The sequence below is a fragment of the Saccostrea echinata genome, unplaced genomic scaffold, assembly GCF_033153115.1.
Source record: "Saccostrea echinata isolate AGI-Se365-2 ecotype Australia unplaced genomic scaffold, CSIRO_AGI_Sech_v1 ptg000040l, whole genome shotgun sequence".
NCBI lineage: Eukaryota > Metazoa > Mollusca > Bivalvia > Ostreida > Ostreidae > Saccostrea > Saccostrea echinata.
The window spans coordinates 4,676,233-4,732,707 of NW_026889789.1; the positions used below are offsets into that span (position 1 = coordinate 4,676,233).

General features: G+C 33.5%; 3 protein-coding genes across 3 annotated transcripts; 1 reads left to right on the plus strand and 2 right to left on the minus strand.

Moving 5' to 3' along the window:
• Positions 1 to 8,449: 8,449 nt before the first annotated feature.
• On the minus strand, positions 8,450 to 18,906 carry LOC133200463 (uncharacterized). The gene is made up of 8 exons (XM_061336252.1): positions 17,889 to 18,906; positions 15,126 to 15,348; positions 12,289 to 12,684; positions 11,102 to 11,845; positions 10,588 to 10,857; positions 9,938 to 10,127; positions 9,183 to 9,522; positions 8,450 to 8,709 (listed from the first exon to the last, which is right to left on the minus strand). The coding sequence occupies exons 1-8, from the start codon at positions 18,882 to 18,884 to the stop codon at positions 8,485 to 8,487; spliced, it is 3,384 nt and encodes a 1,127-aa protein (XP_061192236.1). The 5' UTR covers positions 18,885 to 18,906; the 3' UTR covers positions 8,450 to 8,484.
• A 4,985-nt stretch (positions 18,907 to 23,891) lies between these two features.
• Positions 23,892 to 32,553, plus strand: LOC133200645 (uncharacterized). The gene is made up of 3 exons (XM_061336425.1): positions 23,892 to 24,067; positions 28,226 to 28,358; positions 32,237 to 32,553. Exons 1-3 carry the CDS (start codon positions 23,949 to 23,951, stop codon positions 32,333 to 32,335), a joined length of 351 nt encoding a protein of 116 aa, XP_061192409.1. The 5' UTR covers positions 23,892 to 23,948; the 3' UTR covers positions 32,336 to 32,553.
• Positions 32,554 to 45,929: 13,376 nt separating this feature from the next.
• Positions 45,930 to 47,414, minus strand: LOC133200646 (uncharacterized). Its single transcript, XM_061336426.1, has one exon. The coding sequence runs from the start codon at positions 47,412 to 47,414 to the stop codon at positions 46,140 to 46,142; it is 1,275 nt and encodes a 424-aa protein (XP_061192410.1). The 3' UTR covers positions 45,930 to 46,139.
• Between the last annotated feature and the right edge of the window lie 9,061 nt (positions 47,415 to 56,475).

Sequence of the window (56,475 nt, forward strand, 5' to 3'; positions counted from 1 at the left end):
CAAAACCAGGAGGAATAACTGATTTACAATGGGTGAAAATTCTAAGAACAGGCAAAAGCAAATTACTGTAAACTCAAAGTGTAATCTTTCCTGAACAAATTTTGCACCATTTATTTGTTAATTATGTACTGTGATTTAATTATCAATTATTCTGAGATACTGTTTTTGTGGATAATTATGTTCCCCAAACGAAGTTTGGGAACATATTGTTTTTACTCTGTTTCTTATTATTATTATTATTATTATTATTATTATTCTTATTTCTACTTTCTTCTCCGGTACTTTTTTGTCCGGGAGTGTTCTCATAGAACCACTCATCCGATTGACATGAAACCTTTTGAGGGTTAATAGGCATGTTGTGTAGGTGTTCGGAACGAAGGTCATTTTGCGTGCACATGCATGCACGTGCGCGCGCGTGCAATGAGTGAAATGACTGATATACTTGATGAAGCCGTAACTTTTATATTTCTTGATGAATTGCTTTGAAACTCAAAATATAAAGATATATTAGAAGTCTAGACAAGATTACATGGTCAAATTATCGTGAACTCACGCGCATGCACGTGCGCTCTTCTCTGATTGGCTGATACAAAAATCTCAATAATTTCCTTGTTTTTTGACAATATACTTTGAAATTTAGAATATAAGTATATATTATAAGGTGCTACAACATGTTATATAGGAAATTTCTTGAAATCATGCGCATGCAGGTGTGCTGCAATCTGATTGGTTGAAACTTTAAATGTCTTTAACTCCCTTGGTTTTAAACAAAACTGGATGAAATTTACGACATGGATAGGCACATAGAGCTCCTACATTATGATACTATCAAAATTAAATGCAAAGCCATGCATGCGTGTATGCTGAATTTTGATTGGCTAATACTTAAAGGGTTACATCTCTCTTATTTTTCAATGAGATTCTTTAATATTTAACACAAATGTATGTATTGTGAGACTCTATAAGAAAATTTATGTGAAAAATGTAGAAAACATGTGCAAGAACATGCGCTGAAATTTGATTGGCTAATACCCATATGGCTATATCGGAGTAGTTTTCCAATGAAATACCCTTAAAAATAAAGTGTCCATCTATATTACAAAAGTATTGTCTAATTTATTGAAGCTTGTAGGGAATGGGGCATCATAAGGGATTGGGGAGCCGTTTGGGGAACATCTGTAGCGGTTCCCGTTACAATTAGCACTAGTTATTTCAGTGACATGTATAAAAGTAACTAACATTTGAATCAAAAGTGCAAGCTGTATTGAAAAGTGACCATTAAGATTAGATATAAATGTGAGCATTATCTGAAACTTATAAGAATATAATTGGATTTTGTAATTATTTTTTGAATTCTGTTTTTAAAAAAATCTGATTATTATCCAAATAGTGTCTGATCATTATCTAAAAATAATTATCTGATCATTATGTTATTATTATCCAAATAATATCTGTAGTGATTATTATCTGAATAGTATCTGTTCATTATCCAAAAAATAATGATCTCACTATTTTGTTATTATTATCCAAATTATATCTGATTATTATCTGAATAGTATCTGAATATAATCATCGAAGTATTATCTGAGTACTGTTTATGGGAAATTTTTCGCCCCCATTTTATATTTTTTGCCCCTTTTTCCCTCTTTGCTTGAGGCCAAATTTAAAACGCCCAGGCAAAAAAAACAGCAGTATCTCTTTCGTATTACTTTGTTTGGGCAAATTGAAAAGTGCGTAAAATTAATTTCAAGCATGAAAGGGTGAAAATAACCCTCCATACAGTATTGCCATAATATCTTGATATATTTGATTGTTTTCTGTGGCCATTGTATAAAGTCCTTTTGATTTTCCTTACATGTACAAAGTATATGATTGCATCATATATGTTTCAGAGATACATGTGTCTTAAAATTAGTATGATTTTGATACTGTAAACTGATTTTTTTCAGAATTGTTAGCTCTTCAATCTACTTGTAAATTAAACCACAAATGTGTTCAATCAGATTGATATTTTTTTTTACAATAGAAGAAACATGTATTCTTGAAATTTTATTTTGTTCAACAATGTAACTTAATTGTTCTTCAAATGTTTTACTTGTATACAAATCACTGTGTCATAGAATAGTAAGTACATGTACTGTATGTTTTATTTTGAACAATTTTACTTTTTGTTTTGTTTGTGGTTTGCAGCGATGGTTGGTGACAAATATTCTAATATAGTCCAACACACTGTGTATTAGTTGCACAAATTTCAGACTTTTTTTTCATCAGAAACATGAAAAGGTACAATGGTGTACTTTAAATTTTGGACAATTTTCTTGCTTATATCTATAATACTTTGAAATCTACAAGCTGAAAAATAGCAAATTGTAAAATGGTTTTTGTTAATTAATATACAGTATGCTCCATTAACGCAATGGCATTATTTGGAAAGTATTGCCTATTGCATATGAAATCTCATGAAATATTTACAATAAAACTGGCATAATGCTTTTTTGTAAAAAATTAGATTGATATGGTTGTATGAGCAAATTTTATCATTCCTGTGGAAGAAATTCTCAATTATTTGAGAATTGGTCATCAGCCAATACATGTAGCATTTTACTGGGGAGTGATAAATATTAATTTTATAGAGAGGGCATTATGGTTATGACATTTTTGAATTCCAATTCCTCCCCCTCCTTAATCCTTCCAAAAGAAAAAAGCCAGATATTGATTCTTTTTTTCAATTTTTAAATAAGTTGATTTAAAATAAACAGTAATGTTAATCAACCTTCTTTTTTTTTTATGAGTGTGTTATCTTTTAAAAGAAATTTGTGCAGTACTTCAGCTCTACATTTTTCTTCCTTTTTTTGGGGGGGGGGGGGGGTTGTTTAATACGAGAAGTGTTAATATGTGGGTATTCTTTCATTTACTGTATTATCTCTTCTACTGTAGATCACTTATTATTTCTTTATTTTCACGTAATTACGCAAGACTGTTTACTCGAAAAATTTAATTCTCACATAAATTTGTATAAATAATTACAAAAGATTATATACAACAATAACCTGAGATCGTGAAAATTATGTCTTGCTTATAAATACAAAATGGCAATCTTGCGAAATTAAAGTGTCAGGAAAATTTGGTGATCTACAGTATTTTCGGTACATTATTTGATAAAAGTAATATCACTTGTAAGGATTTTTAGATTGTACGTATAGTTGTGCTTAATTATATACCGGTATATCCTGTTCAAAAACTCAATCAAGAAATCTTTTTTTTAAGTAATATAATATTGGATTCAAACTGTATGTACTTGTTAGGGGTACAATTGTTTTAGTTGGAACATTTTTAAGCAAATTATTAAGTTTTTTGTAGTTTTTAGTTTTGTTTTATTGTTAAATACATGATCATTATATTAAATTGATTATCAAAACATTCATTGACTTTTGATGAAATCCCTTCTTAATTTGCTACTGGACTTTATGATGCTGGTATTTACTGGCTGGACTTAAAATATCCATCTGTGTAAACATCCCTGGCGATACTCCTACAAGAGCATTCAAGTTGGCTAAAATCTCTGTGCTCCTTATTTATAATTAATGCAGCATCAAGTCAAAAGTATCGATCTAACAGGGAATTTTTTTGGGGTTAAGCCATGTGGTATTTTTTTTCCTTATATTCGAACTACAATTTGCATATGCTTTTAAGTCAAGGATCATCAGAATTCATCTTCATGTCTATTGCACATATACAGTTGAACTTCGGTAACTCAAACACTGATATCTCAAATACCATGGATATGTGGAACTTATTTGGAAGTCCCAACCATTACTCTCTGTTTTAACTTGTATGTCTGGAATCCTTGGAAATTTTGAAGTTTTTTTCTTGGTTCCATCAAGTTTGAGATAGCAAGATTTGACTGTAGTTTAGTTAACATTATAATATTAAAAAGGTAGTCATAAATTTCAGATGTGAACTTTTTTCTGTTTCTGCAAGGTTGTAAGCTTATCTGTGAGTTAAATAACTTTTACATTGCAAACATTAAATGTTCTGGAAAGCTGATAAAACAAAGTTCATTTTGACTGGACATGTATGCAGGAAAAATGTGTATTGTAGTTTGGGCCAAAAATAATTAATCTATAGTTTCTCAGGTACTGCCACATCAGGTCAAACACTGCCAGATTGATCAATTTTACCGACATTGAAAAGGGAAATGGCTCGATTTTCTATTTTTCCATTGGTAAATTGAAGTATAGAAATGCAATATATTTCCTTTTAGAAAGTATTTTATGAATTAACTCATTATAAAAGTTTGGAATAACATTATTTAAAGTTAATAGTAAGCATATAATTATATTGTAAAAGTACAAAAATGTAAGAATCAGTTAAATTGATATCATTATTTTGTTGACTGACAAGAAAAAAAAAGATATTTAACACCTGCTTAAAAAAGAAAAGAAAAAATGTAATTTTGGAAATGTTAGCATTTTTTGATAGAGAGTGAATACAGAGTTTAGAGAAGAATTTAAAAAAAAAAAAAAGATGTGTTTGTGAAACACTGATGCCCCCGTATGGCAGCTTATGGCAAAGGTTAAGGTTTCTCAAATGCAAGTCAAACTCCAGGTCAAGAGATCAAAAATGTTGGTACCAAAAGAAAGGTCTTGTCTCGAGGAATATACCTGTGAAATTTGAAAGCCCTAGCTCCAACTGCTCAAAAGATATGTTGAAGGTGGAAGTTTTTTAAAAGAAAGTAAAACGTCAAGGTCAAATGGGACCCCAAGGGAAGTTCTTGTCAAAACTGATACACATGTTCGTGAAACATGAAAGCCCTAGAACCAAATGTTCCCATGTTATGGCCAAGGTTAAAGTTTTTGAAAAGTAGGTCAAACTCCAAGGTCAAGTTCAATGCCAAAATTTTTGGTATCCAAAGAAAAGTCTTGACCCAAGGAATGCACATGAGAAGTATGAAAGCCGTAGCACCAAACATTTAAAAGGTATGGCCAAGATTAAAGTTTTTCAAAAGTAGGTCAAACTCCAAGGTCAAGGTCAAAGGGTTAAAGTTGTCAACAAAAGGAAAGTTTACATATGTGAAGTATGAAAGGCCTAGCACCAACCATTCAAAAGTTATGGCCAAGGTTAAAGTTTTTCGAAAGTAGGTCAAAGTCAGAGGGTCAAAGTGGTCGGTATCCAAAGGAAGGCCTTGTCACAAGGATTACATATGTGAAGTATGAAAGCCTTAACACCAACCATTCAAAAGTTACGGCCAAGGTTTTCGAAAGTAGGTCAAACTCCTAGATCAAGGTTAAAGGGTCAAAGTGATTGGTATCCAAAGGAAGGTCTTGACACAAGAAATAGACATGTAAAATATGAAAGACCTAGCTCCGACCGTTCAAAAGTTATAACCATGGTTAAAGTTTTTCAAAAGTAGATCAAACTCCAAGGTCAAGGTCAAAATGTCAAAGTTGTTGGTGTGCAAAGGGAGGTCTTGTCACAAGGAATACACATGTGAAGTTTGAAACCCCAAGCACCCATTGTTCCAAAGTTATGACCAAGGTTAAAGTCTCAACAAATTTTACAAAAGTGGGTCAAACTCCAAGGTCAAGGTCAAATGTGATGGTACCCAAAGAAAGGTCTTGTCACAAGAAATTTACGTGTGAAATATGAAAGTCATAGCTCCAACCAATCAAAAGTTATGGGCAAGGTTAAGGTTTTTGTGGACAAACAGACGGACAGATGGATGGACAGGGCAAAAACTATATACCTCCCAATCTTTGATACGGGGGCATAAAAAACATAAATATTTCCTTCAATTATTATTAAGTATGCAATGATCATTTCATTTAATTCATAAATAATAAGTATTATAATTATTAATGAAAACAACTACACATTAAGATTTAGAGACAAAACTTGACCCTATCCTAAAAATTTATTACCTGTATTGCAAGGTGAAGAGATGCAATGTATACTCTAAAATGGACCCATAGACATCTGTTATATTTTTTTTGGCCAGGTATACACAGCCTAACTCACTTCCTCTTTTCTCGAGGTAGAAAAGTGCAATAAAATTTTAACCTAAAATTACAATGACAAGAGTTATGCCCCTTTTCTAATGTAATTTTCATTGAGGAATCTGATTAAAAAAATGCTTTCCTCTTGTCCAATTTTATTTAGATTTTTTCATCTACACATTTACTTAATATGCATTCAAGATCGAGTTTTAGACTAATAGCAAAAAGATTTCTACTGCAATTAGTTTGATGTTTAAATAGGTGATAAATTGACTGCGCAACAACAACAACAAACATATTTCTACCTTATGACTTTATTCATCTCCTTCTGAACAACTAATGAAAGCAAAATATTAATATGTTTCATTGCAAACAAAAACTACATGACTTTCTCCTGACTAAAACAGATTCAACAACAAAAGATATATTATGGATTATCACAGTCTTAACAGAACACAATGCCTACTGACAGACAAACAAACAAAGGTGAAAAACGGGAAAAAGCAATGCTTAAAATTGTTTTTCATAATTAATGTACAAGGCTGCATGATAATAAATGTTGTTAAGAAAAATACAAATATTGTATATTTCGGTAAACAATCCCTATTTCTTATACGCATACAATAAACTCATATATTTTCAAGAAAAAAATATCAAGAATATCAGGTATCATGTATATGTTTAAACATATCTTGATTTTTCCCTTAATTATTAAACAAAGAATAGGAAAATCATGAAACAGTGGTCTCTTTTACCCAGGAGAGAAAAAGGAACATTTCAAAAAAAAAAAATTAACCTTTAACTTTATCATATAAATGCTAATGGAATATACAAATTGGCTTGCATTTCTAACCCTCTTACCAAAGGAGAAATCTATACTGTTAATTCAATACTTGATTTTTATACATCTCTGCCTAACAAACAATATGCAATTGACATTTTGTTATTAAAGCTTGCGCAAAAAATAGTAATTCAGATAATATGTACAATAATACTGAAAATTTATTACAGTAATTTAATACTACCCTATTAAAGATAAATGAAACCAATCCACTGATAGAAATGAAGTTTCTGAATAAAAGTTATTCCCCTTTAAATGCTAACCCAATCCATTCTGAGTTCTGAAGTATATTCTTCTTTTTTTAAATATAGGGGAAACAAAATCATAAAAAAATTAGATTATTCAGCTGCTAGCTATTTGTTAACATAATTTTAATTTCTTATCTTTGCAAAATATTATGATTAATTAAAACAGAGCAGTAGTGATGAATTGAGAAAAATTGATGATAAATTAAGTCTAAAAAATGAGTTGAATTAATATCTGTCTATATAAAAAGAGACACATGAATTGAATTCATTACCTATAGACTAGCTCATTGCAAATATTTCAAAACAACTGATCTACATTGTACATTTTTTAAAAAATATGTAGTAATAATTTTTATAATATAAACCATTGACTACTCCATTATTCTACATGTACAACCCTTTGAAAAAAAAATCCTGCGTTTATCAGCACATCTAAATCTAGAAGCATTGTTTAGCTTACCAATATTTATAAATATTCAAAATTAAAATTTTAATGTGAAATTGACACCACGACTAAACAAAAACAAAAATTAGATTGTGTAATTCAGTGAAGGTGAAATTCACATACTAAATCTTTCAATATAAAACCCAATACAGAAACACAGTGACTACTCTTTTTTCAAGTGAGAATAATGCCATGTTTATTGCAAGAAAACTTTTGCAAACTTAAGGAAATGTTAAACATTAATTTATAAAGTCAACCAAAATAATATGTTTTGCTGTTTGCTGCTGTATTAAAAATTACTTGATAATTCTTAGTATTTCAATATGCACATTAAAAATTGTCAATTGAAACAACTTGATACAGAATTTATTAATACCATTTTCTGTTTAATTCATTTTAATATGCGATTCCATGAAGCAATCCATGATGATATTATTTTTTTCATCACATAACATAAATTATAGTAAAAAAAAAAAAAAAAATCTATCAAAATTCTAGATTAGACAATACATGAAACTTTAACATTTTCTCAACTGTCACATAATAAAACAAAGTATGTCGAATTTAATTTCATTCTTTTGATGTATGTGAAAATTTTAAGTCTTACAGAAATTTAAAATTTTACTTTAAGTAAACATTTGATTACAAAATGTATTTGTATTATAAAAGTTTTAAAATCAACCAGTTTGCTTTTTTCTGCTTATAACACTTAATCATGCAAAGCTTAGTACATACATAAAAGTGATGTACACAATTTTATTTTTTAAAATCACTAAAAACACATACATGTACATACAGTACTACTTATTTTTTTTCAAGTAAAATTTTTTATAGAATTTTTAGGAAACAGTTTACAATGGATTCTGATTACTTCAAATTTAATCTAAAAGACAATGATTTATATTTTAAATTTTCTAATTAAGCTCCAATGTCCTAGTTAATCACATGGCCCTCTCACGGCAGTACCTGCGACCTTAGTAATGCCAGATGCTGGTCGGACACTTTAATCCGGACATCCTTTCGTTGTTGTCCCTCGGCCTCTAACTTCTGGAAGTGTTCGATCCGGTTGATTTTTGCATTGCGAATTCTCTCCCCTTGTGCCTGGTTCTCTGCCTCCTCTTGCTGCAGTCTACTGTGGACGTTATCCCAGCGCTGCTGGGACCTCTGTATTCTAGCTTCCTGTAGAAGAAAAAAAAAATTTATTGTTTTTTCCGTCAATTATTAAATCAATTTCCTCTTCAAATGACTTCAATTTTGGGATATTTGAATTCTGGGTTTTTTTAAATCATGACTTCTTGGCCATTTCTGTAACTATCTGGCCATTTCTGTAACCACAAAATTAATACATGCCAGTCAAACTTGACACAGCGGTCACCCTTATTCAGCAGTCACCCGTCCTATGCAGTCATGTAATTTTTTTTCAGTTATGGAAAAGGAGGTATCGAATGAAGTGACTGTGTGCTAATACTATACAGCCACTCCACTTTATTGAATCATTTACCCAACCAGGAATATTCTATACACAATGCTCTATTTGTGCAAATACATGTATTCCTATTTGATCATTCTTTGAAAAAAAAAGTGAACTACATGTATTCTATAATTCTACATTCTGCATTACATAAATGATGAAAATCTTAGATCCACCCCACCTTTCTCATTTCTGCGATTTTCTCCTCCTCGGCCTGTTTCTCGGCGGTTGCTGCCTCCCTTTGTTCCCTCCTCTGACGCATTGCCTCAATTCGGTTCTGCTCCCTTTTCTTGTTTTCGAGTTCTCGTTTCTCCATCTTAGCCCTAAGTTCTGCTGAAACATATCTCTTTGCCTTTTGAGCTTGTTCAACTGTTTCCTTTTCTTTTTTAAGTCGTTGACGGTCACGCTCCATTTGAGCTAAGACCCGTTCCCTATGGTTATCTTGCATGATTTCCTTCATTAATTGTTCATTGCGGAGGCGCTCGTTCCATTTGTGGTTTCTTTGAGCTACTTTTACCCTTCTGTTGTAAATAAACAAACATTAATTATTACTTAAACACAAATTCCCTTGCATTTAGTGTCATTAACCTGTACATATACATGTACAGTATGTATTACACATTTTCTTGTAAACTTACACCTACCTCAACTAAAATTTTATGTATTAAATTTATCAAATTGATTTCTGCTCAATTATTCTAGAATTCTGGGTGGGTTTTTTTCTTTTTAAAATATGAAGCAAGAAATTTCTTATTGCTCAAGCTTTAAACCTGGATTTTAAAGTGTGGCTATATTTAGGCCTGTAAATGTATAATTCCTCCTCCCCCTGCCACTACACCCACCCCACTCCATCTGCCAATACCCCCCCCCCCCCCTAGGAGCCAGAAAGTGTCACGTTTAAACATGAAATATATAAACATGAAGAGACAATTATACCTGTATTCTCTTCTTGCAGCCTCCTTTGCATCAGCAGACATGGGTCTAGTCACTCTAATGTCCAAGGGAGGGGCCGGCTGGTACCCTCCTTCTGGAGGTTTGGGGGTCCGCATTAATTGTTCCACTGTAGATGTACACTTACTCTTGGCGTATGGATCTACATATTTATATACTGGAGAGGTCCACTCACCTAGATAAAATTTTCATTGAAAAAAAAATTACAGTGTTAAATCAACTTTCCAGTGTAAGCTTCTTCATCATACATATAGGACACTTATTTTTTGTGAAATATTTGTGAAGCATAGATTATTTCCGACTTCCACTGAATCACTTCCTTTTTTAAAATGATGGGAAAAAAAATAAGCACATATACCTTTCCAGATTTTCAATATCTTACTATGTACATAATTATCATATGATAGGGATACATGTACATGTTTCCTAATTCCTTTTCCTTCACCATTTACTTAGAAATGCTAAAAATGCTGTTTTGTAATAAACACAATTACAAAAGAAACAGTACTGTAATAATCAAGCAGATTAAAATATATACCTTGAAAGGTAAAAATCATACAGCATTTATTTTAAATTATTCTAAATTCTAAATTATATGTCACATCTGTAAACAGCTGATGCTGGGGGAGACTTACAAGCATAAGGATATCTGCGGAGGTCCCTGGCCTCTAGCGGGGCCTGAAGTGCGGTGTCCCGGAACGCTCCATGGTTGGGTGGGTCTATTATGTCTGGGATGCTATTTGTTGACCAGTATTTTTTCCACTCTGGCCTGTGGGACTCTGCTGAACGTGGGCGCCGCCTCATGAAGTTGACTAATTTTCTAGGTGGTGCAAAGGCTGAATGGTGGCATCTATATCCTTTCTCATTCACAAATTTGTCAAAATTAAAATCCTCCCTGTATTTTTCTACAAGGAAAGATGCAATATGGATATAGAAATGTGATGATGGTTGCACATGGTACAGAGGTTAAACAATTTTGAATGATTTATTTAACCAGGATATAATTTCATACACTTTTACTACTAAATTCTATAAAACTAATAGTAAAATTAAATACTATTTCACCAGTACAAATAAAAATTGAAATATCGGTAGTTTAAATTCAAATAAATCTAAGTGAGTTGGATACATTTTTCACAAATCACTAACCTTCATCATCAGAAAGAGGCCTTGACCCATTTAACACCCTTCTCTCATTATCCACTTCAAGATCATGTTCATTAAGCTGGTCCTCAAAAGTGACAGACTTCCTTAACATATTTTCCTCCTGTTTGTCTCTCTTCCTCAGAAGCCTCACCCTCTCTTCCTCAATCTCTCGCTCAATTTCTTCCAGTCTCATTCTATGCTTGTCCCTTTCTCTCTCTAAAATTTTGCGTCTGTCTTCCAGGATCGATCTCTCTATATCCTTCTCTTGATTTAAATGCTCCACTTCACTCTTCAATGTTTCTTCCACTTTCCTCTCTTCCACTTTCCTCTCTTCCATAGCACTTCCTTCCTGCTCCTGTTTTATCCTCAGTGACTCCTCTGCCTCCCTCATTCTTTGAATTTCCTCCTCTTTCTTCCTCTGATATTCTGCCTCTGCTTCCCTCTTCTGCATTTCATATTCATCTCTGAGTTTCTGTGCTAACATCTCATCTTCAGCTCTTCTTCTATCCACTTCCTCTCTGACCCTCATGTCCTGCTCTCTCTTCCTCATCTCCATCTCCATCATTCTCATTTTTTCCTGTCTGACTATCCTCTCTTCCTCTTTCCTCCTCTCTTCCTCTTTCCTCCTTGTTTCCTCCTCCACTTCCTTGTTGTCTTTCTCTGTTTGTCTCTCATCCAGGAGGAGTTTGTGTTCCATCAGTTGAGATACAACTCTGTCGTTCAGCTCCTTTTGCGTGATACTGGTGCCTTGATAAACATTCAAAACTACAGTTAAAGATTTGGTTAAGAAAGATACAAATCAATAGTCTTAACCTAAAAATTCTGCAACTGAGTTCAGTGATGAAATCAACAATAATCAAATAGCATGTCCAGAAAATGTGCTTAAATTTCAGACTTTAACAAAATAAATGTGGACTAGCTCTGATTTAATCCTTATTGATTCAAATTTTTGATAGATTTAGATGTTACAAATTATAATCAATATCATAACATTTACATGAACCTTTTCAAAGATTTGTTACTTTTTTCCTCTGACAAACTTGAAATTTTTGTTATCCCCTTGCAACAAAGTTGGAGGGGATATAGTAACATGCTTGCGAGTGTGTTGTGGGTGAGTGAATGTGTGTGTAATGGAAGTGAAAATTTATATCTTTCTTAACATTTTTTTAAAAACTTTCTTAAAAATATACCTGGTACAAGTTTATTAATATCCTCGCTCTTCACTGTTGACCTTGTTTGTAACATAGTTTCATCAGGTTGCCTTTGAAGTTGGGGATAGACAGGAATGTAACCATTTCCCCAGGGGTAACAATCCATGAAAACTGGGTCATGCTGGAAATGAAAGGGATGGGGTGGAGGGTACTCTGAGGGGTCAGCTCTGGGTCCAGATGTGGGGTAACCATCCAAATTCTCCTTAGGGTAATTGGGTTCCTGATTCTGAAGGGAGAGCCTAGCTTCCTTTGGCATTTTTAGTTCCAATGTCAGTCGTTCATAGACTTGTTCTGGAGTCCATATGGCAACATCCATAGGAACTTTTTCAGTTTTGCCATTTGCAAAGGTGACAGTAATTTGTCTATCATCAGGCCCTTAAAAAGAAGATATTAATAACTGAATTTTCAAATTTAGCAGTATGCGCTGTATATCCTTATCATTGTGCTAGCTAACACTGATACTGATTTTAATCAATATCTAGCCCCTTTCTTGCTGCTTCTAGATCTAGCTCACATATGCTAATTCAAGTACAAGCTAAAACTGTATACAGAGAAAATTTCACCCCCACTTTATTTATCCCCCTTTCACCCTACTGTCAGGTGGGCAAATTAATATGGGGTGAATTCAAAGAAACAGTTTAATTTCTTAAACAGAACTGTGACTGGGCAAATTTAAAATGGGCCAAAATTGTTTGCAAATATGAAAGGGCAAAAATAACATGGGGCAAAAATAACCCTGTATACTGTATATAGGATTAAAACAAAATTTATACAGATCATTTTTAAGGATCGTGAGTGCTAATTCATTACTACATGTAATACTAATCAGTTGAAGTGGAATGTTTTGCTTGATTCTGAGCTCACTAATTCATGGGTTTTCTTTTTTTACAGTACCACATATTAAAAAGTGGTCTATTATTTTTTATTATATAAAGAAGCTTAGCTTAAAGATAATTTTAATTTAAATTTAACATGTAGATCCTTTTGAACATGATTTAATTTTACATACAGTGTATATACTTTTTGTTCACCCCATCTTTACAATGAAATAGAGGAATGAAAAAATAAGGTCTCGTTTCTGTCAATGTTAAAATTTAAAACAAACAGACTACATGCATTTTCAATCTTCCATTTGCACAAATGCACACCTGCACAAATCAAATGTCTGCGGAGCTTAGCAAAAACATTATTCCAATAGAATCCCTCCAGTTCCCACCCATGCTTTGACAACAGACCTCTGGAATTTAATAAAATTTCTAACAGATAATGTCAGCACTTCAGTGCACATTGAAATTTTGGATGTTTAAATGTAGATAAGATCTTTTTTTGAGACCCTTTTTCCAGTTCTGAACTACTCTTTTGTATAATTATAAGTTAGCCCTGAAAATGCTGACAGTAACTTTAAGGAAAGATCTTGATTAATTAGTTCATCAAAAATATTATACTGAGAAATGTTCCAAGTATACAAACATGCATGCTTTTTTTTCAAGGTTAACTTTATTGATAGACTAATAAAATATAAATTAAGGACATATTTCTTTCATCTCAGCTTTTAATAGTGAGATTTTTTAGAACACAATTAATAGATTTTTTATCACGACTCTCAAATTCTATGCTCCTTAATTCAATAAATTATATAGTGACATAAATTGCAATGCAGGGGTGGATCAAAGATTTTATTATGTTCTTTGGTAATGGCTGTGAATGCTACCATGATGAGTTGGAGGGAGACAATATCCTTTTATATAAAATTAATGTATATTTTTCAGAAAATTAAATTTTGCCCAGAACTTTGAGAGACAAAGGAGACAAGTTTATGCAGTTTGTTAAAAAAAAAAAATTAACAGGAAGATAGGAATCAAAGACTTTTATTCTTGTAGGTCCCCAAAAATGGGCGTTACCAAGCTGATGTTTTAAAGATGTCGTTAAAAACAGTTCGACATTGATTGCATACAGCTTACTAAACAAATATATGCCTGACATGTCGGCAAATATTGACCAATGAAACCAGCTATACACAACCTGACAAGAAAACTTATAGGCAAACATTCAATGTGATTTTTTTCTCTAATGGTACAATTTTACAAACTTTAAAAAGATCAATAATTCTTTCTCTCTCGATCTTTGTCACATACAAGTGGTTATATAGTTATCTGTTTATCAGACGTGGTGTAGCTGGACTTTGAAAACATTTTGTGCCTAATTAAAGTTAACAGCTAGACTTTAAAATCTTGTAAAGAGTATGAGAATTGAAGCCCCAGTCTTAGAGAGAGAGAAAATGAGAGAACAGAGATAGAAAGAGAGGGAAGAGAGATAGAGAAAAGAGAGTGAGGAGAGAGAGAGGAGACAGAAAGTAAAGAGGAAACAGAGAGGTGAGAAAGAGAGAGAGAGAGAGTCTGAATTTATGAATCTGTTGTCCATGAGAGAAATACTATTAAATTATATATTCTAACATTGGCTATGTATTCTATTTAATTAACACCTTGTCTTGAGAGAGACATGAGAAAGAGAGAGAAAAGAGAGGAGAAAGAGAAAGGATAGAGGAAAGAGAGGGAGAATGAGAGGAAAGAGAGAGAGAGAGAGAGTGAAAGGAAAGAGAGAGAAAGGAGAGAGAGAGATAGGAGAGGGAGAAAAAAGAGAGAAGAGAGGAGAAAGGAAGAGGAGAGAGGCAAGACTGAATTTATAAATTTGTTGTCTATGAGAGAGATTTACATTGCTAGTAAATGTCTATATAATTATATATTGTACAAGGGTAAAATGCATCACATTTACAATGTGTCAAGAAAGTGGGAAAAATGTTTAAAATATCCCCTTACCATCCACCTGTCTTCTCTCCTGCCCCTCAATGACCACCCCTGGGCAGAACCTCTCCCCCTCAGGCTCCCAGGTAGCCAGCACCTTGTCCCCAGTCTGAATGGCATGTCGTTTTGCGTCCTCATAATCGATGATGTCAAATATAAACGTATCTTGGTATTTTGTGTCTGTGTATTTCCCGTGCTTGCACGGACCAAATGCAACCAGGAATTTATCTGACAAAATCTGAAATATAAAATAAGAAATTTTAAGCTCTTCTTGCGTTGGGTTAATTCCAATGTTACGGAAGCGTATTTGGGCCACAGCAATATCTTTTTTTAATTTGTTTTTACAAATTATCAATTTGTTATAACAAATTAGTAATTCGTTATGTTTACATGCTTTGTTCAAAACTCTGAGAGATATCTTGCAAAGAGACAGACAAAAAGGGTTTTTTAAAAAATCTCTCTGATTTCATTATTCATACTTAATCATAAACATGACCTCTATACAAGTGATGCACAGCTATTATAAAATATATGTTGTTAAAAACAATATTAAATATAAAATATCTATATATATACATGTAGTCATGTGTTTTAATTACATGATCATGCACTAAAGAAATTCTAATTAAATAAATTTGTAATAGAGCATAGTATAATAATAATAATATATTGTCAGGTAGAGTGCAGGTATGTCTGTGTGAAATAAATTTTTATTAGACTTTAAGTAATTTAGTTTACAAGTGAGCTAAAACTGGCATACCTATAGATCGACATCATAGTTGAGCAAATTCTACAGACAAATAATATTAAATGTTCACTACCTCACTGATTTATCTTTGTGTATAATTAAGAAAATTAAATAAATGAAAGTCATAATAAGTTATAAACATGCACATCATATTCCATACCCCGTTTTATGATTATGAATTTTAATTTATAATAGAAGAATCTAGCATAAAGGGAGACTACTGAGAAAGAAAGAACCCAACAGCCATTGTTTGTGTGTCTCTGTACTGAGAACTTACATCTACACCACTCTCCTACAAAAAATAGCCAAGAAATATTTCTACAAATGAATACACATTAAAGGGAAATTCTATAACTTTTTTATTACATTTTTTTTAATGTAAGGCAATCAAACAAATTATACTAGCAGAACCCAGACAACTTTTCCACAACTCATATATGCTTTTGGGTTTCATGTCTAAAGAGCCTGGTTAGCCATATGTCTAAGCTATGCCTATTCTGCCTCAAAATTAGTTTTGAATATTACATGTATCAATTAACATTTTAAGAGTAAAGTTCTCGATTAACTTGAGTGTATTTAGCAATACTATTCATTCCAGCACACTGGCTTACTTTTCTATTTAATTTCCTACTATCATAACAATCATAACAAAACAATCTGGCTTATATTTAACCACAATTGTGGTTTTGTTAATAATCCAAATAATCTAGCAGGTAGGTATTGGATTTAAATGAATTACAGGTTGCACACAGAACAATTTCACAGAAATTACACGTATACAAAAATTATTTACCATGAGTATTCAGTTGTACAATGTTACAGTAGTTAATTAAATTGAAAAGATTTTAATTAACTAAATTGATATCTGTCAGCTCTTGTCAGAAGTGTATTCAGACTACTTCTCATTTTCCTATGTAATAATTACATTAACGGAAATCAATGAAATAGTATGTGATACCATGCTCACTGTTGTATAATTTCTGGGTAAACCTTCACTATTAGAGCAAATTTCTCAATGAGATCATGCATTTTGATGTGGGTTTTTTTAATGCATATCGCATAAATTCTGAAATGATCGATACACTGTTTTATTATCTGAAGCTCTGATTTTATTTGTTTCATGAATGCTCAAAGATTTGAAGAAAAATAAAATTGATTATTTTAATTTTTTTAATTGGGGGATCCATAATTAATAAGAAAATTTAATATAATCTTATTAAGTCATAAATTGTGTTGAACAATTATATTGATATAATTTACAAGGATATAAACATTTATCTTTTATTTAATCTTTATAATAAAATTTTAGTCAATATCATTTGACGTGTAAGTTTTTAACATAAATGTACATGTATATATACATTGAAACCTGATTTTAAGATACATATAATGTATATACCATCTAACAATAGGCTTCACCTAAGATACCCACTTTTTAATATCGCTATCTGTGATAAAACAGGTCTAGAGGGAACTAAATAATTGATTTTACGATGGAGTAGAGGGGTTTTATCATAAATCTTTAATAAACCCTGCTCTAACATCAGAGTGCATTTAACACTGAGTACTTGAGTCAGTCTGGGTGGAAATTACACTTCTGAAGTTCTGAGTCTATAATCTAAAGTGTTCAAACAAACTTTCCCTAATTCGATGGGGATAAAATTGGGAGTACTAGTCTAGTTGAATTAAAGACTGATATTAGCTGGTTTTTGAATAATATGATAACACTTTTTTTTTTAAAATTCATAATAATTATGCAGCATGCAAAACAATTAAAATAATAAAAACTGAATTGAAGTACCTTAATGTCTTTTAATTAATCAAATTCATCGAAAATCAATTATGAAATTCTAGTTATCATAATTGCTAATTATGTGAAAACAGTAATTATTATAACCATGTAGAAATCTAAATTCAAATACACATGTATAGTTACAGTAAATATTCTACCTTATATTCAGCTACTAAAAAAAGTACACATATCAGAAAAACAAGAAATAAAATTGCAGTATAGGATGAAATCAAATTACCTGACTCTGAACTGTTCCCATGTAAAAATACCCATCATCAATCCTTCTGGCTAAAACTCTCTTTCCAATCAGCAGGGCCCCTGCTGCTGGAGAAACGTTGGAAGATTCAACAGAATTTAACATCTGGTCTTGAGCCTTAAGCCATCCCTTAGCAGGTCTGTATCTGCTCCATCCATGTGGAAAATAATACCTATACGGGTGGAAAAACCAGTGTTTCCAGGTTTCCCCATAGGGGTAACATAGTGGGTCAAAGACAGGGAGGGGATGGGTGAGCATGGACACACGTGGGGTTAATCGGAGGCTTTCTTCAGGGTCCACCAACAGGGTGGTGGATACTCCACAGTTTTTGGTGGAATTGTGGATTGTTCCATTCATTGTTCTAATTATTCTCTCATGAGCGTGGTCAGCACGGTAGATGGGTGTGATGCGTTCGACACATCCGTGAACAGTGAGCGTGACTATGTGAAAGGATCCAAATGACTCCACGGCTAGATCTTCCAAAAATTCTATCGCTATCTCATCTGGAGAATCCTCAGAACACAAATATATGCAGTGGATTGGGCGGTTGTGGCCGGATAATCCAACCTGATCCAAAATGTCTTGTGGATGTTGATCAGGGAGACCATCGGTCACTAAGTAGACGGCTTCACAGTTACTGTCTGATAGAGCTGTCAACAACGCCCCCTGGGTGTTGGTTCCAGTCTTAGCACTAAGATTTTTCACCCAGTTGGCAGCAACAGCCACAGTCTCTGGTGTACACTTCACCATTTTGTCCGACCACTGGGTAACGTCTGAATTAAACTCGATAATGTTGAACATGCAGTTTGTTGACTTGTTGGCCTGTTTTAATAAAGTTTCAATCAGATGTTCTTTTACGACATCCATGCTCTTGTACATACTTCCAGAGGTGTCCACACAAAATGTGACATTTCTCTCAAGGACCTCACCAAAGATGGTAGGAATGCCCTTGATTTTGGGAATCAGTGGATTAGCCATTTTTCTGAGACAGCTATTTGCAAACCTTATTCCCTCCCTACAGCACAAAAAATAAGGTATACATGTATATACACAGTCACAAACTGCATTCTATATATATTTTGATCACTACATTTATTAACTGATCACTGTCATTGAAAATTAGAAACTCAGGGTTAAAATTTATATGAATGTAGAAATTTACATTAAAATAATAACGGCCGAGAGAAGGTATATGTTTGTATGGTACGTGGCATTTTTCACATCCTTTTATTAAAGAATATATTACAAGGTATATACAGGTTTAATTATAATATATTAGACATTAATTACAGTTCCATGTTTACTTATGTCATACATTCAAACGATAACACGTGTGTATACCTGTACACGGTGTAAAGTTTGATTTAGTTACAATTAGCACATCAAAATTGAAAATCATTTATAAAAGCGATCTTTTTATAATTTGGTAGCAAAATAAATGACAATCCTAATTATCTGGCATTCAAACTACGTGCCAAACTTACCTTAAAGTATGCTTAATTCCATCTCAATCCAAAAGATTTCTTTACCTCCGTTTACAAAGCACCTGCTGTTGCCAAGGAAGCCATATTTTGATAATTTGTAAATAAACCGTAGTTTCGAATTTTTCATTAGCCTAATAAACAGTTTACTAATTAATTTCAACTCCACTGAGAGGAAATATTTTTTTGAAAAAGTATACAGACTCTACATTTTATTGTTACCTTTTGCATTATCTTTCTAATAGTGTTCTTTTCATCGATTTACAAGAACAAGAGAAAATTTTACATCGGATAAAATTGAAAATTCTATAAAAATAATGAGTTGTCGCTCTTATGCTTATAGTTACATAGCTGTTGCAACTGAAAATTTCCTATGCTCTAATTTGAAAAAAATTACAGTAGGCAAGGTAGCCACTACATCTGCAACAGGCACTAAACTCGCTTGATTTTTTTTAAGGATTGTCTCCTTAGTATACTAGGCAAGGCCGTAACTACCATTGAGGCCAGTGAAGCAAATTCCTCATTAATTTTTTTTGAGTAAATGAAAAAGTTTTACTTTGAGCTTAATTTAATTATAATTTATTTAAAAATAATTAATATAAATTATAATTTAATGATACTTTCAGCTTATATGTTTCAATTTCTGTAAATCGATCATCTCACCATGCTCACCAGGTGCTTCGTTATAGTTTAGGAAGCATGTAAAAAAAAAAAATAATAATTCAAAACGTAAAACTTTCAAAGATTATTTCTTTAATTTGCTAAAACCAAGGTTTCGGGACCCCCCCCCCCCCCGAAAACACCCGTCAGGATTCTATCCTGGACCCGCTAGGGACTCGGGTGGCCCCTAGATCCCTTGTCTCACTAAAAAATTAAGCCCAGTTACGGCCTTGCTAGAAGTCAAGTGAGTTTAGTGTCTGTGTATGCAAGTAGATAGTACTTTTTCATAAGTTCATAGATTGGTTGCGTACGGTATAATAAAAATACGTTTTTATCTATTGAAATGCAAAAGTTCAATCTGTCAATCTGTTAGCATAGTGAGTATGGATATGGTTGAAGGGGAGATCTCATTATTTTGAACAATCATAAACTCTTACTTTTTTATTTCAAGGTGTGTGTGGGGGGAGGGGGGTATCCACACTTCAGGTGCCTGTGTTCGTACATTTAGTTCTTAGAGCATCTTCGCTATAGCCAAGTGCATGTTTCTGATCCGTTACTCTGCTACACTCTACTACACTACTGAGTTAATGAGGAGTGTACCTGTAGCTGATCAGAAGAACACTTGACAATATAGCGAAGACGATCTAAATGAATCGGTCTTCACGCAGACCTTCACGTAGCATTAATTTTGGGAAGGGGGGGGGGCAGAAAAGTTATTGAATACTTACCCGAAAAATCTTTTGACATGCAAATTATAAAGGAAATACATGTATTGATAAAACTAGAAAAAAAAACTAATTATGTGTGTTAATGCACAGGCAAACTCTTTATTAATATTCTCTTAAACGATCCATTATCTATACAGCTATATATTGCGGTTTTTCCCCGTAAATGGCGTCAAAATTGCTCTATTTTAAAAATTGCAGACAATAAATAATATTTGTGTTCGTTTTATTTTGCATTTCCAATGTATCATTTTAGAAACATATAGATTATAGCCATCAGAATCCAAGGATATGTACAGTGTATTAATACATGTACGTAACTACGTATCCATATTATGTCATTGAGGACCTCTATTTAGTTCATAATAATATTTTTCGTATAAAAATATATGTAACACCCCTATCCCCTTACCTCAGACAGGTCGGACCTGGGGAACATATACATTCCTTGATGATATGTGCCATCCCTACAGAAACCTTTTTACTGCTACACGTACATGCATGTAGTTTTTTGTTTTGTTTTAATTTTCATTGAATACTGTTGAAAAGTCGAAGGCTGGTCCTCCAATTTTTGCTACAATATGGTCGAACTCTACAACATTAAATCACTGTATATCCAGCTCTGTTTGTCGAAAAGAAAAAGGAAATCTGATATCCCCTTTCCAGTAAATAGGTTTTTCGATATGGGGCAGATTTAATTTCACTTATTCTGATAGTGTAGATTTGGGGGGGGGGGGGGTGTCAAAGTGCTAGCTACTCTCCCTCTCCTTTGAAAAAGGATCCCTAATAGATTATATTGTTTTTTAATGGGATAAGGTTACTTTTTTGTGATCATATATAATGTGTAACCTTGTCTGATGATACAGATGTATACAGTATATATGGCCCGGTCGATGATGATTGAGTTATGTTTCTATTCTGTCACTGGAATCTGTTATATATTTGTTACGGTGTAAAATATGACCTTTTTGGAATTATCATAAATTACTATGCGAATTAACTTTTCGGACTTCGTGTAAATTGTTATTAAAACTTTTCGTATATTTCCGCAAATGTGTTAAATTCTATAAATTCCGCACAGCCTTGATCCCACCGAGGCACAATTAGAGATGGACACTTAATCCCTTAATTGACTTCTGTTTATATTTATTGACACTTAATCTTTCATCTACTTTAATTCTATTATATACATGTCGCTAAAATGTCATCATTCGCTCAATAATTGTTTAATGCTTGATTTCTTAATACTTTTTGTTGATCCTTTTATTTTGTTCTATCGTTGTTCAATATGTATGTTTTGTTGTTAAAAATTATATAGAAGTTGGAATCAGACCTTCGGTGCTGATACATCCCAAACTCATGTAAAAGTATATTCCATGCTGATTCTATATAAAAGTACTAAAACTATAACGCGTGTTGGCTTATTGGAGGTTTTATGAATCTGGGTTCAACAATCAGAGGAATACTCAGGGTTGGCCCAGAATTAGAATTTGACGGACAAACCATACCGTAATATATTTACAATATCAAGCAATAGATGACAGGGAGAAGGATTGATATAAGTTTTTGAACTTGTTCTCAACTTATATATCTAGATTTTATGCTTGTGATTTTCAGTTTTTAAATTGGAGTTTAAACTGTACTATCTATGCTGTTTGTTTCACTAAAAATTTCATTGATTAAAAAATACCCTTTTTAAAATAAATATTACAACTCTTTTTGTGGCTATTTTTTTTTTTTTCTTCAACAAAAACATTATATTTTAGCACCATAAAATGTAAAATGTTTGTAATTTCTTTACATCACATAATTTAACAATAATTTCAGTTATTTGTTGGTGTTCCGAAGATATCAGATATCAATAGTTAGAATAATCTAACTGTGTCTCGGGACAAGCCCTCACCACAGTTAGAATACGTCCCATATACATGTACTTGCAATGTAGCAAATCGGAGTGGATCCACTCCGAAATGATTTTGAAGAATACAAAGGGAGTTGCACTAAAAATAACTACCAAATTAATCATAACAAACCTTTTGAGATGGTATATGTCTTTTAACCTAAAAAATAATACATATAAATACGAAAATTCAACTCATTTTCTCAACGTTTTTTCCTCGCTTCAAATTTAACGCCATGTTGACATTCGGAACTCTCTGGATTGTTCATAGAAAATGCACAGAGTACGAGTTATCGCCCGTGTTTATTGAACATCTATAATTTAAATGATAACATGTTGAAGGAAAATCATTGTAAAGTACTTTGTAATCCTGACAATGCAGTTCATTCTAGAAGGCTATGCGAATTTTTACATGAATGTTTTGAATTGCGTTCTAAAAATAGAGCACAATAATATATATTTAATGCATTAATTAGTTTATCTCTGTCCATATTATACTGTTTATACTATTTGCATAATGATTATGTATAACTTCAAGTTGTAAACGTAGTTGACTTCACTGATTTGTACACTTGCATGTATGTATGTACTTTAGTATATGTTTTAGTAATCTGAAAACACACTGTATTTTTCATTTTGTTCGTAACATGGTTGTATGCCAACATGATTGGTGAATCAATAAATTGAATTGAAAATTGAAATTATTTTGCAACATTGTCAATACACGGAACGAATTCTATCGTTAAACCGGGTCCGTAGGACAATATCATTTTAACGATAGAACATTCTATCTAAGATATCAAATGCGATATTGAAAATTTTACAGCACAAATTTTGTTAAGAAATTGCATGATTATAGAATTCTCATATTAGAAATTTTGACTTGATGATTTCATAAATTTTATTATCCTTAATGATCAATATTTCACATTTTGTAAACCATCCCAGAAAAAAACAATTTAGGGCCTATAGTGGAAAATTCAGGACAAAAATTGAGTTCACATGCGCAATGAATTTTTTTTAAGATTTTATACAAATTGGTTCTTAAATGGAATATAATTTAGTTAAAAATGAAATGACCATATACTGTTTTATGACTGAACCCCTTTATTTTAAAATGTCTATATCAAGTATCAAATTCCCACTACATAATATGCATCAGAAAACATTTTCCAAATTTATCCGGTTATATGAGTTTTGTTCACTTTTACAAACTAGTTCCCTGTACTCGTGAGAACTAGTAAAGTGTCCTTGTGGAGGAGACAACAATAACATCATGATGTCGCGGCGGCTGGTGTCCAGTTTGGCCCAGCTTTGTGTGCGGAGTCCACGCAGAAGTATCCACACCTCGTCTGTGCGTTTAGGAGGCTCACATCCGCGAGGACTTCCTCTAGGGTAGGCTAAGAAAATAAGGTCATTGTAGAGGGGGTTGTCAGATATTTGGGCACTGGAAGTGGAAGTTACAAATGTGAATAGAGTGAATATTTACATGTATATACTTTTATTTTACATTGACTTCCAGTGCGCATGGTCAATACTTATGTCCACTTGGCAAACGTGATATAAATTTACAGTGCAAAAAATGCGGAAAAAAATTCCAAAATATATTTTTATTATTTATCAAAAAATGTTGCAAATTTGCATAAATATTGAATAAAATATACATTGATTGCAATAAGTTTGGACAAAAAAGTGCATTGAATGCAATAAGTTTGGACAAACAAGTACATTGAATGCAATAATTTTAGACAAGTCTTCATTTATATGTACAATCTGAGAGATTGATACACAAGAAGTTTTGGATCTTTTGTGGGATCAGAAGAGAATATGAGTAGTGATGTCAAATTCCGTTTTCTTAATGTCGATTGTGATGGTAGAAATCTCGGCCAAATGACATTACGGCCTTAAGAGGTCGGCCAAAGATTATTGACCATATTGACACATTAAACCTTGTAAAAAAAAAAAAACACCTTGGACCAAGCAAAATTTTTGAACAGACTAGCCTGACCAGGAGTTAATATACGTATTAAAGTGTAGTACTTCACGTTGTAGCCGCAACAACCCAGGTTCGAATCCTGGTCATGGCACCAAATCTGCAATAGGAACGAAGAAAATGTATGGCTGGACCGGGAATCGAACCGGGACCCCTGCATCTCTAGTCAGGTGCTCTACCGAATGAGCTACCCAGGCCGATATCCACGGACCAAACTATTACACTTTATAAATAAACATTTTGCTTAAAGTGTTCAAAAGCAGCAATGTTTATATTATCTTTTCTCTAGGTTGCTTTTAAGACTCTACTGGTATATAGAACAAATTAAATTTATAGTCATATACTTGCAAACAAAAAAACGGGTGCAATTTTTTTTCTTTTATGAATAAAAAAAACTTGCATTAAAATAGCTAAATCAAGTTACTTCAAGTAGCTACATAAAGCCACCTAGTAGATAATTCAAGCTACGTACATGTAGCTAATAAGTAATATAAACCTGATAAATAACATTTGTGCAGGTCAGTTTCATTTTCATTCTTTTTTTTTTTTTTTTGATGGGGGATTGAGGGGGGGGGGAGGGGGGGTCCCACTAGGTCACTAAGGTGAGGGTTATGGTTCAATAGATAGTTTTCCAATAAGGTGATTTAAGCAAGAGTTATTTCCCATTAGGGCTTTCACGGTTCCCCGAAATAACTGAAAACCGCAGTCCAAGTTGTTCGGTTCAGTTTCAGTTCCATTTTTTCGGTTCGGGTCAGATTTATATTTTAGAATTTTTTTTTTATGCGAAAAATGATGATAACAGTGATAAATAAATATCACAACTGAAATATACTTCATCCATGACAAAACACTTGTAATGAAAGGATGGGATAATTATCAAAACTGGCAAGAATGGTCATGTTGAAGCGAATCGTTGGCCTCGTAGTCCCAAACACAGATATTAAGACGTTAACATGGTTAAGATTAGTTTTCATGGTAAATTTAATGTAACAAACTAGAAACTCATTGAGAGCAATGAGAGGTCTTCCGTCCGATTTTGAAAATAAAAATGTAAATTCAAGCTGAAAAAGTGACACTCTGGAGATTTAACCCTGGTCGTCAGTGTGAGAATCCAACGTGCTAACCATTACGCCATTTCAACTCCTACTTCAAAGTGAAATTGACAAATATCAAGAGTTTGGATTTATCAATTCGAAAACAAATTATATATTTAGTATTAAGAAAGGAGGTTCTCTTAAACTTACAAATAATACAGAAAAATATTGAAGTTGAAAAATTTGATTTTTTAAATTCACTTCCAGAAGCGACCCGAACTAACGACGACGCATGAAAAGGTCCCTTTGCCAATCTAGAAATCGTGTTCTATCATCTCTAAAAAAAAAAAACACTCGACATCATTTATAAAGTTGAAAACGTAAATTTAAGCAAACAAATTCGGGATTAAACCCAGATCGCCTTCGTGAAAATTCAATATGGAAGCCACTACACCAGCGCATTTTTACCAGCCATCATCAATGTTAACTTTGTATCATTGCCTGAAGTAACGAGCGTCAGGGAGGTTAAAAGTTTTTTTATATAGTGCGGAATTATAGTATGAGAGTTAGCTAGCCAAATTTTGTGCAAGCAGATTCACATCGGAATTCGTTACTTGAGTTTAAACAATAACAAATAATCTATTACTGAGGAACTGATGATACTGTTTACTTCCTTTATTCTTTGTGTATTCAACTTTTTATTCCATGCAATTCCATATACCTGTATTTCATACAAACATGTCCGTGTAATCTTTTTCTGCACTTCTACATCAGACCATTTTTCTACTATGAAAGTTGAGTCACGATACATTACGTCACGAGTAAATCTTCGCGCCTTTTCTTTGAAATGTATGTTCTATTGAATGGTCTCAATTCTCATATATATTATTGTATGTACCGTACAAATTACTCATTTTATTGCATTAGGAGGTCAGATTATTTATGTTTTCGAAGACAGATTATCCATTTCATAATCTGAAAGATCCAACAATTCCTTCATATTTCATTGATCCTTATGGTAGTTTCGTTCAACAAGACGCTCGGATGTCTCCGTAAACTCCAACCTGCCAATCGGCAATCCTCGACTGACTCCGCTACGCTCCATACAAACCTCGGAAGTGATTGGTGGAGAAATATGCATCATATCGATTACATTTCTCCGCCGGAAACTGCCTTGTAACTCATTTCATATTTCACTCTGCATAAAGTTCTTCAAACATTTTTTTCTCTTGTCTAATTCTTCCTTGGATATTGGTTTTGATCACAACATCATGTAAGTAGTCTTTGAAAGCAAATCATAGTGTTGGGCGTGCTTGAAAGTAACTCAGACTTTAAAGGTATAACATTTGGAGGGATTTCAAATAAGATAACATGACTGTATCAGCAACATGGTAGAACACCATTGACGTCCGAGGTTAGCGTGCGAGGAACGAGCCAACCGAGGAGCTCCGAGTGCCGACCTGCTCGTCGGAGTTTGGGAAGACAGCTTCAAATTTTAAAATGCGAATATCTAGAGTTTAGATTGATCAATTTGAAAACAAATTATATATTAAGCATTTTCAGAAGTGCCTCTATTACCACTACTACTATCAAAGAAAAATATTGAAAATCAAAAAAGTTTTAAAAAATCAACTTTTTAAATTCGCATCTGGTAACGACCGGAAGTAATGACGACGAACGAAAAGTCACGTCCTGGCAAGTATTTATCACGATCTATAATCCCTGAAAGTTTCACATTGACATCTTTTACCGTTCTTGAGATTATCCGCGGACAAAATGTCATTTTTAAATTCAGAAAATGGTCCGTAACTTGGCACCAGAAGTAAATTTCCAAATTTTCTCTCGGATAAAATAACTTCAGTTTACAACATATTGTTCCTGCGAATTTCATGTAAATCCATCAAGTAGTCTTCAAGAAATCGCGTGCACAAAATTCGATAGGCGGAAAAATAATAATAATAAGAAGAAGAAACAGTAGAATCACTATAAGGTCTTCAGTGAAGACGGAAGACCTTAATAAAGATTTTTAAGTTTTATTCCTGAAATTAAGGTTTAAAATAGAAGTAAATAACCAAACCGAAAAACCCGAAACCGAACCGAAAATTTACAGAACCGACCCGACCCGGAAAAATTATGGAACGATGACAGCCCTATTTCCCATGGCCGCCATATTGTAGGTCAACATCCACAGATCCTTTCATTATTCAACCAAGTTCAATTTGTTATACTGGGCACTGGGGTAAAGATAACACAGTTTTTCTTATGAATATACGTTTGTTAAAGCTTCTTTTAAATTAATTCATAATTTCAATATTGTAAATATTTTTTCCCATATATTTTTGGCATGCATCTTTTAAAATTGGTTGCTCAAAGAGGAGAATTCACTACTTTGACCTACAAGATGGCAGCCAAGGGGAATAACTCCTAGGAAAAATACATCATAGGAAAACCATCTATACTAGAGGCCTCTTGTTCATGTTGTTAGATATGATTTGTTCATAATGTACCTGGTACATTTTGTTTCAGAGAGAGGACCTACAAGGTATCCATTGGACGCCCAGCCCCTAACGATGTTATGTGGATCATTGGAAATGTACTACTTCTGGTTGGATTTACACGGATCTCTTACTTTATGATTGCACATTTTGATCACTGGACAGTATGTATTGATTTACTAGAAATATTTTGTCTATGATTCAGTGTCACATTTATCGTCAGTGCATGGGAGCAAGAAGTAAGAAATTTTTCTGCTATGTTTAAACAAAACAAACATTAGAACATGTAGAAGATTGCTCCAAATAATATGCTGTCATGAAATTGACTTAGGTTCTTTAAAATGTGGCAGGCAGTTTCAATCACTGGTGGCAAGCTCGCTTGCGTGTAGTAGACTAGAAATTCAGGGAGCTCTGGTTTGAATCCTGGTCTTGTTAGCTCTACTGGTCAGAGACCAGAAGAGCTTATGCGATAGTAAGGTGTCCGTCGTCCATCCGTCTGTCTGTCTGTCTGTCTGTCTGTCCGTCCGTCTGTAAACAATTTTTCAAAACGCTACTCCTCCTACAGTTTTGGTCTGATTTCAATATAACTTGGCACACAAGTAGACTACACTAAGATACATAATTCTGTGTATCGGTTTTTGATTTCAATGAAGGGTGTTGCCATGGTTACTAAAAATAGAAATTTCTGTGAAAAACTTTCAAAATGCTACTCCTCCTACAGTTTTGGTCTGATTTCAATATAACTTGGCAAACAAGTAGACTACACTAAGATACATAATTCTGTATATCTGTTTTTGATTTCAATAAACAGTGTTGCCATGGTTACTAAAAATAGAAGTTTCTGTGAAAAACTTTCAAAACGCTACTCCTCCTACAGTTTTGGTCTGATTTCATTATAACTTGGCACACAAGTAGACTATACTAAGATTCATAATTCTGTGTATCGGTTTTTGATTTCAATGAATGTTGTTGCCATGGTTACTAAAAATAGAAATTTCTGTGAATACATTCAAAACACTACTCCTCCTACAGTTTTGATCTCTTTTCAATGTAACTTGGCACACAAGTAGACTACACAAAGATACATAATTCTTTTTATCGGTTTTTGATTTCGATGAACGCTGTTGCCATGGTTACTAAAAACAGAAATTTCCTTGAAATACGTTCAAAATGCTACTCCTCCTACATTTTTGATCTCATTTCATTATAACTTGGCACACAAGTAGACTACACAAAGATACATAATTCTATTTATCGGTTTTTGATTTCGATGAACGGTGTTGCCATAGTTACTAAAACTAGAGATTTCCTTGAAATACTTTCAAAATGACTACTCCTCCTACAGTTTTGGTCTGATTTTAGTATAACTTGACACACAAGTAGACTACACTAAGATACCTAATTCTCTATACCATTTTTGGATTTTGATGAGCGGTTTTGCCATGGTTACTAAAAATAGAATTTTTTTGAAAAACTTTCAAAATGTACTCCTCCTACATGTTTTGTCTGATTTCAGTATAACTTGGCATACAAGTAGACTACACTAAGATACATAATTGTCATTATTGCTTTTTGATTTTGTTGAATGATGTTGCCATGGTTACTTAAATCAAAATTTCTGTAAAATTATTTTAAAAGACTACTCCTCCTACAATTTTATTCTGATTGCAATAAATCTTGCCACAAAAACAGACTAAACCATGGATCATTATTCTATTTATTGCTGTTGCAAAGTTTCAAGTCCAAGTGCTTCTTTTATCTTCCTATATAAGTAAAACCAGTAGAGCTACAGTCTCATCAGAGAATTCTGGTCTGTCTTATATTTCTCCTTCATCAGTTACATTAATTTAACAACATTAATATCTCTAGTAGAAAAATATGAAGTTCTTGTAGGCATATGTTTATTACTTTAACCGCATCAAAAACTTGGGGAAAAAATTAAAGGTGGCTAATTCTTCAAGAAAATGATGAAAAAAAAATCATGATTTGTACTCAGATGACTATAAAGGTCCCTTTTTAGCTCACCTGAGCTGAAAGCTCAAGTGAGCTTTTCTGATCACATTTTTCCGGCGTCCGTCTGTCGGTCCATCTGTCCGTCCATCTGTCTGTCCATCTGTCTGTAAACTTTTCACATTTTCGGCTTCTTCTCAAAAAACACTGGGCCAATTTCAATCAAACTTGCCACAAAGTATCCTTGGGTAAAGGGGATTCAAGTTTGTTCAAATGAAGGGCCTGGCCCTCTTTCAAGGGGAGATAATTAGGAATTACTGAAAAAATAATGGCATCATTTAAAAATCTTCTTCTCAAGAACCATAGGGCCAGGAAAGATGAAACTCATGTGGAAGCATCCTCAGGTAGTGTAGATTCAAATTTGTTCAAATCATGACCCCCGGGGGTAGGGCGGGGCCACAATGGAGGATCAAAATTTTACATAGAAATATATAGGAAAAATCTTTAAAAATCTTCTTCTCAAGAACAGCAAAACCATGATGAGTCATATTTATATGGAAGCATCCTCAGGTAGTGTAGATTCAAGTTTGTTCAAATCATGACCCCTGGGGGTAGGGCGGGGCCGCAATGGAGGATCAAAGTTTTACATAGAAATATATAGGAAAAATCTTTAAAAATCTTCTCAAGAACAGCAAAGCGATGATGAGTCATATTTATATGGAAGCATCCTCAGGTAGTGTAGATTCAAGTTTGTTCAAACCATGACCCCCGGGAGTAGGGCAGGGCCACAATGGAGGATCAAACTTTTACATAGAAATATAAAGGAAAATAACTGCAAACCATGATTAGTCATTTTGATATGGAAGCATCCTCAGGTAGTGTAGATCCTGTTTTGAATGATGACCCACAGGGGTAGGATGGGGCCCAATGGGGGATGGAAAGTTTTACATAAGAACATATAGAAGAAATATTTCTTCTCAAGAACAGAAAAGCTATGTTTGTCATATTGATATGGAGGCATCCTCAGGTAGTGTAGATTCAAGTTTGTTCAAATGATGACCCCTGGGATAGGGAGGAGCCACAATGGGGGATCAAATTTTTACAAAGGAATATATGGGAATTTTTTTTAAAAATCTTCTCAAGTACAACAAAGCCATTTGTTACACTGACATGGAAGCATCATCAGGGGTAGGGTGGGGCCCAATGGGGGATGGAAAGTTTTACATAAGAAATATAGAAGAAATATTTCTTCTCAAGAACAGAAAAGCTATGTTTAGTCAAATTGATATGGAAGCATCCTCAGGTAGTGTAGATTCAAGTTTGTTCAAATGATGACCCCTGGGATAGGGAGGAGCCACAATGGGGGATCAAATTTTTACAAAGGAATATATGGGAAATTTTTTTTAAAACCTTCTCAAGTACAACAAAGCCATTTGTTACATTGACATGGAAGCATCATCAGGTAGTTTAAACCCCCACCCCCCGGTCTTTTCAATACTGAACTGATTTGTGCTTTTGCCTAGCCAATGTGCTTAGGTGAGCGATGTGGCCCACGGGCCTCTTGGTTACTTGTTCTAACATTCTTTTAGCTTCTTCAAAGCCACTGAGCAATGCATCCTTAGGTAAAATGAGTTCAAGTTCACTTGTGCCAAGACTTTTATGTCAAACCATATCTTTTCCAGATTGAAAAAAAATTAAGAAATTGTATGGAATCTAACCTCAATAAATATCAGGGGTAGAAATGTCAAAAACTTGAGTAGAACTTGATATCTAATGATGATTAAAGTTTGTTTAATTCAAAAATTTCAGAAGTAAAAGAATTGTGAAAATATCTTAAGTCTCAGTGATATATAAAAAGCATTGCTCTTAAACTTGGGTCAAGTTATTCATAAAGGATGATCGATATTTATTTGTCATTGCTGCACTTGATAATTAAGTTTTATTTTCCATTTTGATTTATCATATTGTGTACTGTGTGATATAATATTACTTAAAAGTACTGTAAGCATGAATTAACTAAATTTTTACTAGCTATAACGTTTTATTATTGGACTTTACCCTGCACACTTTGAATATTTCCCATCTGTTTTAGGGCGGTCATCACACACTTCCTGATGCCTCCCAGTGGACCGACGAGGAGCTAGGTATCCCCCCAGATGGGGAGGGTCTGCTAAAATCAGAATCTAGCTAGCCGCCATTAACGTTTACCTCTTCTGTATACTGTACATGTATATAAAAATTCAAAGACTTGTTGACTGTTGTCATGAAAGAATTCAAATAGGAAAATTCAGTGCAATTTGTGCCAAGTTTTCTCAACAATGTTTTAACTGAAGAAGTAATGCTTATTTTGTGTATTGTGTGCATGAGAAATTCATCTAAGCGAAAAATAATTGAAAAATAATTGAAAAATTCTTCTTGGTTTTATTTATCTTGGTGTTAATTGCTTTATTTGAAGTAGGAGACAGGTTATTTAAAAAATACAAAAAAATTGAACATAATGGGGATTTTTTTTACTACTGCATAAACTGTTCAGAAAATATATTAAAATAAAATACTAGAGGTACTGTGAGCACTGAGCTCACAAAATGATATCCGTGCTCCTACATAAGTACACTAAAACACACTTATAATAAGGTGCCAAGGACGGACAATTTTGCTTCGTTATAAGCGTAATTTGTTATATCCGTTAAGCATTAAGTATACAATTTATTTTAAAATCAAGGGGAATTAAAATTACTTGGCTTTAAGCCTCATTCAGTATAAGCGTGTTCGCTAAAAGGGTGTTTTACTGTCTAATGGCAAAGTCCTAAGTTTTGTTATGAGAAACCCCAAATATCTGTCTGTTAGAAACGAAGAATAGAGGGTGCACAAGGGCACTGTCATAAAGATTCTGTGAAATCTCTTAAGTTTTATTCAGTGGTGTGGAAGAAGATGGAGATGGTTACCCCGATATTACAGAAAGAATGACGGGTGTCTTTGTTTTTCGATGGGAAACCCTAAAATCTGTCCGTGAAACGTAAAATAGGAGGTGTACAATGACACTATGTAAGAAAGTTTCTGTGAATGTAAATTTTTCAGTGGTGTAGGAGAAGTTGCGGATGAGAGATGGGTGCCCCCAATATTATAGGAAGAATGGCAGTATAAATAGTTTTGCTATAGGAATTCCGAAACTCCAAATATCTGTCCGATTGAAAAGTGAGAAAGAAGGTGCGCAGTGACACCATGTTTGTTTGTTTGTATGTTGTTTAACGTCCCTCTCGAGAATTTTTCACTCATATGGAGACGCCGCCACTTGCCGGTGGAGAGCTGCAAATTTTGTCCTATACTCGTCACTTACGGCCATTGAGCAGTGAGGGATCTTTTTCGTGCCAGCATCTACTGCGACACGGGACCTCGGTTTATACGGTCTCATCCGAAGGACCGGTCTCCACGTCCCACAGTGGGATTCGAACCCGCGACGTAAGTGACACCATGTAATGAAGACTAGTAGGGTGAAAATTCAGATTTTAACTGAAGCCGATTGGGATTTTAGAATGATTTCTTTGTTTATAAAGCAAAGTGAATGGAAAACTTCTTTGTAAAATGCATATGGTTGTTTAATTTTTTTTTAAAAGTTACAGTTATACTTATGTACCATTCAGATATTGTATTTTTTTCATCTAGGACAGACACCTTTTTCAGAATTTTCTCCACTTAAATGGTGTTAACTAATTGTATATATATTATTAAAGTTAACGCCATATTATTGCTAGTTCAAACAAGTTGGCCATATATTCCCCGCTTGAAAAAGTTGTGTGGGGGGGGGGGGAGGGTTATAGTGATAGGGATGTCCGTCCTTCCGTTTGTACAACTTATAAGTGTATACGTCCATAACATTTGGGGGTAGCCATCCCTTATCTGCATCTCCTCTTACACGTTTATGAAAATTTTATGTCTAATTTTTTTTTTTTTCATGTGAATTTTCAATGTGCTCAATATATGCATGCTTGTTTCTACAGCAACTGCGGAACGGTCGTAGTAGAACATACCTCTGAAACACTGCGACAACCAATAGACCTCAGGGCTTGGTCTTATGAACATTTACGGGGAAAGAGAAAGAAGATGGGTGAACATGGCGTTCAGAATGCCTATAATAGCTTTAGATACATAAGAATCATATTCAATTTTTGAATGAAGTATTTAAAGTTCTCATTATTGTAATTATGACATTATGATAAACAAAACTTTTCTGAGAGAAAAAAAAGAAATTATCGAAAAAAGTATTCTTTTATTTAAAAAAAATAATGTGGTATTTATGGGATTCGAACCCTAGCGATAAAAATCCTGAATATATTATTGATTTGATACTAAGACGCTTACGACTACACATCTCCGGAGGAAAAATGATACTTACTGTAAAAGAAATATTTGTTGGGGATTAAATTTCGTTAATTGCTAACAATTATGAACGAAATTGAAGCGTACATGAAATTTTTATATGTCATTGACTATATATTGAATAGGGTTACTTTCAAACAACGAAATTCAATGCCCACGAAACCTTTCAAGATTACAAATCAACGAAATTTTATCCCCATGAAAATATGTGCTTCTACAGTAAATCATGTGTGTGAAATGACCCTTGGCTTGTCCATATAATCTATTACACATTTGATTCCTTTATTTTATTGAGGGAAAAAAAACGTTAATAAATAATTTATATTTCTACACATGTATTTTTAGGTTATGAAAAATTAAAAGTTCACACTTGATTCGAAAACTCTCCAAAGCTCACGGTTAGGCGTTAGACTGAAGGTTTTTTTGTTTGTTTTTTTTTTGTTTGTTTGTTTTTTGTTTGTTTGTTTGGGTTTTTTTTTTCAGGAATCAGGAAGACTGATTCGAACGCGTTAACCACTAAGCCACGAAGTCTATTTTTTTTTTTTTTTTGGTGGTTGGTGCGTGTCTATTTGATTTAAAATGAACAAGTTTGTTGAAACGTTATTTTTTTCAGAACTTTTCGATTTTCATATAGAATGGGTTCAGACTCCAATTTTTGGAAACATAAAATGGATTTTACTTTTAACTGTCCGTCATTCAAACGTTAATGTAGAATGGAGACTTAACCCATTCATATTCAAAAATCACTTTTATGGCTCCAATAAACTCATTTTGTTCTAAAATATGCTTTACTGGCAACTTTTAAAACAAATTATTACCCAATAAATCACTCAATAAAATTGTATTGGAGATGCCATCACTGGAAATATTATTGTAGAAATAATTTTTCCATAAACTTTGAAAATTGTAAAAATCCTGCCTCAGAGCGGGGGATTGTTCTCGCCTTGAACACCCTCTTTCTTTCCGCATAACACATACTTTCAAAGAAAAAAATAGTAAATTTTAATAGTGTTTCGCCTCTTGTGGAGAAGGATTGAATTAATTAATCATGAATGAATAACACTTGTATTTTTATAGAAGGTTGGACTGTAGAAAATATATGGTATACTGGAAGACTGTTAAAACCGTTCTGAAAATAGTGAAAAGAAAATGACGACAGTGATGGTGAATTAAGAGAACATTTGACAAAGCAAAGTCTAAAAGGCTAACAGTAACCAAGTACAGGTCTAGGGGAGCGTTTGCAACCTTTCTCTTGACAATCCAACTCACACTGTCCCACATGATCAATTGTATTTAGTACCTTGAACATATATTAATCAGATTTTTGTATAATGTTCTTTATTAAAAATACAAGTATTTATAAATCTAAATAAAAGACTATAATCTAAATACATGTAATAGACATACAAAAGGAGTATCCCCAAACAGTGGTGTATTTTCCATATAGGCATAAACGCTTTATCCTACACATCATTTTCTCAAGTTGTAAAAATAAAGATTTATATTGTAGTATGGTTGAAAAAAGGAGAAAAGATCAGAAAATTTTGATCATGATTTTATTTGACGTCAAGGGCGGAAAAATGTTACATATTCAACAATTAAATAGAAAAAAAAATTACGGGATATATTTTCATACTATTAGAAAAACGTATTAAAAGCAAAATATTGTTTAAAACGCATAATTCAAAAAGAAACTTTCCTAATTACCTAAGCACTGGATTGTGCAGGATTTAAATTTTTCAATTTTGTTAAATGGTAATGAAGATTTTATTTTCATTATTGCTTAAAATTATTTTATATTACTATATATTCACTGTTCAAAATGACAACCAATGGATGCCTTCAAGTTCACTTAAAATATCTCAGGTAAAACACTGAAATTTATTTCCCTTCATATTTGATAAAAACCAGAAAACATGTAAAAACATCTTTTATTAGCGAACCTAATTATAAACTTCTTTATATAATACAACGCCACTTTGCCTTTTCCTGATTTTTTTCTCGGTGGGTGCCACCCCTTTTTTAATAGGGGGTGAAATCTTATCGTACTGGTTCTTTGCGCCTGGTGAAAACTTCGACTCCACATTAGCCTACACATCAACAGAAAGGAATACACGCCACTGCCATATGAAGTAAAAATGTGCGCAAAATCAAATACTGCATGGCAAGATTTAAAAAAATTCTCTCAATAGTGATCCTAAGTTATAGATTTCATATACCAAAATAATAATAATAATAATAATAATTTACGAGACTGCAAACATAAGAATTTTTCCCCAATCAAAATATTTTTTACGCATGGTGAAAATGATGAGACTGGGCTCTATTCTTAAACTAATACATGTATATATTATGTTAACAGGATACAAGTGGCTTTTTAAAAATAAACGAAAAACAAATAAGCATTTTGGGTGGAAAATGCTCAGAATGCACCATATACACATGAAGAGTTTTTTCCCACATTAATTATAGACGAACGTACAACTAATAAACTAGGGTCTCTTGTCTCGATTTTATTCAATGGGTGATACATGTACCCATTGCAAAAAGGAGGTGGATATTCGTCAATTTTCGTACACATCAAATTTCGTTGTTTGGTAGGAAATATTGACAGGTAAATTTCTGGACTGCTTCCTTGTCCTATTCTATCATTAACAAAATCTGTAGCATGTTGTTCCCTCAATTTCGTTGTCCCTCTTACAGAGAAAAACAAAAAAAAAATCACGAAAAATTATGTAACAAGAGTAAGCTAGGTTACACGGAAACCGTCTTTATGTGAAATATGGAGATAACGAACAGTATTCAAGCTCGAAAGTCCATGCATTCAAACAATACAAATGAGAAGCAGAGTAAACACGGACCACTAAAACATCAGAAGTGGGATCAGGTGCCATGGAGGAGTGAGCATCCCCTGCCGATCGGTCACACCCGCCGTGTTCTCCTTGTCATGATGGAGAAAAACGGAAAAAAATCTGTGGACAATTCAGTGTGTAAAATAATGGCGAAAACGTCAGTCAGCATTTGATTTAATGGTAGATTGTATTAAATGATGAAAGGTTCCTCGTCCGTACAGATGTGTGTGTATGTCTGTCGGATGTTACTGTTATATCCACCTTTTCAATTTTATCAGAAGTAAAACTGCTGAAAAGAGCCTTGTCCATCTGCATCTTTACTTCCACTGGAACTCGCAAGCTACCCCTAATTTTCTCCAATTCTTTCACAACCCACAAAATTTCGTTATCGAGGGTGTAAAAACTTCCATTGTGTTCAATAACTCTTAAGCTCCGTGGAATTGTCATCTTTGATAAACTGTCAATAAGAACTTTGACAATAGAATCTTCTCCGTATACGTCAGATATAGCTGGAACAGTGAAATATACGTCAGAAACGGGAACTAATTTATCCTCTAAAGTGTTTAAATTCGACATGTTCTCTATTTTCTTCCAGTGCACACCTCCTATAGGTGTAGTTAGTTTTAATGAATCATTTAATGAACAAAAGAAAGAAAACCCTTGATCAAGATCAGATGGACTGTCTTTTATTGTACAATCTATGTCCAGCTTTTTCCCAAATTTGTCCAGGGTCTTCAAGAGCCATAATTCGTCACAATCTTTTGTGTAATAAAGGCCATTGTATTTAAAAACATCTAAAGAGCATGTGAATATTTCTGCCTTTGATAGCAGCAGATCATCTAACCTTTCACCCAGATTTTTTCCATACCTGACATTGCGCATTTGACAGAATGCTAAATCTTTAGGAGTACGAAGCTTGATTAGAGCGGCCCGAGAAACCCTGGTAGGCGGACCAAGCCAAGTATTGCCTAATGATGATAAAACTTCTTCAAATTGTTCGTTATATGGAGTTCCTTCTCTCCTCCAGATTTCGTCCCGGTAAATGGGAGACTCATACAATTCATTGCTAGGATTTGCGTTCATTTGGGCTTTATTCCATGTTCTCCAAGCACTTCCCCCTGGATCTCCGCGAACTCGAATTGAGACCCCAGCATTAACAGTTGTGAATTTTTTTTGCTTTATGCGGCCATAACGTACTTCTATTTTCTCACATCCACCAAGTTCCTCTAGTTTTTTGAATACCCAGAGCCTTCTGTTGTCTGATGTAAAAATTAAGTTATTGCGACGACACACAGTTATCGTTGGAATTTCATGTAACTTTGTTTTTCCTAAAAGCAATTCATCAAGGGTTTCTCCTATGCACTTCTCCTCATCTTCAAAACCATTTTCATCATCACGTTTAAAATAAAAAGCAATAGAATTCTGACAATATCGTATTTCCGACGGTTTTAGGTAGGGCATTTTTATGCGACAGTTTTTGGTAAATCTACTTTCGCTTTATTTTTAAAAGAAATATTTGTTGGCACTATAAATACAGATATATGGGAACAATTGGGCAATGTTTATTTAAACACTTGGCGAGTGCATGGGAAGTATCTATAGGTTTTGAAAATAGGGCGGAAAATGAACGTTTAAGAGCTATCGTACGAGCTTTTTTTTATATGAACTTAAAATCATAATTTTATTCGCTAGAACTTTATTTTCGTGCTATTACCGCGATGAACAAGATTATTTGCTAAAATTACTCTTTAATATATTTATATTTTCATAGATTATACGGGTATAGTACAATTGCCGATATATAAAAGGTGAAGATAATGAACAGTGATCGATCTCAAAAGATCCATGAACAATACAAATATGTGAAGAGAGCATAAAACACGGACCCCTGAAACTCCAGAGGTGGGATCAGGTGCCTAGGAGGAGTAAGCATCCCCTGTTGACCGCTGACACCCGCCGTGGGCCGTATGTATTGATCAGGTAGACGGAACATTCCGTAGTCAAATTCAGTATAAACACAAAGGCTTAATAATTGGTATGAAACAAGTCAGCCGAAATACGACCCAATGATAGGTTATATTTGTAACAAGATCATTATAACGATCACAGAATTTACGAAATGCCGACTTTAAACGAGGTTGTTGAAATCCCTGTAAAATCAACGTATCAGTGAGTACATGTCTTGCTTTAAATATTGATCGTACTCAGAGTAACTCTTTAGTACAAATAAGTTGGGAGACATAAACACTACAATCGGGTGAAAGTGGAATATTGTGGAATCATTAGATTTCCTGGTGGCTCGATCAATATTCATGGAACTCGTGGGTACTCTTCATCCACGAATTTACATTCTCGACGAATATATATATAAGGGTTTAAAAATTCCTTTGCAGATATACGTAAATACAAAAAATTACGTTGTGTTGGCCTTTATCGTTCGCAGTCAGTGAAACATCCAAATATGAAACAGATGTGACATACTCTTTGGTGTCTTTTCAAGTTCACTGGGATATATCGAGTAGACCCATGAACGAAAATAACTATTGTTAATTGATTTAACATCGTCGATATAGCTGAATGTCGAATTGAAGGCCAAAAAAGTGTTTTCTTCTTCTCATGTAGAAGTTTTTGAATTAGTTCTGCTTCATAGGAATATAAAACAGTTCAGCTAATAAGGGAGCTCAATTAGGGCCCATGGAATTCCAACAGTTTGTTGAAAAACTTGGTCTCCAAAGACTACATAATTGTCGTCAATGAGGAACTAGCGCAAAAATCTTCCTATAAGAAGCAAGCATATTATATTTTCTTTGATATGAACTAAAATCACATTTTTATTCGCAAGAACTCTATTTTCGTGTTATTTCTGCAGTGCACAAGAGAAATAGAGACTGGTAAATGTTTAATCATATAATAATAATGGTAATAATTCATATGACATGCAACTATATATAGTTTTTTGTTTTTGTTTTTTTTTTAAATGTACACATGTACAATGAATAACTAATAATATTGATGTACCCAATGGCATTTATAGATACCATGACGAGTTGTCTATGGATTTTTGAATGTATTTTTGTCAAGCAATATTATTCATTACTGTGATTTCTTTTCTGATTTTCTTTTACATATAATTTAATACAATTATATATCAATAATGAAATATTTAACATACTTCATCTTACTGAAAATAATTATTTATATAGATATAAATATAAACAATAAAATGTCTTTCTTTGCTTGTTAGTACGGGAAGTAAAGTTGCAGCTATTGCAGAAAAAATACCCGGTACATAACCCGCTTACGCGTACATGTACATACAAAGATTTCTTGATCGTTAAAACAAAACAAATTGGAGAAGCTCTAACCCGCTTCACTTTTTTCATACTTTTCTTCCGTTTATGATTTTCAAGACTATATCGTTATTATTTACATTTCCATTTGACATTGAGAGTCATCGTCATAAATATTTAAAAACAGTGCATACTTCAACCTGCGGGGTAACATGAGAGCCACGGCTTTGATTACATTGCAAGTGGAGGCATCGTAAATCATGTTTTATGATCACGATGCATATGACATGAAATACTATTTTAAACTTCTTTTCAAAATTGATTGAGATTCAACGTTACATGTACATGCTCATATGGCTCTTGCAAGCTTTCTAGACAAATTTAAAGTTTCCCACATGATCAGTTGTGGTTTTTATACTTGATCACACATTACAACGAATTTCTTCCATTTTATTTATTAAATACAAGTATTATATAATAATTCAAAAAGAAGGCAAACAAAATGAGTATCCCTATATATAGTGTAAAAATTTTTTTGGCAATATCCGGAAATATTACACGGATGAAGATTAATTCTCTCAACAGTTTCCCAAAAAATGAGCAAAATTGCAGTTCGTATTATCAACAATAAATCATGAAACCACAGTAAGCTAGTTATCACGGAAACCCCTTTTATGTAACCAATGTTAACAGCTTCCTCATCCGTTTGTCAATCAGATGTAATTGTTATATCCGTCTTTGATTTTGTCTTTAGTAAAACTGTTATAAAGAGTTCAGTTCATTCACCCTAGGAGTACCGCACCTGCAGCCCCTCTCTCAATCCCTCTCTTAGTTACAGTTTAAAAAATCAAAAACTAAATATATATACATGTAGTAAAAAGTGTTTCAAACAAGACACATTGTTACATGTACCTAATACGTTTGTGCATATAAAATATCTAAACTATGCATTAAAGATATATAGACATAAATTTCGTTCTTCTTTTTTTAATTGGTATTTTGTTTTTCTGCACTGTATACAGGACCGATGTTCACGGCGTCAAGCGTGACGTTGCGATAGTTTACAACGTCATTCTTATAAAAAAAAAAAGATTTTGCGATATTTATGCCATTATCCAGATTTAAATTACAAGAAAACTAACCCGAAGACGTGCTAATTTTTGTGTCGCCTTCAGAGCAGAGCGGGACTAGGGGATCACTTTACCCGGCGTCTGTCTGTCTGTCTGTCTGATTGTCAAACCCTATATCTCAGGAACTCTAAGAGGTATGGATTTGATATTTTACACATATATTGCTTTGACCTATGGCTTTTGTAAATTACCGTGATTACCGACCTCGTGACCTTTGACTTACTTTTCAAAATAGCTCATAGTGACGATATACAGCATATTTTTGACTTTTAAGAGGTATGTCTATGCATGTGCACTGTTTGTCAAAAGACAATATGAAAATTACCATCATTACAATCCACTTGACCTTGACCTTTGACCTAAATGGAAAAAATATCTCGCGCAATTTAATTAAACTTATGAGTTTTGAATTTTGAGAGGCAGGGATTATATAATTAGCATTTATACAAGTTTATGAGCTCATGATTGTGTACTTTGAAACCATATGATGTTCAGTTACCAGACAAACCTATTTTTAAATACTATGAAAATACATCGGGATCGGTGTTCCACAATGGATCGTGTAGACTGAGAATTTCAGTAAAGACAGACTGAAATATCTTTTGAATGATTATTGGAAACACGTTTAGTTCATGAAAAAGTACTTTGAACCTGTATGATATTCAGTTACCACACAAACTTATATTTAAATACTAGGAAAATACATCGGGATCCGTATTCAACAATGGATCGTGTAGACTGACAGTTGTAGTAAAGACAGACTCAGTCTGATTAAAACCAAACCTTCCACTAGCTCCTTTATTTTGATGGCCTCTTGGAAGACCTACATGTATGGAAGGGTGGAACGATTAATTTTCAAGATTAGGAGCGTGTATAGCAGATATTATTTCATGGATGCCTACAAACTAAAACTAAACCAGGACAAAACGGAGCTTATATAGTTATTATCTTCTCTTCCAAACACAACGCAGCAAACATTCCACTACACCTCATTAAAGCTGAGGAAAACAATATTTCTGTTGCACCGCTTATCAAGAACCCTGGTAATTATTTCGATTCCCATCTTACACTTGAGAGTCATGTGTTGATATGTTACTTCCATTTTAGTAGTATTTATAAATTCAAAATAAACATACAAAAGGAGTTTCCCCAAATGTAGTGCAAATGTACTGCAAAATCACATACTGCATGGGAGAAAGTTACAGGCAAGATAAAACTCTGGCACTACTAAAATTCTCTCAACAGTGATCCTAAATTATAGATTTCATATACGAGGGGTGATCAGAAAGTTCGCGAACTATCTCTATATTCTATAATTATCATCTCCGCAACATTGGAAGGATTAGGAGTTTCATCTCAACAGATGCATGCAAGACTCTTGTGAACTCTCTAGTTACTTCAAGACTGGACTACGGGAATAGTGTACTATTTGGAATTCACAAAAGTTCTATGGAAAGATTACAAAAAATTCAAAACAGTGCAGCTCGACTTATAACAAAAAATAAAAAAAGAGATCACATCACTCCGATTCTTGCAGACCTGCACTGGCTTCCAGTAGAATTCCGTCCTAAATATAAAATCCTCGTATACACCTACCTAGCAGTGTATGGATTTGCTCCAATATACTTACAGGAACTGATTACTATCCGTAAAACTAACCGTACTCTACGATCGGACGGTAGTCTGCAACTCAATTTACCGAGGGTGCGCACCGGAACGTATGGCGAAAGACAGTTTAACTATGCCGCTGCCCATCTGTGGAACAGCCTTCCGGTGCGCATTCGACAAGCCAAATCCATTCAGTGTTTTAAAAGACAACTGAAGACCTATTTTTATAAATTAGCTTTTGATTAACTTTTTAAATTTATCTTCTTTTTTTTGTGATTTTTAAAAATATTTTTACTACTAGGCTTTTAATCAACCGTATTTTTTTTTCAATAGTTTCAATATTAGGCTAATTTTATTTTTAAAGCAATCTATGTAATGTTTTATGTACATTTTATGTAAAGCGCCTTAGGGTGATAGTTTTATTATATAGGGCGCTATAGAAATTATTTATCATTATATATATTATTATTATTATTAAAACCACAATTCAGATCAGAGTGAAATTTGGCACACATACAGTCATACACATGTACTATAAATAGCAGATGTTAAAGAATGTTTTGCTCCGTGTGACGTCACAATGTGAAAATGACGTCAGTATATAGGTCACTCGTGACAAAAAACGGTTGATTCAGTCGTACTCGAGCAATGAACGGCTGCAAAGTTTAACGTATATCTCGGAAATTCCTTTGCAGTAGAATATGATAATTTGTACAAAGTTTATGAAGACAAAAGACTTATAATTACCAGAAGTTCAATCATTAATTGGATTGAATGTTTTAGTGAAGGCAGGGAGATGGTTAAAAATGATGTTTGTTTTGTTGCCCAGTGAAAGCAAGCGAGTAAAAAGATGTGTCCTTAGTTAAGCAATTTGTTTCGAAAGATCGCCAAGTTACAGTAAGAAAAATAGTTGAATATCTGGGCAATAATATAATTATTAAATCCCTAAAATATCTTTTACTTTAGACTTTAAACATATGAGATATGAAAAAAAGAAGGCGCCCATACTTTTCCACATTGGATAAACGACGCTCCCGAGACAGAGGACTCGGGTTGTGATGGTCACCATGCTAATTCTGGGAAGGGATATCCTTATCCACCCATCCTATTGCCGAGATATGACCATTTCTGACAGATGGTCTGTTCTTGTTATAAAAAATTACTTGCATGATAAGAAATATAAAACTCGGGAAAATCTCTTAGCTTCTGTGAACAGACCACTACGAAGCATGTCACGTGACCGCCTGGATCACGTGATTCGCGCATGGGCAGAACAATGGTAGATGTGCATTAAAATCGGAGAGGAATATTTGAAAAAATAATGAACACTGAAACCTCATTTTATTTCTTTTAAGGAAGTAATTCTATTAGTTCGCGAACTTTTTGATCGCCCCTCGTATGTACAGAGAAATAAATTTACGAGACTGCAGCAGAAGAATTTTCCCCCAGGCAAAATAATTTTATGGTAAAAATGATGAGTCTGGGCTCTATTCATAAACTTGTACAGTATAAAACTCTGTTATAGCGAACTTCTGGGGACCTGCGAATTTACTTCGTTATATCCGTAATTCGTTATATCAGTACAACGAGTTCTTTAAAATATACATATATGCGAATTCAAAGTATTTTTTTTTTCATTCAAGTATGACTACCAAATGTATTTAGGGGAGTATAAAATACAAAATTTACCTTGGCTTTCAAAAGTTTTCATATGAATTGAGTTTCAAATATAAATACTTACGAAATTAATGTCAGTTTAATATTTTAAAAACATAGATATTTAAAAATTCGCTATAAAAGATGTAAATTTCGTTATTTTTACCCTCTAAGGAACACAGAATCAGTTCGCTATAACCGTAAATTCGCTATATCCGAGTTCATTACATCCGTAAAATTTAACAAGGAAATGTTAAGAATTTTTTAGGAGATAGTAAAAAACTTCGCTATATCCGTAAATTCGCTATATCCGTGTTCGTACTAAACGAGTTTTGCTGCACATGTACATGTTAACTGGATACTAGTGGGTTTTTTTTAAATCCGTAAACAGCGAATAAGCTTTTTGGTGGAAAATGTTCAGAATCCCTAACAAAAAAAAATACTAATAGTTAACTATAGTTTACTATAGTTAACTATAATTAACTATAGTAAATCAAAGTGTCAAAGTTATCACTATAGTAAATCAAAGTTTTCAAAGTTATCACTATAGTGTCATAGTGATCACTATAGTAAATCAAAGTTTTCAAAGTTATCACTATAGTAAATCAAAGTTTTCATAGTTATCACTATAGTAAATCAAAGTGTCAAAGTTATCACTATAGTTAACTATAGTTTACTATAATATTTTTTTTTTGTTAGGGATGCACCCTGTATACATGAAAATGAAGAGATTTCCCCACATTTTAAATGAATGGACAAGTAATAAGCTGGACCTCTTCTCACCATATAATCCGTAGGCAAAACTCCATTTTAAACAGATACTGTAATATATTTTATTCAATGAGTGATGTCCACTGCAAAAAACGGGTTAAATACTTTTTTAAATTTTCATACGTGTCAGATTTCCTGGTTTGGTAAACAATGTTGGTATGTAAATTTGTGGACTGTTTTTGTGTCCTATTCTATCATAAGCAAAGTTTGTATTACGTTCATCCCTCAATTTCATGGTCCCTCTCAACCACGAAAAAAAAAAGAAAAAAAAAATGTTTCACGAAAAAAGTATGAAACCAAAGTCAGCTAATTTACATAGAAACATTCTTTATATATTGAATGATGAAATTTTCCTCGTTCGTATGTCTATCGGATGTTACTGATATATCAACCTTTTCAATTTTATCAGATGTGAAATTGCTGAGAAGGACTCTGTCCATCTGCATCTTTACTTCAACTATAACTTGCAATCTGCCCAAAATTTTCTCAATTTCTTTCAAAACCCACAATATTTCGTTATCGAGGGCGTAAAAATTTCCATTGTGTTCAATAACTCTCATGCTCCTTGGAATTTCTGTCGTCGCAAAACTGTGAACAAGAACTTTGGCAATAGAATCTTCTCCATATACGTCAGATATTGCCGGAACAGTGAAATATATATTAGAAACCAACACCTTTTTCCTTTCTAAAGTTGGTAAATCTAATATGTTCTCTATTTTCTTCCAGTGCTCACCTCCTATAGGTGTAGAGATTTTCAATGAATCACTCAATGAAGATAAAAGTGATAAGTCAACAACAGGATCAGATGGTTTGCTTTTAATAGTGCCTTTTATTTCCACCTTTTTCCCGAATTTTTCTAGAGTTCTTGAGAGCCATAATCGGTCACAATCACTTGTGTAATAACGGCTATTGTTTTGAAAAACATCTAAAGAGCACAAGAAATTCGCTGACGTTTTTAATAAGCATTTATCTAATCTTTCACCCAGAGTTTGTCCATACGAGACACTGCGCATTTGATAGAACCCTACATCCTTAGGAGTTAGTTTAATTACAGGGGTCTGAGCAACCATGGAAGATGGACCAAACTGAGCGTTACCTAATGAAAATAAAGCTTCTTCGTATCGCTGTTCGTATCTACTTTGGATTCCTTCTCTTCTCAACATGTCTAACCTGTATCTGAGTGAGCCATTCCCTTCATTACTAGAGGGCGTCGCACTCATCCTGGCACTATTCCAAGTTCTCCAAACACATCCCCCAGGATCTCCACGAACCCGGATCGAGATTCCAGAGCTGTTTGTTGTGAATTTGGATGGCTGTATATATCCAAAACGTACTTCAATTTCCTCACATTCACCAAGTTCTTCTAGTTTCTTGAATACCCATAGCCTTCTATTGTCTGATGTAAACGTCAATCCATTGAGCTGAGAGACGGTTATTGTTGGAATTTGATCTAATGTTGTTCTCTTCAGCAGTAAATCATCAAGGGTTTCTCCTATACGTTTATAAGAATGAATTGTTCCTTTTCCGAAATGAGACCCAATAGAATCCTGACTATATCGTATATCAGATGGTTTCAGATAAAGCATATTTTTACCCGATCAATTTCCTGGAAGACCACTTTACTTTCGCTTTCGTTTTTAAAAATATATTTGTTGGCACTATTATAAATAATTACACGAAGGAAAGAAAAGGGGGAGGGGGAGTGGAGAACTTTGTTTTGTTATAATTAAAGGCGAGTCCCATCTGAAGATACACGAGAAGGGGATAGGACTGACCAAAAACAAGATGCCCATGGGCCAGAACGCTTACCTGAATTACTATGACCCTATGTCTCCAGCAGCTGATTTTTTGGAATTTCCTTCTTTAATTTCATATTTTTTTTTTTACTATATATTGTGTACCAAAATAAAGCCATAAGAGAACTATGGTTTAATAAAAGTTAAATCCACACAACACTTGGATGCTTTCTGCATAATACGATCAACATGGCCTGATCTCTAACTTCGGCCCAACTTTAACCTAGGGTTGCATAATAAATAATGATTCCACATAATTTAAGAATGCTTTTCTTTTTAATATGATTTAGTGTGGTCTTTTCACTCTTGAACAGATTTCATCCTATATTCCCTTTTGTAAAACTCTGATCCCAAATTTTAGCTTCAACCTGTTTTCAGGGGTCTTGATTTGAAAACTTGTATTTAAACTACAAGTACCTTAGGACACTTGCATATCACTTTGACTACGATCTTGACTTTTCTGTTCATAAAAGGAAACATTTTCAGAATTTTTCCATAAAAAACATTTATCTTATGTCGCCCAACTATAACCCGTGGCATAATTGGATCTACGGTACCTTGGGATGCTTCTGTATTAATGCTTTAGGGTTCTTGAGAAAAATTTTAAAGAATATTCACTGTATTCATATATTCCTATATTGAAATTTGATCGTCCAGTGTGGCTCCACTCTGCCCTCAAGGTTCATGATTTGAACAAACTTAAATTTACACATTATAATGCAGCCATCATATAGGTTTTATCTTTTCTGGTCCTTTTTTTCTTGAGATTTAAAAAAAAAGCCATTAAATTTCTACTTTTTCTTTATTATATATCCCTTGAAAGAGGGTGTACGTGGTCCTTCATTTGAATTAATTTGAATCTCCTTTCCCCAAAGATGGCATGTGCCAATTTTTTTTTAATTGACCCAGAGGATGAAATTGAGAAAAGTTTACGATGACGACAGACAACAGACAAATGTTGATCAGAAAATCTCATTTTAGCTTTTGGCTCAAGTGGGATAAAAAGGATCATTCAGACCACAACGTGTCATCGTATTCTTAAGGTAAATAACTCTACAAAAATAAATAAGAAAGAGAAAAAAAAAAGCTCTCTATACACTGCATCCTAAAGCGTTCTGATTTTGTGGTATATTTATACAGAAGCATTATTTTGCTCTTTGATCTAGAATAAGTAATTTTGAATGAAATTACATTTCCAAGATTATCTATGGCCAGAAGATGTGTTACATGTATGACCTTGACACACGGTCATTTGGACAAGTTGAACGTCATTTTTAGAAAAGAAAAAAGTTAATTCATGTGCTGTCCATATCTTGTAGTGTAGTATCTGGCAGATCTCAGCAAATTTCAACTGAAAACTTGACAATTTAAATTTCGGAGTAGTGGTCAGGTGAAAGCTTTTGGAGCAGGTACATTATTAAAACCTATATCCCACTCCCCCGCTTACTTTCCGTGGATGATGCAATATGGGTTACCTACTACATATTTATGACGCTCTATAGCTAATGCTTTTAAACTTTCCATAGATGAACCACATGTTTTATAACATATACATTATGTGCAGTTTTTGAGCAGACCCATGAGAAGTCTTACCAGAATCAAACTATAGGGGTCGATGTATACTTAAAAATATATATTACCAAACATGTTTTGGATGCTGACTCCAGTGTATTAGTTCCGGATTTGTGCGGGTTATAGCGATTAGGTTTGATTCATGTGCATACGTTCTACAAGGCCAAATAAGTCGCAGTGTAGATACACGTAATGCATGGCTACCAGTCTTAATTTGGATGCTGAATATGTTATACTTTTTGGAGCAGTTCATACGATCCCCAAGGAACTAAAATATGTTAGCTCTACCCAGAAAGAACTTGTGTAAATGATCCATCGAAGGGTGTAATCTACCAACCATACTGATATTCAGACCGATCGACTCACTTTTCTAACTGATTATGAATGACTACTAGTATAGGTTAAAGTTTATTGAGTACGTCTATTTCCAAATAATGAAAAAGAAAAAGAAAAGAAATAGATGAGTGAACAATCTAAATGTGTTGTGTAAGTCCATTTAAAATATTTTTAGTCCGACTAAATTAAAATTCGCATAGACTATATGGATGATACCGTTGTCTGGCTTCCGTTTCTGTTCTTTGGCTGCTAGTATATACACCACAGTATCCAAACCGCCTTCTCAACGAATGTTTGTAAGTTGTGGTTAATTTAATCAGAAAAAATTAAAAAAAAAATTAAATAGACAAAGAAAATCAAATTTATCAATATCTTTAAGAGCTTTACATATATCAATGACCATCTTCCTTGTTCATGAGATGTGTATAGTACAAGGGTCCTCACTTTACGAAACGGCTTTGCATTAACACACACACACACACAAATCCCGCGGAATGCTTTTCAACTCCAGGAAACACAAGGAAGGAAAAAAAATCACTCGTTCGATACAAATAAATCCCATCCTGGTTCAATCAGATATATTTCTGCTAGCTTTTTGATATGTTCATACACGACCAATACATGCTGCATTAACGACTGGAAGTTAACCTTCAGATATATTCTACTTTGTGTAAAGACTTTGGACAGAATCATGAATTCAAAAAACTATACGGATAATCAGCTATTGGAGGAAATGAATACCTTGTTTGCCAAAAGAGGCGCGCAAACATCGGCTGTGACCATAGCAATCGTGGTAATCGGTATCATAGGGAATGTATTCGTTCTTGTTGCCTATTGGAATCTGCACAAAAGAAAGACCAAACAACTAAAAGGCCGCTATTTCATGCCCCATTTAGCGCTGGCAGATCTCATTGCGTGTGCCGTTGGATCCTTTGTGTTTCTGTTCTTTGACTTTCATCGACTCACTTTCTTTTCAGACGTTGGGTGTCGACTGTCGACTTTTTCTGCATGGTCGACTAACGCAGTGTCGGTTTTGATGCTGCTTGTGATTTCGGTGAATAGATATCTAAAAATTTGTCGCCCGCATCACCAACAGATGACGCTGTTCTGGAAACGTGCCGCTTTGTTAATTATAACGATCGTCTCCATTATTTCATGCTTACCATTCCTTCATTTTTCGGGAGTTCGTCATGGAAATGTAAATACGACTGAATTTGCTGACGTCATGTATCTGCCTCCACATCTACAGAACAGAATTCTACCTTACAAACAGTGCGCAACGGCGAAGGACAACAATATGCTTTGGAAGCTTTTCTATAATTTTTTGTTTATTGTACAACTTGGAAACATGGTGGCTATGATTTTTCTTTACGTTCCGATGGGGAAAATAATCTACCAGAAATATCGAGAAAACAGGGAATCGCATCCTGTGGAGTACAAGGCAGGTATTTCAGATAGCAAAGGGACGACATTTACCTCCGAAAACACATCTCAAGATGAAAGTGTCGTCCCCAGCACTGATATTGCAGAGTCCAGTGACGTCCAGTCTCGAAACGTCACCAATCAAATCAGAGCTCGTAAACCACGTGGCCGAAAACAAAAGGCATGGACTAATGCTAGAAACAGATTCACTGTCATGTTTTTGGTTGTCGTTATAGTGTATGCCATTACAAATTTACCAACTTTTATATTTTTATACGCTTACATGGAGAGCAGAAGATTTCGAAGATATTTTATAAGTGATTCAAACTTTGAGGTATATAATCTCGTTTTGTCTCTACCACGCATTCACCTGATCAATAACATTGTAAATCCTTTCATTTACGGCTATTTCGATTTGACCTTTAGACGAGAAGTCAAGGCTATTTGTAACAGTATTATCATGAAACCCAAAAGAGTTTGCTGTTCCTGCAAAAAAGTAGATTTTTAATTGTATTATCCTTTCATTTACGGCTATTTCGACTTAACCTTTAGACAAGAGGCCAAGGCTATTTTTTACAGTATTATCATGAAACCCCCAAAATCTGCTTTTCCTGCTAAAAAGTAGATTTTAATTGTATTATCAAAATGCAAAAATGTACGAGATGTACAAAGACGTCGCGCATAGTACTGAGTAACGTAATTGCGTAACTTGTAACACTAAAAGACGGGTGCTAGTAGTTTTTAGTCATTTTTTTTCGTTTTGGTCAAAGTGATCTTTCCGCCAATTTGCACAAAGCTTCTATAATGTCCTATGATGATGTCATACAAATTCATTAATAAATTTCCAATACTGGCCGATTCTGACTGTTCGTAAAAATAATAGCATTCCGTAATATGCCGTGATTTTGTCAGGTAACAAAAATAAATGGAATGTTTGATAAAGAATTTTCCCCATATAACAAGTTCTTTTGGTAAAACTAAAAGGATAAATAAAATGAGCAAATCGAGAAGTAGAAACATGTTTCTTTAAAAAGATATAAGCAAGTGAGTGAAGAGATGGTAGACTGATTTTGATGTCTAGTCGGTTTTGTTACTATGAAACAAATAAGCATATTATGATATTTTACGAGACGTATATCAGAGATGTGAGCTCTTTTCTGTTTTAAGTGGAATACTTGTTATCGATAAAAATCTTATTTTTGAAATGTGCTAATAAATAAAATTTTATATTAAAAAAATAGAAAGAAAAACCTTTTTAAAGAAAACAGAGCAAAAATTGGATGTCTAGTTTAATTTGTTACGCATTCAATTTTTAACGTTTCCATGCTTAGACAACGTAACGTCAAAAACAGTTTTACTTGCAAAGTTGCCATTTTTAAGAGAAAAACAAATCTTTCATCAGCAGAATAAAATATTAATTAGTGAAAAAAGAAGGAAAAAGAGAATGAAAGAAGACTAGATAATAATAAAAAAAAGATTCTCGTAAGAAAAAGTCAACATTTCTGATTCAGTACTTTCACTTGGACGTAAACTTTAAGAGTTTTAATGACGCTATTTTGACGTTACAAAATGGGCCCCAATTCCTTGCGCGATGTCAAAATAATAAAATTTTATGTAAAGGAGATAGGTGAATAAGGCGTGCAGAAAGCCTATAGCTTCAAATGTATAAAGATCATTCAATTTGTTACTTAAGTATTTATAGAGTAAAGTTCTCATTATTGAAATATATGGAATTGTGAGTAAACAAATATTTTGAGGAAAATGTTCTCGGCAAAAATTAATCTATTTTATAAATGTTGTATTCGTTGGGTTCGAACCCTAGCAACAAAAATTTTGAGACCAGCATGCTAGCCATACACCGACACAACACCTGATAAATAGTGGTATTTAAGGAAGCTCGAAACACTAACAAAAGGTGCTTTTTTGGAATTAATTGTGCGTAATGAGACTATTTACATAGGGTACCTGCCTTATTTCCGCACGAAAAAATATTCAATGACAATGGACTATTCGTGAACAGAAATCGCTGTTGTTTACTTAAATAAATAACTATCTTTTCTATCTTACTTCTGAAGGCAGATCACTCATGCTGCATAAAACTATCCTACAAGTAGAGCTCTTTTGTGTGCAGTGTTTAGAGCTACCTTACACCATGTTTGTGATACTACCCTTGACTAAATGGACTTCAAGTATTTCTCAGAAAGATACGAATACTGTGTCATAAAAGTGTATTTTAAGGTATAGGGAGAGCCTTTGCTTCATTTTTTTTAACCAATAGATGTCAATTTTTACGCAAACTTTGAGGATAAACCTTTTTTAAAAAAGGGACCGAAGACCAACTCATGTCGAAAAATTTTTTATAGTATGAGAAAATGATCCTTTTAGCCCTCTCTATAGTGTGTGTATGCTATTTCATATGCAAATATTTTCAATCTTTGTGAGATTTTTGCAAATTGTGGAGATTTTACATAAAGTTTACTTTAATGTTGATAAAATATCAAAGAAAATATTGTTATAATGGAGATTGGATTTTTCACCTTCATGTTTGTCGCACTAAAGGCATTTCGCACGCCTTGTTCGCCCATGCATCTTCTTCAGATGTTCTGCAACAATTCAATGTTCCATATGTCCTAATTAAACACACTAAACCTTATATCAGTGGAAGTACACACGTTATTGAATTACTAGTATTTTTTGAAACTATGTATTTTGTAAAAATAATCAACAATTTCCTTGAATAAGTCTACTTCCCGATACCCATCTACTGCCACCACGGAAAACAGGCTGAATTTAGTTGATTTAAGAGGGCTGGGTGGTCATGGCCGTTTTTATACTATACTTCTGGGAAAGAAGCGCTCCTAAAGTCATTAGACTTGCACTGTACTTTACTGTCAAACACTGTTAAAAATCAGATGCAAAGTCGATTTTCATGTTTTATCGACATCCACATTTTACATGTGTTGTTTTAATTTGCTATTTCAAATATTCTCGTTTAAAATTTGTTCATAAGCATAAATTGAAAATTCCATGTTTAATTGTTATTTATATTTTGTGTGGTAATATAAATTTTCAGTGGCTCATAGGGGAAAAGTATAACTATACAGTTGAACTTCGGTATCTCGAACAATGATATCTCGAATACCATGGATATGTCGAAGCGATTTGGAAGTCCAAACCCCTTATTCTTAAAGTAATTTACCCTCCGTATTTTGGATATCTCGAGCCCTCGGATATCTTGAAGTTTTTTCTCGGTCCCTTTGAGTTCGAGATATAACGAGGTTTGTATCCATACTGATGGAACAAGGCGAATGTTCTTTCTAATAGGGCGTACACATGTGTAATAAAGAAAATGGGGTGTTTCTTTGATAAATCAATCAATAGCATGCAATAACATTTTAATTTTTAAAGCGAATAAATTTTGATTAGAAGGTTCTAGCTTTAAATTCAATTGAAATTTTGTATTATGAATTATCTGATCATATTTCTTTTTAAGGGTGCACTTAATGTCATCCTAAAAATCGCAATTCCAGGAAACATAGATGTACTACATATATAGAGGAAGTTATTTAAAGAATTTTTTTTCGGTTGATCAGAGGTGAAAATACTTGTACTTGAATTGGGTGAGTTGTACTGAATTCATTGCGACCATCTTTTCCTTACCTTGATCAATGAACAAACATATACATATATCATTTTTGATTGAGAAATATTAGTTAATGACGTTTCTTCTTAATCAGACGTACTTTGAATATGTCACAAAATTTGTATCGATTTCGCGAGAATTAAAATCTCTGTTAATTAATAATGTCATTAAATGTGGAAATGAACAGTATCAAGCTCATATAGTCCTTTTAAACAATACAAATCAAGAGCAGAGCAAATTAAGGTATTTCCACCCTCCTGTGATGTCATAAGTTTAGGCAAAATTTGATTTTATACTAAAAAGAAATATTTTTGAAGAAATGCTTTTCAATAAGTGTAATAAAAAATAATGTTTTGTAAATCATTTAAAAAATAAATAATTTCTTTATAATTATATCGCTTACAACTGAATCAACCAGCTAATCTTTAAAAAATGCTGATGAGTGCAGTAACCGTGTCTTTCTTCATTCCGGTATTTTCTTTATTAACATTCTGCTTAATGGATCCCTGATATTCACAATTTCAACATATTTATGAAGTACATGTAACTATTACTTTGGAACTTTCAGTACCAAATCCAGTTTAAGATTTATGTATTTAACCAGTTTTACATCATTTAAATAATACTTTACATTTTTATGCTGACATATACTTGTTTATTTATATCCGAAATCTTGAAATATATGGCAACCTATACATTTTTGCGATTACTAATTAATTTAAACTATACTCAGTGAAAATAAATGCAGTTTCTCTACTTTGAGCCCATAAAATTGTGAGGGTGAAAGTACCTTAAGCAGCACTTAATTAAATACTCTCAATTGCACTTTGACATAGCCCTAGGGAGAAGGGGGGGCACATAAGGGGGACATGTCCCCAATGATTTTGCCGATAAATACAATGTAGTAAACTATAGAAAACGAAGCTACTATATGGATGTGCCCCCTAAGTTTTTGACGTATAACGTACATTGGTTAGTTGTGCCCTCCCCCCCCCCCCCCCAAAAAAAAGGTACTTGAGATTCAAACATTCTTTTTTTTCAGAAATTCCATACTACATTTACTACGGATTTTATTCTTATTTTTAAAAAAAAATCAAAAAATAAATATATATACTTGTCTAGATTGCGTGGAATTAAAAAATCTGACTTCCACACCTTTTTTTTCTTTGATTAAAATTTTAGCAGATTTGCAATTAAACTTGTAAACATGATTTACTAGTATATGAATAAAATATTTATTTCAACATCTTTTAACCCCCCCCCCCCACTTTATTGCAGTTAAAAACTGAACACTAAATAACTTAAAACATCGTCAATTTCGTGGTTATTTCATCGTTTATAAAAACCACAACCTCCCTTTTTCTCCTCAAGACCTTGTCCTTGAATTTGCCACAAATTTAGGAGCTCGTGTAATCTGAGAAAACAGGAAGTTTATCTTTATTTTTAAAGTTTGACTTTATCTTTCTCAAGCTTTGACGTACATTTTCTTAAGAAATTAATATCGTGATACACACCACGACTGAGTTTAAAGAGTACATCCCTTGCTCTGAGAAAATCTTCAACTAACTGAAATCAAATCGGAACGGTTCTTATGAAGATTTAAATACACTGTTAAATAAAATTCTAACTCAAATTCAAACACTATGAATGGCAAAACTATTACCGGAAGTATACTTGTACAAAAACGTTGAACATTCATAGTTTAATATTATATTAATCAATCAACAAGTGTGCACATTAAATGTCATGATAGGCCCTTCATCATGTTGATTGGTTTAGACGAGATCCTCTGGTTTTTGCTTCCTTAAGATGTATTTCATCCATATGCAGGCCCTTTGAACTACTTTGCATTAAGAACAAATACTGTATTACTTGACA

Bases quoted from the DNA above. Each gene is read 5' to 3' on its own strand.
- LOC133200646 (XM_061336426.1), bottom strand. From the start codon at position 47,414: ATGCTTTATCTGAAACCATCTGATATACGATATAGTCAGGATTCTATT.
- LOC133200463 (XM_061336252.1), bottom strand. From the start codon at position 18,884: ATGGCTAATCCACTGATTCCCAAAATCAAGGGCATTCCTACCATCTTT. The intron at 12,685-15,125 runs GTAAGGGGATAT...CTTCTTTTTAAG, and splicing joins GGAGAGAAGACAGGTGGATG to GGCCTGATGATAGACAAATT. The intron at 9,523-9,937 runs GTATAATTGTCT...TATTTACAACAG, and splicing joins GCTGCAAGAAGAGAATACAG to AAGGGTAAAAGTAGCTCAAA.
- LOC133200645 (XM_061336425.1), top strand. From the start codon at position 23,949: ATGATGTCGCGGCGGCTGGTGTCCAGTTTGGCCCAGCTTTGTGTGCGG. The intron at 24,068-28,225 runs GTAGGCTAAGAA...ATTTTGTTTCAG, and splicing joins CCGCGAGGACTTCCTCTAGG to AGAGAGGACCTACAAGGTAT. The intron at 28,359-32,236 runs GTATGTATTGAT...CATCTGTTTTAG, and splicing joins CACATTTTGATCACTGGACA to GGCGGTCATCACACACTTCC.